Source organism: Cyclospora cayetanensis, unplaced genomic scaffold, assembly GCF_002999335.1.
Source record: "Cyclospora cayetanensis isolate NF1_C8 unplaced genomic scaffold, CcayRef3 CcayRef3_contig_90, whole genome shotgun sequence".
Taxonomy (NCBI): domain Eukaryota; phylum Apicomplexa; class Conoidasida; order Eucoccidiorida; family Eimeriidae; genus Cyclospora; species Cyclospora cayetanensis.
This window is the reverse complement of record NW_020312764.1, coordinates 58,572-122,660: the sequence shown is the minus strand read 5'-3', so window position 1 is coordinate 122,660 and position 64,089 is coordinate 58,572. Positions and strand designations below refer to the sequence as shown.

The following is a 64,089-nucleotide window of genomic DNA, read 5'->3' as shown; positions in this document are numbered from 1 at the left end:
GGCAGCGGGTGGGTGGTTTTCGAGGGGGGGTCGGGGGGGCTGCAGTCCCTCGTTGCAGGCTTCAGCGGCAGACTCGGAGGCCCCCTGGGAGCAGCAGGCGAGGCGCTTCTATGATTAAGGGCTTGGGAATCGAAAACAGCTCCAAATTAGCACGAATTAATATTTTGCTGGCTTTTTTTACCGAGAGAGCCAATCGTTGGCGCTAAACTCGACGCGAAGGGCCCCTGCGGCAGTAGCTGTTCAGCCGCCCACGACCTCGCTGTGAGGCCCCCGCCGCAGAGGCGAATCGGGGTGCTTAACAAAGGCCGTTTCCGAGCAGAAAGAGAGCGAACGTCATTTATGACTCAACGCGATCGAGAAGATGGCGAGTGGAAAGGGCGTTAAGCTCAGCGAGCAACACCTCCGGCTCATCTAGTAAGACGGCCCTAATTTGATGGGTCCACTGAGCAGTGTGCTGGTCTGTATATACACCCTCCTCACATCGTTCTGCAGTGGACGCTTCAAAGGAAAGGCGCAAGCCGTGAAGGAGGGCTCGAGGCCCTCGGAGGCCGCACTTCTCTGACTGTCTTGTTATTGCATCTCCGCTTTCTCGTTCATATTGCATGTTCGCGGGTGTGCGCGCGTTCGCAAGCCGTCATGAAGGTCTGGAAGCTGATCACGCATAGTGGCTGTGACTCTTGCGTTGAGTGCTCTCTCCCGCTGTGCTTCTTCTCCGCGCGTTCGAAGGGCGGCATCGGGAAGAGGAGACAACGTGCGCCCGCAGCGGCAATATTTCCGGCTTTCTTCTTGCTGCCGTTGTTTAGACTCTTGGGCGCGCATGTGTGGCTTCGCCCCTTTTCTGTGACTCGGCAGGAGACGCCGCAAGGTGGCACCTGTGGGGGTGTGTGGTGTTCTCTGCCTCTGCCAAAATATAGCCCCTCGTCCCCCGCTTCAGTGTGCTTGTGCTCCTTTTAGCGATACATTCAAACTGCTCGACGAAGACAAGGATGGAATGATCGATAAAGCTCAGGTATGCATCTGTGGCGCTCTTTTGTCTTTTATCGCATTTGGGCTTCTTTTGCTGGAAGGGACGATGCGTCTCTGTGGCGATCGTCGTTTGCCGGCATTTACCTTCACTTTTCCCGTGTCGCTTCCGTACCATGTGACAGACATATCGGTGGCTTTTTGCTTTTCCTTGCCCCTTCAGTTCTTCACATTGTTTAGAGCCCTAGGGCAGACTACTTCCAACGCAAATCTCACAAAAATTTTCGCGCGTACGTCCACATAATCGCTGACCTCTTTCTATTTTATAGATTAGGCGGACAGACAACAGGCATTGAATACCGCAATCACGGTGGTAGCGTGTGAATTCATGAGGCGTGGATGTGTCTCCTCCTCTTTTAATGACTTGCGGCATGTTGCGTCTGCAGTGGCTGTTGCTGAGGAGAGCAAGAAGGCGGCAACGGCCGCAAAAGAAGATCAAGCGGCGGCTAAGAAGACAGCGCCAACTGTGGCCGCTACAAAGAAGGCCGCACCGGTGCCAGCAGGTTAGGAGCGCACGGAGATTTTATGAACACTTAGTGTATAAGGGTTCTGTGCGGGCACTTGAGAGCTATGCGCCTCCACTTATGTAACTGGAGCTGCGGCTACTAGTCGATACGGAGCGGAGGCGTAGGTAAATGGAGCCGAGGAATCAAAGGCTGTGATTGAGAGAGTATTATGTCCCTCCCACATGCACTGTTCCCCAACTTTGTTTGCGCCGCTGCTTAGGGGAACGTGTCTCTTTCTCGGAATTCGTGAAAACTTTTAGCGACAACTACCAGAAGCCAGTCACTGAGACGGTGCTCATCAATGCCTTCAACGTCTTTGACCCCTCGCACAGCGGAAAACTTACCTTGACGCAGCTTCACGACATCCTTACGAAAAGAGGGGAGCCGCTCCCCAAAACAGAAGTTGATGAGCTCATGCTCATTGCTGCTCTCGGATCGGCAAAGCAGGCAGACTATGCGTTGTTAGCCAAACGGTAAGGATCGGGAAAGAACGGAAGAAGCAGAGATAGAAGGAGGGAATTGCAGTGCAGTGCTTTGGGTGTCGTTTGAAGGGCCCTTTAGGCTATTAGTACGTGCGCTTCTGCGTTGTTTTGCGGTGCTATCGTTCAGGCTGCTGAAGGGCCCAGCTGGCATCGCCAAGATCAATGCATCCTAATTCTTTTCTGCCTTTTTGCAAACCCACCCTCTTGTTTTTCGTCTCTTCCGCTCCTCAACCTTATCTTGCATTGTCTCTGGCGTTTTCATGAAGGAAAACAAACATTAGAGCCGCATGGGGCGGAATTTTTTTCGTGTCTTCATCTTCGTGTAGCCTCAGCAGCGGATTGGTTAATGGCCTGCTTCTCCGGGGCCTATAGAAGTTCCTCCTTCCTGTGTATACATGCATCCACATGTTTCCTTAGCGAGAGGCACTGCAGTGCTTCTTTAAGTGTGGGGGCTTACAGCGCCTATAGACGAGCTTCTGGTATCAACGTTCCCACGATAAGGCGGAAACCGTCGCCTAGGCCCTTTATGTCAACCCCCGGTTCCCCCTCCCTGTAACAAACTTTTATATGCTTTCCTGACTTAACCATGCCGACTTGCGGCTACAAAGCATCTCGTTGGAAATCCTGCGCCATGACTGAACACAGAGGGCGCAACGGAAGCGCGACAGACAGGGGAGGGGCCGAAGCCATTACCTCAGCGTTGCGCAGTTCCATCTCTACCATAGGACCCTCTTCAGTACAGCAACGTTTGTATAGAACAGAAACACGGAGCATCCGCTGCGAGGACTTCGGCACCCAGAAGAAGAAGCAGCTGCCAAAGCGAGAGCTCTAAGGGCTTAATAGAGGCGGCCGCTCCACCGCCAAACCATATACGATATTTGAGCGAAAGTTTTAAAATGCCCCCCTCCTGCCTGAAGAGATGTGGCGAACGAAGATGTACTTTCACACTTCCTACTACAATAGATGTATTTTAGTAGAAATTATTAACAACCTGACTAGTTGGCTTGTCTTCTTATATATCTTACGTATTGCAGAGTACTCTGAGAACGATCTATGAAGACAATATTTTTTGTGTGTGTACTCTAGATGCGATGTGCAACTATCTGTGGATGTTCCAAGTGTATAGAGGGTGCAGATACGCGCTTCCTATGTGTCCATCTCCCATGCGGGAGCTCTGAGTGACGCGGGAAGGACAAGTTGAGAGCTTTTGTGAAAAAGCACTCTATAACTCCCTCTAAGGTTCGCCCTGAATCTGGACTTGAGCGTCTCCCTGTGGCGATCATTTATAAAGCGTTACAATGGAGCTTTCTTCCCCGAGCCCATAGAGTGTCCTTATGAAGGAAGCGTCCTGTGCAACGAGCCTACGCACTGCTGGACGCTCTGAATTTTACGAACATTAGCACGAGTTTGCAGATAGCAGCTTCTCGCACAGGCAAGTTCCTACAGTCCTGCTCTAGCGTGCTGTGTTCTGCGAAAGGTAGAAAATACGAACAGTCGAGCCGATTTTGTCATCTGTAGGCAAAACTGTTGAATACTCTAATTATGCAGTAAAATGTGCTTACTTCTAGCTTTCGGCCCGCTTAAAAGCATAAATTTTTTTTAATGCTTCTATACGCATACTGTGAATTGTCCTGTCCCACACCTCATAGGCAGGAGATTATCCGTGAAAACCGATTGTGTGTTCCAAACAGCAACCAAGTCGCAAAATGGGTGAAAATATACTTTTTATCTGCCTTGGCGAAACACGTTAAGGAATAAGGATCAAGACCGCAGCGGCCTAAGATCTCAAGCGGCAAACGAAACGCATTTCGTAGTTATTCATTCATTATTTACGTGAGAAGATCGCTTGAATGGAGGGACAGCGCCACGACTGTGTATATATATGGGTGGGTGGGTTAATGGGTACGCGTGTGCACACACCTTGCATTCGTTACATTGGGAGGGTTGGTTATCGACTCCTTCACAATAAGAATGGGCTTTTCCGTAGAAGCCCCTTGCCGTGCTTGCGTCCAGATAACGAAAAGGAAAGGAGGAAGGTAACCCCCTTTGAGTGCAACAAATGTCAAACCCTAAGCCCCCTCCCGAAACGACCAATTTTTAGCACCCACAACCACCACGGGCACCCGGATGTCTGCACGGGAGAAAATTGAGCAGTTTCGCTTGCGTTTTTGATTATTCAATCGTTCTTTTTGTATATTTATTAGTTTTTACTGATTTGAAAGCTCTACTCGCTGGCTTACCTCTCGTTTCTCGTCTTCTCTCTTCCTCGATTCGACCACCGCTCCCGAACTACTTCTTCGTCGCACCGTAGCAATGCCAACTCTGCAGATACTCCCACTGAGAGAAGAGGCAAAAGCCTTGTACGCAGGCCATGGTACCTTCCATGATGGCGATTCAGGCCTCGATCTCTTCATCGTGGAGCAAACATCGATCGCCCCAGGCGAAACTAAGTTCTTAAAGCTGGGTTTTGCTGCTTCCATGAGAAATGAGCAAGGAAGGGCTGTTTCATGGCTCGTTCTGCCAAGAAGCTCCATTTCGAAAACGCCGCTTCGACTCGCTAACTCAGGTATGCTATACTGAGCCAACTGCCACTATTCCATAATGTTGCAAAATGTGCATCTAGCCGACGCCTGGGAAGTGCTGACTGCACGCTCCAAGATACAGAACCCAGGTGGAATTTCGCTAGAATTATAGTAATCCTGTGTATGGTTCGGTTACGACTCCTAGAGAGAGGCACCTTGGGGGTTGAGATGGATGCTTCAACCACGAGTTAAGAAGACTGCTTGTGATGTCCACGCGGCTTGAGAGGGCCTTTTCATTTGTGCTCTTCTCTTGTACATATGAATGCTAAGAGGAGCTCGTGTAGCTTCTGTGTCGTTGCTATTCGTGTCTTCCGGTATGGGTGTCATTCCCTTCACAATGCTGAAACCAAGGGTGTGTTTGCTCGGGTATACTGTGCAGTTGGTTTGATAGACGCGGGGTATCGGGGAGAGCTGATGGCCGCCGTCGATAATGTTAAGTCGGAGACCTTCACTGTGAAGCCAGGCGACAGATACTTTCAAGCGGTCGCTTTTAATGGCGAAGGTTTTAGTTTGCAGGTGAGAGTCGCATGCAGTGCCAAGAATCTGTAGGTTGCTGATTCCCCTATTTAGACGTGTACAGCCTCAGGGCTGAGCTCGTAACAATATGGTCTTGGCTAAAATTGGAGGACTGTACCTGTTCCCCACTAGCAGGGGTTTTCGGAATAGATGGCGCACGGGCAAGTGAAGAAACAGGGAGACCACACATGTGAATCCTGCCAAAGCACCTCTCGTCTAACAGCCCGTGCGGGTAGAGGCTAGCGCGTATATTTCGAGCGGCGGTTGTATTTCATTGGATAATTGTAAGATGGGGAAAGGGACTATGCGGGGTGTTTGCAGCTAGTCGATTCGCTCGACGAGACCTCCCGCGGCAGTTGCGGCTACGGGTCGACGGGTGTCGCAGACAAGGGGCCTCAGCAAAAAAAGCAGAAGGCAGAGCAAGATGCGATCGAGATAGAAAACGCACCCAATAATACAGACTAGGCAAACACGCAAGGGGTGCGGAGGGCCCGAGGGAAGAAAGAGCTGGAGATGCAACGGAAGAAAGGCGCAGCACGCTCCAGAGTAGACACTGGGGGGGTGCGCGAGTCTCTACCTGTCATTTGTCTTGAAGCACTACCCGCCAGACGCTGCAACAAATGCAGAAATCGGCTTTTTGCGGCAGTTTAGCCGCTTTTGTTCGTTTAAACCCCACGAGCACTCAGCTGGCAGGGGGAGAAGGGTCCTTTGGCATAGCCCAAGGGTTTCAGATGTTAATGACCTCGCGCTGCCTTTTGAGGCGTCTTTCCACGTTCGCGCCTTCTAGTCGACCCTCCTACGTGTGAGCTCTTCGGAGTGTAGTTGAAATAGTTTGGGGCTGTGTGGAACGCACAGCGCCTCCAAAAATGTCGCACAAAAAAATGAATGTATGAGCGTTAGAGAGAGGGCAGGGGCCATTCCGCTGCGAGCCACGCTTGCAGCAGCATTCTGGTCGCTCATCTGCCTCGCTCCGCCGCTGCCCGCAATTTACCCTCAGCAAAAAGGGCAGATATACACAGTTCGGGGGGCAGAGGGACCCCCTGGCTAGCGTCTTCCCCCGAATTCCGCCCCCAAGAGGCGAGCATTTGCTCAAGTGAGCACACCAGCAAAGGCATCGTGGGGCCTAATGAGCTAGCTGTTAGAGGAGGGTAGCCTACAGCGAGGGGGCCACCGGAATCTTCCCTGCTCCGCAGGGAGGCCCTCCCGCTCAAACTATCTGAAGGGGCCCACCCGCGCGAAAGAATATCCAGACAATCTTCCGCTATGTGATGCTGCAGAAGGCGCCGCTGCTGCTGCTGTTTCAAGTGCTGCGCAACAAGCGGCTGGGGGCCAGAGGGCCCCTGCCTCGCTGAACTCTGAGCCTTCCGCTGTGGATCGAGCGGCCTAGGCGCCTCTCCGTCCTCTTCGGACCCGTAAATGCTCCTTAGGGTACTCAGGGAAGCTCCAAGAAGCCTCGAAAAGGGTGGCTCCACGCCTTGCTGCAAAAGTTCCCTGTGGCACTCGAAGGCAAGCTGACTTTCCTCGTCCTCGCTGAAGGACGCTGACAAAGCTTCCGGACCCCCTCTCCACAGTGCATCACCACCACCGTTTGAAATGCAGTCGGCAGGAGGAAGGAGGCCGTAGACGCCTCGAAGAGGCGACTCTGACGGGGCGTGCGCACCAGCGGAATCCGTGCAGTGCCAAAGAAGGCGAATACAATTTTGCAGCGGCGTATAGAAAGGATACAAGGCCCTGAAGAAAGACATACCCCGGCGCGCAGCATCACAAATGCACATGCTAGCAGCCCGACCACGGAAGCAAGAAGTGTTCTCTACGCCACACACAGGGGCCCTCGAACCAATAGAGAGCTGACCCGTCGCTCTCCGCGGAAGCACGCGTTAGAAGGGGATCCTCCATTGGTGGGGGAAACGGCCCTCCTCCGGCGGCGAAGGCACGCACAGCTGCGGCTTGGAGAGCCTCCGCCACTGTTACCCAACCATCACTGCGTCTTGAAGCTGCTTCCTCCTTGAAAAGTGCAGACTCCGAAGTCGCCGGCAACCCGAACAACCAGAGGGGGGCCCCCCCTAGGGCCTCCATGGCTTCGCTGCTCAACAACCACGCAGCAGTCCCCCGCAGCCGATCCCCGGGGGGAGGCCCTGCTCGCTCCCGCGGGCCTCCCTGCTTGGTCGAGGGGGGCCCCCCGGGGCCCCCTGAAGAATCACATGATCTCGTGGGCGAATGGTCGCGAGAGAAGTGCGTGCATAAGTGTCGCACGGCGTACACGAGGTCTAGAGTCCACAGCCTCAGACGATAAGGGAAAGGGAGGCGCTCGCTGTGTGCGAAGTCTCCCTCGGCGAGTCGTTGATCGCACATGCCACCCCTTGCCTCCATCGTCAGGAAGTCTTTGATGCGGCTTTCTCCGTGTGCTCCCTTATGGCTGCCCAAAGCAGCCTTGCCTAGGTACCCCTTCAGTGCATCCGCGAAGGCTTTGGGAGATTCTGCGAAAGGGGGGCCCCTCGGGGAAGCGACATCCTTCAAAGGAGGCCTTAAAAGGTCTCTAAGAGGCCACGACTCATCCAGGCGAGTGGCGAGGGCCCTCAAGACACAGCCGACAACAGCAATGCCAGCAGCCCTTTCAGTGGCTCCTGTGGGGTTGGTGGTGCTCTTGCTCTTGCTGGTGAGAATGCTGTCGTCTGAGATCCCAGCGATCCAGCGCTGCCGCAGCTGCAACTGCTCAGCTTTGAGCGCCAAGGCGTGGTAACCCGCAGCAGCAGCCTGCCTCCCTAGAGCTACAGTGAGGCCCCTCACCACTCGCAGCAGCAGCAGCAAGAGCTGCTGCAGCAGCAGCGCCTCTGCTGCCGCTCGCTGCAGCAGGTCAGCCGCAGAGGCGAGGCCTCCTGGAGGCGACTCTGCGTAGCGAAGCAGGAGGGGGCCCCCGTCTCGATACACCCTCCTGAAACGCACGCGATCGCGCGCATGATGAAGACTCTGAACTCTCCAGCTCTGGAACGCCTGGATCTTGCAAAGTGAGTTGGAGAAGCTGGAGGAGCAGCCTACCCGGATTCTGCGAAGCCTCCTGTTTCCTGTCTAGTCGCGCTGAGAGCCGTCCCTCCAACCCTCGCCGTCGGAACAGTCTCCAGCGGCGCAACCCCCTGGGCTCGCCGCTTGAGGGGACGAGGCTGCTGGAAGGAGTCTTGAACTTCAGCGAGGGATTTCTGCGAGCCATCTCTGAGGCGAAACGAGCAGAGCTCGACTCAGGATACTGCCAGAAAGCTGAAGAGGCCAAGGGAAGCGGGGATGGCGACGCGGAGCCGAGGCACGCCAGCAGAACGCAAAACGCATAGCGGGCATCTGGGGTGGTCGGTGGGAGGAGGAGGAAAGAGGACTTACTGAAAAGGCTGGAGCAGTGGAGGCCCCTCTGTTCTTGCTTCCTTCCCTGTCCTTTGCAAGAGGCGACTGGGCTGCTGCTGTAACTGCGTCGGTGATTCAGACACGTCCTCATGCGAATCCTCGGCGCTAGCTGCGTTGCAGTTCCTTTCGAGAAGGTCTTCTGCTGCGGCTATCACGATTCCCAAGAGACTTTCGTGCAGCTTTTCCCCCCATTGGAGAGCGGCTTCCCTGAGGGGAGCTCGTGAGCCTCCCTGCTCGTGCGGAGGCTCTGGCAGATCACCGCTCTCGTGCCCTTGAATGGCGGAGGACGGAGTCAGCAGCAGCATCGCAGCCAGAGGGAAGTAGGACAGAAACACCCGGAGATATTGCAACACACTGCAGACGACAGACACCTCGCGCGAGGTTCCCCGCGCCCTTCGCAGTATCACAGCAACACAGCACGCCAGCTCGTGGACAGGTTGGTGGGAGGGGCCTCCGCCTTCCTGGATGCAGGAGCTGACGAGCAGGGGAGAGACTTTGGAGGTCGAGAGGCACATGGCGCCGAGACGCACGCAGTGAGAACGAAGGGCATCGGCCTCGCTTCGTTGAAGGGCGGCCACACTGCGGGAATGCGCCTGCAACCAAGACAACTCTTGCAGAAAGTCATCATTCTCGGAAGTGGAGGGGGGAACCTCGCAAGGCCCCCTCATCCTTGTGCCGCGGTGAAGGATGCAAGGCGATTAAGGAGGCCCCTGCGTAAAAGGCCCTCACTGACAGGGGGGACGTTGTAAGGGAATCGGGAGCGGGCGCTCGTTGCGCCTGAGTCTCCGACGTTCTACGCCCCTCGCACACAGGAATTTCAAAGAAGTCGTCGGCGTCCTGCACACTGCGTCTTTGAGGGCCGCCGATGTACCTGATATTGAGGGCTGACGCGGGCCGATTGTGCGTAGGATCAGCGCCGTCCTACGCCAGAAACCTCTGCTGTACATACAGCTAACAAATGCTTGAACGAGCCGTCAGCATTTTCAAAAAACGCATTACAAGGGTGTTAGGGTTTAGGCGCGAGAGGATCTAGGAGGTGGTAGTGTAGAGCAGCCACATGCAAAAGGTACAGAGCCTCCCGTGCATGCGGCAGCAAAGTGTGCCAACGTGCCGCTTCTACGGCCCCGGCAGGATCGAGCTCCGTTGTTTGGTGGGGTTTGTGTTGATTCCGTTGCTTGCTTTTGAATGAAGAAAAGGCAGTTCGAAAGGAATGACCAAATAGCGTACCAGGAGCCCCATACCCCTGCGTGCCCGCCCTCCCGCCTGTAACCCCCTCTCCTCTTCGAGGAACCTCCCGACCACCTGGTCCATCTCTGCCCATTTCGATCTCTCTCGAACTTTGTTTGGAGAGCTTTGCAGTTTCTGTCGCTCGCCTTGGTCCTGGCATCCCGCTACGGCGGCAACGCGTGCAACTGCTACAACACCACGCTCGCAGCGGCACGGCAGTGGCCAACGCACCGTCAAAACAGAAAGCGGGGTGCCAGACCCCGTAAACGCGCGATTACAGAGCATTGGCAGCAGCGGCAGGAGCAGGAGCAGCAGCGCGAGGGGGTGCAATAGTCGGGTGGTTCGCCCCCAGCGGCAGCAAGAGCCGCGCCGTCCGAATCCTCACGTGCGGGTTTATACGCATTTCCACACGAATACATATACATGGACATATAGAGTCTGCAGGGCTTGTCGAAGATGCGTCTAACCGTGGATCTGATTCTCCAATCTCCACAGTACATATCGCCATCGAAGAACTGGACTCTCGGCCTGCGAGGTGTGTTCGCGTTCCGCAATTCCTGCGAAAAATAGAGCTTTTCTAGGTGGGTGTCTCTGGTGTACAGGCGCGTTCTGGGATCAAGGAAGTCGCTGTTTTCATGGCTTGGTGCTTTGGCTTCTCAGGATGCCAGGTTGACGTGATCGAGAACCTGGGAGCCACCGCGGACCATTTCGAGTGTATTGACCTCAGCGACAATGAAATTATAAAACTGCAAAATTTTCCTCCTTTGAATCGACTCACATCTTTGGTAAGCAGGACCCGATGTCTTCGACAAACCGACTTGCGGAGAGGTGTACAGCCGCCATGGAGGCTGAAACTTGGCCCCTGCACGAAACTTCCTGTCACGACTTTGTGTGAATAGTGAAAGATTTAGGGTCCGAACTTCGCGACGTGCGGTTTGCGGGCTGCAGATTGTTTGCAACAATCGGGTATCACGCATTGCATCGGATCTCTTTGAATGCCTCCCCAACGTTGTTTCGCTTGTCTTGACCAACAACAGAGTAAGTGCAGGAGCAGAGGGAGGGGCCTTTTAGACAGCCAGATGCACCAATCGCCGACATGCATGCTATTCCGGCTAAGCTTTTTGAGCTGCAGATGATAGCGTGCCCTCCAGATTCAGTCTGTTTCTCGGACTCCCGTTCCATCTGGTTTGACGACCCTTTTGCATGCATAATACCTCCAGGCGCTCCCTTCATTGTGTATTCGATCATTGGGTGTGACCCTCCCTTTGAATAGCGGTGGCACTGCATTACTTGATCCTCCGCTAAAACTTTCTGCCTGCTCATGCCTGCCCCTGGACTCGCTGACTCCAGAAGGTTGAGTGTGTATATAGAGGGGGTCCTGTGGCAAGTGCTGTACGGTGGGTCGCTTTTCTATTTGTTTTCGCTATCTCCATCCATCAGTACTTTGCGATGTGTGGCATGCGTGTTGCAGCTTGAGCGACTCTCCGATTTAGAGCCTCTTTTCAAGGGCAGGTTTTCAATGCATCCAACAACAACTCGAGTTGCCTCCCATGTTTTACTCATTGTGTTTCCTCTTATCAGCGTCTTTTGTCTTTTCCCCGCCCTGTACCGACTCGCCCGATCGGAATTGCATTTGTCTGTCCTCAGCAAAGAAACTGGAACGTCTGGTTTTAACGGAGAACCCCGTCTGCTCGACCCCGTATTACCGTTCCTACGTGCTCTTCCATCTCCCGAATCTCCGCTTCTTTGACTTCTGTAGAGTCAGGAAGGAAGAACGGGATAGCGCAAATAAGCAGTTTGGAGGCGAAGCCGGGAGACAGCTCATCGAAAAAATTGGTAATGCAAAGTGTAGCTCTAAGAATAGAATTAAATGTCTCTAGATTCCGTAGAGGCACGTTCCTTTAAATCCGGCTTGTCAGGATTTAAGGGACTGCAAGGTTTTTGTTTGTGCTTTTTGGGTGCTAATTTCCCTTTCCACCTCAGCCACTCCGCGCCAGCCACCCCAGACCGGCGTAACGACTGCCCCTACCGTCGCCTCAGAAGCCCGTGGCTTAAAGCCCCAACAACTGGAAGCCATCAAGGTCTGTTGGTGTGCTGATGGTAGAGTGCTCTTTCGCTTTTATGGTTTTTTCATGAATATGAGTGCGCAAAGCAACACCTTCTTCGTCTCTCTAGAGACAGGAAGGCATCTTATTTGGGATAGTGATGGTATCGTTCCGGATGGATCCATATTCAATGGCTCCCCCCCTCTACCGACGCCTGCACATCCGGCATCACTCCTGTTGCGCACTCCTCAAACTCGCTGTTACGCTCTTCTTGTTTTTGCGGGCATGTTTGCTTCCAGAAAGCGATAGCTCAGGCCTCTTCACTCGAGGAGATCGCCAAGTTAGAGGCAGCTCTCAAGAACGGGGTCATGCCCCCAGGAATCTCCAGTGAGCGGCTAATCTGCCACCTGCATCGCTGAGGGGGTCACTCCTGTACGGGTCGAGGGCCACCAGCTGCCACGTAGCGCGGCTGAATTGTACTTTCTGTAGACCTCTTCAGCTACAGGCGCAATCTAGTGCGGTTTTCCAGGCGCCTCACTAGGCGGCCGCGTGCATGCAGAAGCACGGATCTCGGACCCGTCGTGCGCGCGCGCGCATGAGAAGCGCCTTTCGCACGCCGCACCAACAGCAGAAAGTTCCTCTGTCTACTTATGCGTTCAGTCCCATCAGAAGAGACAGCTGTTATGGAGACGGACGGAGCTACAGAGAAATAAACAAGGCCTCCTCCCATGTGGGCTCAAGCCCCCTCATTACGTTGGGGGCCCTCACGACAGCAACCTACATATGGGACCCCCTCCTTTTTGTTTTCCCGTTGGTCTATTACGCCAGCTGTGCATACACCCCAACAAGTGCAGAAAAGTAACGTACTTGGCTTTTTGCTGCACTTCAAATCGAAACCAAATGGGGGGGCCCTAAAGCGAGAAAGCCTCTCTCGGCGACTCTCTTCGACAGAGGGGCTCTCGATCTAGAAGGTTCCCCCTAAAGGGATTCGGGGCCCCCTATCACTGTGGGGATCAGGCCCTTTGGGCCCCCTTTGGGCACTTGTGCATCTCACCGCCCCGCCGCCTTAACGCGTCGTTTGCGGCTTCTGCCACTTGGGGTTTCCAGGCAATTCAAGAATTGCAGTAAAGGTGCTTTGCTACAAAAATCCATTTAAATGTCAATCTGAAGAGGGCTATTCGTCTACTCCGCAAAACCCAAGACACACTGAAGGGGCTCCCCCGGGAACTCAGGGTCCCAACGGCTCAACCATTTAGGTTAAATGAGGGGGTCGGGCCCCCGCATTTTCCTCAAAGATAGGGGCCCCCCACACAGGCTTCTCGTATATGTAGCGCGGGGGGGCCCGTTCGTATATTGGAGGTTCGTCGATAACTTGCTGCAAAATGCAGACTCCGCACACACCCTAAGTCATTGTAATGCAGGGAAGCCGCCAGAGTGCTCCACACGAGGATACAAGACTGTAGTTTGAAGACAGAAGAGAAGGAAAAAGAGGAATTTACAGAGGCTCTAGTTTAAGATTTTCCCGGGCAGGATACGGCAGTTTGCTATTAGACGGGTGGGTACTACCGGCTAGAGGGTGAGGGGGCAGGTTCCCTTCACCTAGAGAGTGTTGCACAGGTATTGCGCGCTTACGTTTTGGAAGACGGGTTGAATAATTGGGGGTTGCTTGATCACTGGCACTTGATAGGGGACGTCAATGTACTGATCAACATAGTGTGGGACAGGAATCTCCCTATACACCTCCACCGGCACCTCCTGGGGGACCTTCACTACGCGCACGCTCTCGTGCACAACGGGACTGGCAACGCGCGGAACAGACAAGACACAGCAGCAACAGCGGCAGCGGCTGTAGGAGCGAGATCAGTGGCATCAGAAGCTGCCCACTTTGCAGAAGGGTGAGGCGAAAGGGGAGTGGCGCTTGTCGTGTACCACCCTTTTTAGCTGTAGATGTGCTTACACCGGCACTTCGACTATCTTTTCGTAAATCTTTTCTCGTTCTACGGGCACCACACGACCCCTCACGGGATAATACTGGGGCACATCGTAGTAAACAGGAACCTCCACAGGAATCTCCACGGGGGGAGAATCGGACGGGACAATCACCGGTGTTTCGACTATAAACTCCTGCAAAAAAAGAAGCACACCTTCTGCATTCCACCTGGCTCTGCACCTAAAACAGCTGCAAGGTGGCTGCTGGCTAACCGTGATCTGGTTCTGAATGGTAGAACACAAGACAGCGAGGCCTATCTGTATTCTAACCTGAATATCTGGCTCTTCAATAACTTTTTCGACAACTTCAATAATAGGCTTTTCGAAGATGGTTTCCTGGGGTATATCCACATATTCAATGGGGCCAGGCACGTGCCTGATCTTCTCTACTACCTTGACTTCAGCTTTGGGCACTTCCCGTATCCTCTCAACAGGAACGTCCACAATCTCTATTTTCTCCTGAAGGAAGAGCACACAACAACGAGAGAGCGGCACGGTGATTCCGCCCTCAACCCACGCGTAGGCATCTAAATCGGATACGTGTCATGATGATTTGCACCGCAGGAACTGTAGTAAAGGTAGTGCTACCATAAACGGGAGAAGCGAAATAATATCAGCAAACAACGAAAGAGAGTAAAAACCCGAAACCCACAGAAGGAGCAGTACACATACAAAAGCCTTAATCATGTCCAGTGTGCCACTGCAGGCGCCCGTTGCCCAACAAACGCCATGAGGCTCCATCCGGCACATCGACGAACACATACCGAGGGGGCAAGAACGTGCCCCCATTACTAGAACGCCTTATGAAATACTTGCGATCACCCCAAACGGGTTCTACCAGACTTTATTACTCCGCATATAAGGGGACTTTAGGTACGCCTGCGGGCTACTGAGTGTCAGCTAGGCATCCCACTTGTTCCCGTTCCTCCCTTCTCAGAAATTTCTGTGAGTGTGCCGTTTTACTTGGTACTTGATGACCTCATGGATCTGAGGGACTTCAACGAATTTCTCAACAACCTGAATTTGAGGGACCTCCACGAACTTCTCCACCGTTTGAACTTGATATTTAGGGACATGGCGGATAACTTCTTGAATTTCTACACGGGGAACGAGTCGCTGTACTTCATGAATTTGTGGTACTTCAACAATTTTGTCAATCACCTGATGGCAAAGACAAAGCATCAATAATGCACCGTCAACTTGAGAAGATCAAATTTCCAGGATATCAGTGCAAACTGCGTAAATTCCCATGGAAATGCTGCACTTCCTCCCGAAAGTGTATACGCCGATGGCACTGGCACAGAAGAAAACGCACCGAACGCATGAAGGATGCCGTACCTTAACCTGCGGCACCTCAACAATTTTCTCTACCCATTGTATCTCAACCTTTGGGACTTTTTTGATGACGTCTTGGAACGTAACTTTTGGCACCAGCTTTTCGACCACATGAACTTCCGGTACCTCAACAATGCGGTTTCGCCTAATTGTCCGGTTTATCATTGGCACGTAAATCACCCCCCCATCCTCTGCAGCGAAAAGCAAAAAGTAAAACACGTTAGCCCGCAATATATATTCTGTCTTCCGCTTTTTGTCGTGCACTTTGTCGCTCGTATTTTCTGCATACGCTTGCCCATTCGTCCTCCCCATTTTGCCTCTCGATCTTTCCCTCAAATCAATTAAGAAGTCGAGTCTTCACCGGTCCGGGGGTCTTGGCAGCACCCACCATCTGCCCATGTGCGGGGAGCTTGGTGGTCCATCTCTGGGGCAGCCTTGAATGGGCCTGGAAGACTAGGGCCCTGAATACCGATTTCGCCTCCTTTTTGACTGCAATTGGTCCCTAGCAATTAGATAATCGGTCACGAACATGGGGTAGTGCGGGATTGGCAAGCCGCAGAGCAGTGCTCTTGATATTTTGCTGGCTGTCTCCAGTTCTGTCTCACATCAAGTAAAAAACAGTGTCATAATGAGTTTCAAATAGTAAATGGCGTGAAATATATGTCTAAATCCTAAAAACAGTCAACGCAATTCCACTGCTACGGCGAGGGGAATAATGAAACAGACACCAGAAAAAAGCGGATCCTGGAAATGGGAAAGGGGATCTACCCTCTTGATGCGTCAGTCTGCAGAAGGCGCCACTGCTGTTGTTAAAAGCAAATGAAACATGAAAAATAAGAAAGAATTGGAAGGGTGGCGGGGTGTACCTTCGTGCACATGCCGCTGTGTGTGCCTGGACCATCAGACCCAACAGGGCGAATCTGCAGTAGCTTTTTTCGCTTATATTATACTGTGTGGTACCATGACGAGAGACCAAAAACTGAAGGTAATTTCTTTCAGTACGTTCCGTACAAAATGAAGGCACTTTCGGTCATGCAGGAATAAAATTGAGGCTCATGTTGCTGCGCTGTACAGACGCCCCTGCTCAGTCAATGAATGGTGGAGAACGTTACTGTGTCATTTTATTTACTTTGCAAAAAATAAAGCGACGACTCAAAAATTAATCTAGGCTGACCAACTACTAATACGCCCATTCTCCTTATTCTAAGAAGGATAATGCGTGGCATGCTTTTGCTCTCATATATTTTTTGCTGTGTTTCTCTCTTCTTGCATTTTTCGCCCAGCAGGTATAAGCTTGGAGTAACGGCTATGCCTATCAAGTCTATCTGTCGCTGCTGTAATGGCCACAATGCATTAAACGCTAAGAAGGCATTAAATACGGAAGTCAGGAGGGAAAAACAAGCAGCAGCGACTGCGGAAGGTATGGAAAACTCACATAGCATTGTTATGGTGACAAAAAACCAAGTGAAACTTCTAACCGATATTGCCGTTTCATTTTGCATACGTTTTTGCAGCAAGGGCGGAGGGAGAGCTCGAAGGAGCAAAAGAAGCAGCGGAGTTTACAACACCATTGCCAGAGCCCCCTCAACAGAGCATTCGTCCTGAGCCGGTAAGAACTCGGGGAAAACATTTGATCCACATTGTGTGTTCACGCTATTTCATGTCTATTCAGAGCCAAGTTCCTAATTCTGGAGAGGCGACGATAGTTGACCAGTGAGTTATTTTTTATGATCCTAGTGAAGCTGCTACTACATTTAATTGTATTAGACATCTCCCGGGCTACGAATCTACCCACCGTAATTCGCACGTACCACTCCTTGATCTCTGTACATAGGAATTGAGCAAACCCAACAATGAAATTAACAGTGGAAAACAATGATGCGCAAGAAGGAGAGCAGCTCTCAGAGCAATTGGAATCTGAGCTTAATGTAAAATGAACCCAGCACACATGAGTCCAATTGAGGAAGTTCATACAATCAACCGATTCAGGCCGCCAGGGCTCTGAGAGGAGTCGTCGAAACTTCAAATGAAGAAGAGGAAATGGGGAAACCTGCGTCTTAACGCGCTGATGACATTTCCAGCAACATAAAGGTAACAAAATCAGAACTATTGGAGACTTGATTACTCTTCATGTTAAACACGTTTTCTGCTTCGTCTTCATTTGTAAGCACCCGCTCAAATATCTACTTAACCTTTTAACGCCGCATTCTGCCGACCAATTAGAGGCGCGCTGGTGTAAGAAAAGCTGGAATCAAAGGGCATGGAACAACGCCCCGAAAGAGGGGCCTTATCTGTTCATTCGATATATGGGAATGCAAAAAGGTCGATACATGGCAAAGAACACGCAATGCAAACACACTTTCGTGTTTTTCAGGCTTTAATAAAAAGAAGCATTGTCCCATTTTTGCTGTGGTTGAGGTATGACGCCCAATACCCTTAGTTCGTCAAGCAGGTGTTCAACCACAACGCCGTAAAGAGCTGTGGACCGATTTTAATTATTGTTTTCAGTGCTCTAGTGTTTTCACTGTTTGTTGTATTTGTATGCAAGAGGAGAATCTAAGCACCAATACACTAGAGGACTGCACTGAACGTTCTCGTTGCTAGCTCATGTGTCATACAATGAATTCGAGACTTCTGATTTTTCATCCTAACACTTCGACAGACAGTCATTATATCCAGCTAACAATTAATGAAATATATTGAATTTTGTTCCATTCAATAATCTTCCGTCTGCAGTCAGGCAGTTGGCATTCGCTAGCGGTGTACATACAACGAAACTGTCTTCAAACATACTTGATTGTGTGCTTTCGTTTGCAACGGGAATACGTGACGCAATGTGGCACAAACAATGACGGTTCTATTTCCATTTGTGCTAATCGTTCACTTTCTCTCTGCTTGCTCACTAGCAGTTCGGCACCATACAGGGTAGGTCTTATTCCTCAATGTTCCCATCTCTCGATACGAAATGATTACTAACTAAATCTATCATCGGAAAACTTCAGGATTGACACATTAGGAAATAATGGGCATTTCACTGCAACATGTGATTCCTTGGTGGTCAGAAACTTTTTTCTTTTCAATTTTTGTGCCGTTTCACATTCCGATAACAGCCTGAGTCAAGCTCCTCAACAACAGCATGTTGGTCTTCTTGCGGAACTGAACCGGGCGAAGCGAGATGCAGCGGACAAGGAGAAAGTAAGAACTGCCGCATAAGCGGAAAATCATGAGGTGTCAATAGATAATTCCATACTATGTCGGAGTACTGGTAAACTGGCCACAGGATCTCCACTCGGAAGACAACAACATTGAGCACTGTATTTCCCTTCTTTTCAGACTGGAAATTTTCCTTTGTGCTGCGAGACAGACCCCTTAAACAGACTTCAAAGGGGACAAACGGTCCGTTGAATATTCCTTCACGGTTGCCGCTTGCTCTATTTCAGCTATGCAACACCCAACAACAGGCTGCTCCGAGACAGAGAGACGTTTCCTCTGCACAATGCTGAGTTCAAAAAACAAAGAATGCACTGCTGAACTAGTTAAAAAGGTATGTTCCCTCCGTCGCCCACATTTTCGCATGGATGGTCTAATGATTTACACGATCAGCTGAAGCCGGGGCAACAATGCTACACGAAATGCGGGGACCCTCATTGCCCCGAAGGTGATTTCAATGAACCCAGTCCGACCGAAGACTACAAGGTGCGCTCATTTAATCTTCCTGCACGCCTGAGTCACTTGTTTCTGTAAATGGACTCATGAAATGTGTCCACTTGCGCATCGACAGTATCTGGATTGCGAGGGAGGAGCTTATAGGACCCGCTGCGCTGTGCGGAAGCATGAACAAACAATCGAATTCAACCCAGTTGCTGTTCCTATGACTGTCCCAGTGGAATAATGTCAACACTTGCAAAGCCAAATAGATCACTATTTCTCGCAGTACCTATTTTTGCTGCACCCGTTTGCACCTGTGTACTATTTTTGTGGTGTAACCACATGAAGCCGACTGCAGATCCTTACCCGGGCATTCGTCCGCAATTTGGAACAGGGGCTCAGGCAAGGACTGCAAAAGTGGGCGATGTGCATTGACGCAGAGCGCACGGATTGCAAAGCCTATGGGAATGCTACCAAGCAAAATACGGTTGCGTTGAGGGGATAACGGGCTGCTACATAGCGGTCAGATTAAGCCAACGCAGGGTAGCATTTTCTGGAAACGATGAGATTAACCATAGGCACAGGTCTATTCACAAACGTACATGAATATATGTAAGTATACGCGCTGTGCAGAGTAGTCTGACTACTATAATACATGTACTAGGTGTGCGGAAGTGTACATACAAGTAGAGGTACAAGGAAAACTTATTGTGTGACGTATTTTCACGTTTGTCATACAGCCTACTACAATGGAAAGACAGCATTTTTCCTTTCCATGTGGTCTTGCTCCTGTTAGGCCTGAAGCGTGCAGCACTATGAGATAAGAAATGGGAAAGAAGGGCCTGCTTTTTGGGTTCTCCATGTGTCTCTCGTTGCTGGTACTGACTGAAATTCTGAAATAGTGGAGACAGGCGTGCTTTTCGATAAATTAACGAGTGCTGACTTGGCCCGACCTATAAGGCAGCGTGACTGCTGTCGCGAGGCCATGCAAGTGGCTTGCCGTTGCTTCCGGCATTTTGCAGATTTTCACACAAAAATGTTGGAGAAATGAAGAGCTGAGAAACGTTGCACGTCTTCCATGGCCTTCGTAAATGTTGTTTTCGCATCATCAAGTGCAAGAAAGTATTCTCTGTCACATGTCCTTCTGCCGATTAACCACCCGCTCTGGCTATCCTTTACTGCCATTGTACGAACGCTGTCTAGAATCCCCATCTCCTGCTGCTGCAGCTTGACCTCCATAAGGCTTTTCCCTCCTGCTCTGACCCCCGTCGCCCACCCTCCTTTTTCTGCTGCAGTAGAATCCTCTTCCTTATGTGTTTCTGCCTTTTTGCTGCAGTTGCTACTTGACGGGGAAATGGCTCCATCACTAGCTCGTCTTGATCCTTTGCATCCATTAAGCATGGGGGGAGATGCAGAAAATCCCAGGAACTTACAGTGCATGTGACCCACGCGCTGAAGCTCTTGAGCGGAGAAGCAGAAATTCTTGAAGAAGGGAGGAGAATTAGAGTTCTGTGGACACGACTTGTTGGAGCTGAAAAAACGGATGCATAAACACTGTTCGGGAAGAATGCTTTATATAGAGGCACCATAATACAGAGGCGTAGCGCGAGGTGCAGAAGGAAGGCAGGCAGCCACAAACCTGCAGATGCAAACAAGGGCTCCCCGCAGCTTGCTTACATGCGTATCGCTCTATTGGCTTGATTGAAGTAAATGAACCTGTAGGTATCCTCCTGTTTCATCACCTTCTTAAATTCTGATGACAAAATGCCGTTCAGCTCCCGCAGACCACAGGGGCCTTCAACAGCCGCGGTACGAAGAGATTGCAAGAACTGCAATGCACAGGGCAGCAGCATAAGGGAACTAAGCAGCAAGACAGTCAATGAATGTGAGGCAGTTGAATGGGCCTCAACTAAGATGCAAAGGAAGAGAAGCCGTTCAAAGGACTTAACAGAGGGGTACGTAAGGGGAAGGCGTGTGGGTGGGGGAAGCAGCCCTGTTTTCCCGCCCGAAATTTTCTCCATATGAGTATATATGTATATATATATGCGGAAATACAAATCCCTAGGCAAAAGGTGTAATATGAAAAAGCGAGCCCACACGTCGTTCTGCTCATAGCTGTGGGTCCCATTTACAAGGCCTAAAACACGGTTTACAACTTTTGAAGACTTTCAACGATCCCATAAAAACGCAAAGCAGTTGAGCTCACACTAGCCCTACACCCTAGAGCCTCACCGTAACGTCAGAAATTCGCTGGTCTGTCTCGTCAAGGACGAGAATGAGAAGGAGTTGCTCATAGAGCAGCGCCAGCAGGCAGCCAGTTGAATTATCTCCTAGATGGACAGTTGGGAGGAAGGCGAACTGCCTGAACGGCGCACCCCGCAATGCACACATGAGTACTCACCCTCGATAAGTGCGTCCCTCTCTGTCATTGCTGCAAGCATCTGTCGTGTCGGCGACCATCTCAACACGTATGCACAATGCAAACGAACGCTTCCACATATCTGCAGCCCCGGCTTGTCATCAGGCCCTTTATAATCCTAGACGCGAACAGAGGGGTGCAGTCCAAGTGGCAGTGAGGTGTGCACTTCGTAAGAGACACAGCAAGACGCAATCAGGCAGTGCTGCGCCTCACCCCACGGGTCCAAAGAGGAAACAAGGGTTGCCTTCTTCCCGCACAGACCGGCCGAAGGAGGAGCAGCCCCCTCCAGGCTGTATCAACACACCCACAACCACACAGAGAAGGCCCATCCAAAAAGGGTAGCCTCAAGTGCACGCAGCACTAGAGCTATCGGCCACACGCATATACACATATATACATACATACACACCCACATACACACACAAACATTAATCAAGAAACAGAAAACGGCGACAGCCAGGCAGCGGACAGAAAGGCAATCGTAATGCCATTGAGAAAAAACATAAAAAACGCATCTGTTCGCGTAACAAGATATGGGCCTTGACGGACTGCGCCAATTCCACGAGACATATCCGTGTGGACGCATACATACGCGCGCTCACACAGTGGCATCTCCTCTTGCCTACATCTAAAATACGCATGTATATGTATACTGTGTTTTCTGCCTAATATATATGTGGTGCGCTGGAGGGCAAGGTGGCAAGCTGATGGGCAAAAACGCAGCCCGCACATTTGCGCACCACTCCGCTCTACAAGGAGATGGGAAGGGGCCGAGAGAGCAGCAAAGAAACTCCATACCCTTGCGGCTGCCGTAGGCACTCTTGCATAAGGAGGCTTCAAGAGCTTGTGAGGATCGACCGAGGCATTCCCTTCAGTGCACACCAGATAGTTGTAGAGCACCAAGAGAGCTTCGGGTTCGAAGCTCAGGCCAGCGGCCTGATGGCGAATCTCTGAGGAGCCCATGAGGCAGCCGTCATCCACGGGAGTATTCATACTGCAGCAGCGGAAGAAGGGACAGAGATGCAGGGGGGCACGCAGGGGTGCACGCAGGAGCAAGTCTACTACCTCATGGAAGAAGCAGAGCGCAGCGCAACACTGGGGAGAGAAGCAGCCCACAGACAGCCAGTGGAGAGACAGGACGCAGAGAAGCAGGCGCTGAGAGGACGCTCATGCACGAGAAGCGGGCAGGATAAGGGGGGAAGAATCAGAAAAAGGACACTGTGCGACGCCGATGCGATGCTGAGTGAGAGGGAGAGAGATAGAATGATATAGAGATAAAGAGAGACAGAGAGAGATGGACAGAGACGCTCAGCAGGTGCACAGGCTCCTTGCATCCCTGTGGGGTATACGGAGGGATGGCCGGAAAGCACTATGGGAAGTTATGCGCGTACGAGTGATACACCAGACACCCGTTGAGGAGCAGTGCCGCGTGGAGAATGCAGGGGTAGTTGTGTTTAAGAAGAGAGATGAGGGAAGGGACCGCTAGATACGGCAATCGGTCGACTGGCGCAAAGTGGAATCCTGCGACGGCTGCAAACAAGCATCCGCAGAACGGCGGGAAAAAAATGTGTTACGTGTATATGTATATTTACATATATGTGCGTGTTGTGCCAGAAACACAGGCATGCGCAAGCGGCAGGAAATGGCCGTTTAAATGCCTTTCGCAGAGTCTAGAGCCATCGATTCAAAATGTGGTGCCTGCATGCGCTGCCCTGGGGCATAATGTGGCATTGGCTGGATTCAAGCACGACTCATATACAGCGCGCCAAATGTAGGCACCCGATGTGTCAGCCCGGAGATGCATGCCCATGTACGTGTGCATGCGAATGACGCAGATGACTCCAGCTCCTTCGAGGATTAGGATTTGGCATGCCTCTCCCCCGCTGCTGCACTCTGCCTGCCTCAAAGAAGCAGGCAGCGTGCAGACACATGCGCTGGGCTGTGCGTGGATGTGCATGCGGCCACAGCCACTGGCAAGGCGGCAGCTAGCAAACTACTTAAGTCGCCTGATTATGCCAGCCCATCCATGAAGGCATACCGTTAAACAGCGAAAGCCTGCTGCCATCCAAAGTCTCTACGAAGGAGGGGGCGTAGTCATTCAACACGTCCAGCAGTTCGTGACGCCGATCACGCTCAAGGAAGGCACCAAAGCGGCCGTGAAGCAACCGAAACAAGGCGTAAAAGCCACGCAGCACCTGCGAGAGAGTGACGACGGACAGATGGAAGGGAGAGAAGGCAAGGCCTCATGGCGGGATGAGGTTGCGTTGGCTTCTGCTTGCCCTCTCTAGCACTTTTAAAAATTGTTTCATGCAAAAGCAAAACTTGTGCGAGTTCACGGGCTCAAAGCGCAAAAACTGGAAGACTTCAGAAAGGCGCAGGACAGAGGCATGCGGTAGAAACATGCAATTTAGGGTTTTTTTGGCGTGTCGCAGCAGCAGCGGCATCAACGGCTTCGGCCTTGCGATGTAAAACTACCTAGAAAGGCATAGATATACCTATGCACGATCTATCGCAATGCATCTAAATCTAAAATATACGCATGTTTATATGCACGCGAAGTCCTCTAGGGGATTCGGCAATTTTGCCGGCCACTGCATTCATTGGGCGTTTCCCTCTCTCTGTCTCTCTTTTTCTCTCTCTGTCTATCTCTCTGTCTCTCAATCTCTCTGTCTCTGTCTCTCTATGTATCTATCTCTATCTCTCTCCTTCTCTTTCTCGAGCCTGAGCGCGCGGCTATACGTTTCGTGAGGACCAACTCCCAAAAGAATGGCTTCTTCCGTGTCTTCGTCCGCGCGGTGTGACGCTTTCTCGGGGATAGCAAGGCTGGATACTGCGTTGGCTGCAAAGGTCTGGAGGTAGGCAGAGATGCGACAAAGCCAAAGACACCAAAAGCAAGAGGATCCGGTGGGCGGGAAACACGCATGTGGCACAATGGTCGGCGTTACAGAGAGCCTATGGGCCTCTTTTATCATACTTCTAGGGACGACCTTGTTTTAGGAGTTACAGGGGAAAGGGCCTTAGGCTACGTGCACAGTTCAGTCAGAGAAGGGGCTACTTCTCGTGGGAGGGTGGTTAGCGACAGCTCGCTAACCACCCTCCCACGAGAAGTAGCTCCGGAAGGAAGCCCACCATGGACAGCCAAAAATCCTTTTCTACCTCCTCCATCACAATAATATACTTTTCGGTGCAGATAGATTGCACAGGCAAGCCAAGTGGCGAAAATGGCCTGAAGTAGCCCGGCACACACACACATACCCGTACAAATCTTCTTGCGACCACGCGTGCATACACCCTACCCACAATACATACATACATTTACATGCATACACCCTACCCACAACACATACATACATTTACACGCATACACTACACACACCACAGACACACACATACAGACTGAAACACAGACACACCACACCACGGCTTACCCACATCAAACTCTAAGCCATGGATCCCGAGCAAACTGTAGTTCTATAATGCACCTACTTGGCAAACATGAGCAACCCCTCGAGCAGTCCTGCCTGGCTGCGCCTCTCCTCCGGTTCCCTATTCGGTGGGTAGCTGTAGATAATCTTGGACTCCTGCTCTCTTTCTTCCCGTGACAATCCGTCTGCATTATCTTCCTCCTTCTCGTGTTCGCTGCTGCCCGACTCAGAGGCAAGGTCACTCCCCTTCTCCTCCCGAGGAGCGGCGCCGTCAGGGAGGAGCAGGGGATTGAAGAGCAGAATTCCGAACACGCAGGAAGGAGCGGCGGACCCTCCCGCCTGCTGCTTCGATGAAGAAGCTGCGTGCTGACCAAAGTCATTGTCAGACGGTGACGACTCGGTTGCCTTCTTCGTTGATGAGAAAAACATTGTTCGCCGTCCAGGATGCCGGAAGGGAGTGCAGAAAAGGGTGTGGACGCTCCGCCATAGAGGACAGTTGCCTGCAAATATTTAGAAGTGGCTATCTGCCGGTCTATCGGGGTGGGAGGAGCGTGCGGGAAGGCACCAGGCTTTAGCGATCGGATGCCCGGAGTTGTTGAGCAACAAGTAAATGTCTGCATGTGCTGAGGCGCCAATGCATCAGAATGTAAACAGGAAGGATGAAAACCAGTTAGTCGAGTGAGTTGCGGATTATTAGCAGCATGCAGAGGGATGCGAGAAATGCTGTCAATGGTGAGCTGGGTGTCTGGACAGCTGCTCCGCCTAGGAAAGAAAGTGGAAGCTGGGGGTTCGGAAAGAGGGCCATTTATTGATTCTGTTGCTAATATCTCTATACAAGGCTTGTCGTTATATGCTCTAGTTTTCACTGCATCAATAACTTAGGGAAGGGAGGCCATGATTACTGGCATAAGGCAAAGAAATAATGCTTCGGCCGCCTTTTGTTGTTCTGCATGTGCCCCCGTGCCGCAGGCACATGCAGAACAACAAAAGGCGGTGGGAGCATTCTCTGTATAAATCATATTAACATGATCCCTTAGTGTTTCAATTTTTGTCTAGGTCTAGTAATGCTAGCTTCATTGCCTTAGCTCCTATGTTTTAGTGCTAGTTCGATTACGGATAGAGCTGTTTGACCAACGGCCAGCCACAGACCAGACACGCACGTATCTCTGGGGTCTTTTTTTCCTACTAAATGCGAGAAAATGCCGGCCGTTAGCATTAAGAATATTGTCTGAATCCGAGCTTTCCGTGTTTCCCAGTTTTGTTGCTGCTTCCCTCGCCATCCCGAGTTGCATCACTCTTGTCTGTTTCCTTCCCAAGAGAGTGTCGAGTTGCATTGACCGCCAAGCGCGGCGCAAACACCAAAATCCGCTAACAGCGGACGATGTGTTGCTCTTACGCCATTCGATTCTCCTAAGGCTTCAGGCTTCACCCTCTTGGCGCGTATAAACCCACACCAAAATTCGAGACTGTATATGCCTTCTTTAGAACCCTCCTCGCTCCCGTCTTCCCTCATCGCCTCTCCCCGTTCCTGTGTGCATCATCTGCGTGCTGGGAGTGGCTATGCCTTTGTCCGCCGTCCATGCAGATTTGCATGTCGCCCTCCTCCTCCACACCTCGCGGTGTGCCTCCTTCCGCTGCATCATGACTCCCCCTGTGCCTTCAAATGCGGAATAGGAACACAAAAGACCAGAAACATCGATAGCAGAAGCAACGTCCACGGGAGCACTGCCATCAACAAGTAGGCCACAGCGAGAGCGTGGCTAGCATACCACGTGCGCGCTAGCTTCTCGGAGCTCAAAGTGGCGATGTATACGGAGTTTATTTTTACGCCGTGGCCGGCTTCTCCTCTATGGCCCTTCTTCCGTTTCGCTAGATGGCATATTCCCTCCTCTCCCGAGCCTTCGGCTGTTGAGCTGCTTCTGCTTGCAAGCATCGTTGCTGTCTGCATCTCTCCGTTCCAGCTGCTGTTTCAAGTGCGTGCCACCAGTGTAGGCGTGCACAGCGCACCTGGACCAGGAGAGGCAGCAGCAGTCTCGGCAGGATCTGCAGCGGAGATAAGCGAAGAGACCGGGCTGCTGCTGCGGCTAATCAGCACGGTGCTGTTCAACTCCAAGCAGCTAGTCATTTTCTCCCTTCTTCTCCGGTGGCTGCACTGGAGCACAAGACGCGTCTTTTGGCTCCGCATCCTCGAACTGGCGCTGTCTTTTCGGAGACAAAGACACGCAAAACATGCAGGCTGCGACCGAATAGGTGCGTTGCTCATGAGAGAAGAGGCGTTTCTGTCGGATGACCAAAATCAGGAGTCCTAGCCTGGTAGACGCGAACTTTCCGTTCGGCGCAGTGCAACCGTTCCAGTGCAAAGGCTGCAGTGTCTATGTGTGCTGGAGCTTTCGCCGCAGTCTGAGCCTTTGGTACGCTGCCTTCCGCAGGAAGTGAACCACATGTTGGCCAGCGCGAACCTGCTGCCCGTGTACCTGAACGACGCTACCAGGATGCAGAAGTTTTTTTTGGTCGTGATGCCCCACCAAGAAACACGTCAAGCGCGGTGCACCGAGGCTTATTCACCAGACCGGCGGCCCTTCCCCATGAGCTGCCTCCCTCCGCGGCAGCAGCAGACGCAGCAGGGGAAACGAAGGAGGGGAAGAGCGCAGAAGAAGGCCAAGGATGTGCCGAAAAAGGGGACGAAGAGGCATCGAGGAAAGAAAAGGAACAGACACACGAGGTCGTGAACACAATCAAGCTAGGCCCAGAAACAAGCGAAGATTCGACGAAAAGAGCAGCCGCAAGGCCATCAAAGAGTGCTGCGGCTGAGATGAGCTCGCAAAGAGATAAGCGCTACGAGGCTTTGCACGAAACGTGGGATGTCAAGACGCTCATAGTTCTAGGTTCAGGTAACCTGAAACGCAGTCAAGGTGCCCGCTGACTGCTCAAAGAAATCGTGTTGTGGCTTGCCACTGCTGGTACCCTGTGCTATGCTTTCCGAATGCTTGCCTGGTGGTATCGTTCACGGCGATTGCGGGTGTCTCAGGATAAGGTCGCTGTATTCGAATCTCTTCATTCTGCAGCATTTCTTTTCCTTGTGCTGTCTCTGGCCTCGTCGGCGAACGCCGCTTACAGTTGCGTGTTTGCCAGCCGCTTAGCTCAAGTCCCCATACCACGCTTTTTGCCCCCCCTTTCGCACTGCTAGATGGTGCGCTATCACCCTATCGCTCTCATGCAACAGGCCGCTAGCTTGCTGCTCTTCTGCATTTCTGCAGGGGGCCACACTACGGAAATGCTGCGGCTTGTGGAGGAGCTTGACCCTAGGATCTTCCAATTTACCTTTGTAATTGCAGACACCGACACTTGCAGTCTGTCCCAGGTGCATCGATTGTTTAAACACGATCCACAGCAGACCAAACAGGTGGGTACAGCGGCAGAAAAAACATGCAGCCGTACACGAGGAAGCATATATATAACGTAGTACAGAGAACTTTTGAGAAGGCACCACGTAAAACGTAGAATACGCAGGTTCAGAAATGCTTACTAGCGATGCACTATAATGCACTGCATACATGAAATTAACGAGTTCAGATTCTTGCTTCACAGCAAAGCGAGAATACCACCATGCGTTTTTTTGTATTTTCAGGGAATTTCTCAGCCCGATCCCTTCTCCTTCAGTTTTATCCCGCGCTGCAGAGAAGTAGGAGACTCCCTGTTTCGCGTGCCACTCCGATTTGCACGGGCCTTCATGGCAGCCCTACGAATCGTCATAAAAGAGAAGCCGAAACTGGTAGGAACGGATTCCTCTATGCTGCTCTTCATGATTCGCGGTCCGCGAGAGCAGATTTAAGCACATCAGGGCACACAGAGGCGAGGTGCCTAGATGCTTGCTCTTGCATGCACCTTAACACACTCCTGGATAGGCAGCTAGCTACGTAAACCCTGCTAGCCGACTGGCTGGGTGACTATTTGTATCGCATATCTCTGAAAATATTTGTCCTCAGGTGCTCTTAAATGGTCCGGGAACCTGTCTACCAGTGGCAGCAGCTGCGCTGCTGTGCGAGGTGAAGAGCCGCCTTAATTAGCTTGTACTCTTGTGCATGATAGCTGTTTGTGAGCCTCTTTTGCACTTCTTGTGCCTTTTCCACCCCTCCTCGTGCTTCTTTGTTGCGTGCGCGTGCTGCAGTTTGTATTTGGCTATACTCTAAAAATTATATTCGTGGAGAGTTTCTGCCGGGTCACATCTTTATCTCTATCGGGCTACTGCCTCTACCCCTTCGCCAACCGTGTTCTGTTGCAATGGCGGCCCCTCGCGGATCGCTTTACCCGCGCAGAATACTCAGGACTGCTCTCTTAGCTTCCAGCTGCCACAGAGAAGCGTTGTAAGCCCCCAGCCACGAAGCACAGAACGCAGAGTGCACGCGCCTTCTGCCTTGGTAATTCGCAGGGGCCTGAAAGCACGAGGTTTACACACCGAACTAGGTATCCTCCCCTAGTGCAAACACGACTTGAGGGTCGTCACTCTGTGCTTCCCTCTTTCCTTAGCAACGGCCGTGTGGTTCAGGAGTTTGGAACCTTTGGGGGCCAGTGAACTTTGCAACGATACTTCTTAGCGGGGTTATTCACACCCGACATGCCAGCACCGATTTAACTGTTGTTATGAGCCCGGTCGATATTGCTGCTGCTGTTGCTGCTGCTGTTGCTGCTGCTGTTGCTGCTGCTTCCTGACGAGGACTGAAGAGCGTGGAGGGCCCGGCCCCATAGGCTCGCGGGAGGGGGATCGTTCCCGACCCATACCACGCGTACCTCGTATATCAAAACCTGGTGGACAGCGAAAGCAGACGAAAGAGACAGCACCATGGAGGTATTCAGAGAACCTGTGGATGCAAAAGTCGCGGGGCCGGATGAGGGTATGGCCAGACGTGCCGTGTGTACCCTAAGACCCTATAAACGGTCTACAGAGCAAGCGCGGATTAGAGGTTCCAGGCGTTGAGCACCTCTTTGCAAATATCTCTGTAGGCCATTTGTGGAGGAAGGATCAATTCCCTTTTCCCTGTAAACAGAGAAGAAAAGGGGTGCAGAGAAAATATGAGCCGATTGCATCAGGGGCCCAATAGACAGGGTGTGCAAGCATGCGCACACACATGTGCTTTCGTACCGCCTCTCTTCATGCCACATATGCCCCTTGCTATTCCTTCAATAACTGCCGCTCCCTCCTCCGTGTCCTCGCCTGTCGCCTCTCCTGCAAGGCCTTGCGCTTTGACCCCCTCTGCCATTTCCTGCGTGTGGCTATCCTCCTCTTCCCCCTCGATGCCCAAATCCTTAACCCGCACCTTATAAGGGCCCCCCGTGAGGGGGCTCCCCCTTTTAAAGGGTCGAAGCAGCAGAGACAACAACAGGCCCTGCGTCCGGGAGGTCTCAAATAGCTCGCCTGCAAGCATTTACCCATACCCCAGTAGCCCTATGTCTTAGCCTTAATGCCTAACCGCGTACCACACATGCCGCACCTGCTCCAACACGCAACCCTACCTGACAAGGCCTTCCTGCCCTCGAACTCCACCCAAGCGAAATCTCCCGGGCAAAGAGCTTCTCCCTCCCCTTCAGTCTTGTCTACATACCTGAGCGTCCACGACAACCCGAAATTCCCGAAACAGCAATCCGTTTAGGACGCCTAGCTGAAGGCCCCCGGTGCTGCGAAACCGAAGCCTTGAAATGCAGGCCTCTTAAAATTGGCACGAATCGCATGCGTGCAAATCTTATTCACAGACTTAGACAGCCCCAAACCCCGGGAAAGATCCAGTCCTAGTGAAGGTTTGAAGTCTCACTGGAAGCCAAAACGCGACTTGACATAGAGCACTCTTTTGGCCTTTTTCTCCAAGTAAACTTGCTTATCGATTCCAGCACAGTTACACGCGTGAGAGACCACAACGGGCCTCCAGGGCGTTCCCCAAGGTACAGAAACGGATCCTCGAAGGGGGAGGAGAGATTGGCTGCCGTAGGGGCCACAGGTTCTCCGGCCCAATTCGCCGCTGCTGCTGTACACTGAGGCTGCGGCAGCCGCAGTACCTGCGGCCGCAACAGCCAAGACGCCTCTTTGCATCTCGAAGAATGCGCCTGCAGCCCTTGCTGCTGCTGTAGGTGTGACTGTTGCTGCACCTGATGAGTGGTGGGCCCTCACCGAGCCCTGAAGCGGCTCCTTCTAGGACTCAATCAGTGCCCTAAGAGCCCGTTACTAGGAAAAATGATGCACATTCAATCGAACGCACGATCAAGGACGTAGCTTCCCTACCAAAGAGGGGCCCCCGAGACAGAGAGTGGCTTCCAGATCACGATAATCCCGGAAATGCAAGGGAAGCAGGAAAATGCCCAAGAAGTGGTTTCAGCAAAATCGAATTCAAGTCTACAAAAATTTGGGGTTTGGGAAGGAGGGAGGGGGATGACTTGCAATGGCCACCACACGGTGAACTCGCGATGCTGCACAGGTTAATCGGGGGGGCCTCGCGGCGCTCCTGGGGGCCTTGCGGAGATCCTTGGGCTTCCGAACACTCCTCATAATTGCCTTTTATTAGGCGAAAGTGGCTACCTCGAACTGTTTTTTAAATGCATCTTCCGGTGCGCGCAGGCCTAGGCCTGGAAAGGGTCACTTTTCTGGAGGTGATCGCAGCCATTCCAACACTTCTTCATGGTGTAGGAACGCGAGCATAAGCCACCAGCGGGCGCACGCACGGAAGTCTCACGGAGAGCGGTGCCAAAGGGGCCAGCCGCCGCAGCAGCAGCACCAAGTGCCGCTTTCCGAAACATGCACTGTGCAACTTCTTTAAGGCGGCTCATCCCTGTGGAAGGGGCCCTTGGGGCCCAGATCCTTCAGGGGTCGCCCCTGTTGCAGGAATCCCCCTCATATCTCGAGTTTTCCATTAGGAGAGCGCTAGTGGCTTATCATAGGGGGACCTGCAGAAGCGGCCTCGGCAGCACTCACTACTGCGTCAAGCAGGCCGCACTTTTGGGGGGCCCCCCTGCTGGGGCCCTCTGCTATCTCACAGGGGCACCGCGCCCTTTTGCAGTGTCTCAAAAGGCTCACTTTGTCTCTAATTCCTCTGCGCAATGGCTGCTGAATGAGCAAATAAACCTTCCGCTCGTGCGGCTGCTACAGGTACAGTTGGGGCCCGACCCGCAGCAGCCGCAAACGGAGCAGCAGCAACAACAGCAGCAGCAACAGCAGCAGCAGCAGCAGCAGATGGAGGTCCGGCGATCAGGTTTGCTGCAGGGATTTGCTGCTTCCTGTTTAGGGGATATGTCTTCAGCTGCTGCCCTTGAAATGGCGAAGGAGCAGGAGCAGCAGCTGCTGCTCCTGCTGCCTCGTGCCAAACCCCCCGTCTGTGTTTTGGTGAAGAACCTCCCTAGCTTCCTTCAGCGCCTTCAACAAAAGCGGCAACAGCAGGAGGAAGAGCAGCAGCAGCAGCAATACAGTTATGATCCGGCGACTAAGCCGAAACTCTTCAGACTCAGCACGGCAGCAGGCAAGACTGACACTTCTCGTGTGCTACAGCAGCTGAGGACGACGCTGCAGCAGCAGCGTAGGGTTGACTTAGAAATTATGGCGCCTCCGCCTCCAGCCCGCCGTAGCAGTTCTGCTGCTGCTGCCGCAGCGGGGAACGGCGGAGGAGCAGCAACAGTAACTGCAATCGAGAGGGCACAGCAGCTAGAGGCGCTCCTCAGGGAAGTGGTACTAATTAATAAGGATATTGCGAAGCCGGGCAATCTTCCGTTGAATGTTTCTCGGCTGCTTCGGGAGACGCAGCAGCAGAAGCCACAAAAGCACGTGTGGGTGCTGAAGCTCTGTCCTTGCACTCCTGAACAAGCAGCGGCCTTCAGGCTACCAAGGCACTTTATCCATCCGGATCCCAAGCTCTAAAAGATCTCTACGCCAAAGCTTGCATTGCCGTGCGACTTACCGGGCGCTGAATGGGTCCGTCGTAATAACAGCACTTTACCGATGCATGTCACGGGCCCTTCGAGGCGTCTTTGTTGGTCGGGGGGCTGTCCACGCTCTATTAGTGTGCGCGACATAAATGCGTAGTGGCACCACAGCCATAGAGTTGACACTGGAGACAGCATCCACCGCATGCATAGCTAGACACGTTATATGGAAGGGTCACTTCCTTTTCGGGCCCTATTGTAGCATGGATGGGAAGGGCCTGGAGCCACATTATAGTACTCCGCCTGTAGTCTCGGCAAAAGCTTAATTTATCGGCCCCAAACTCAGCACGCAACATGGTGGTGAGCAATTGTTGAGTCTTATCTCCAAAAGGCTTATGTGTAAACACCCCCTAACCCTTCCCGGATCCCTCAGCAGTGCACCATGAGGGAAAGGGACCCACAGCGAGGCTGAAGGGGTGTTGCTGCACCCAGCTAAGCACTCCGATCCTTCACCTCCAGTTGCGCAAAGTGGCAGCCTGTGGACACAGGCAAGCGCATGAAGCCGATTCTCATTGTTTCCAACTAACTATACTCTGCAAACCTTGAGACGCACTAGCGCCCAAAACAAAGAGCCAATTCTTTAACCACTCTTAATTAGATAGGACTGGCATAGTAATGTTGTCGAATTACTGCTTCCAGCCGCTCCTCCACTGCAGGGCCCTCTCCCTCTTGGTGAAGGACGCCACTCTCCCCAAGGCGCTGACCCTAAACTCATACATCAAAAGCCCTCCGGGCGTTTGACAGACCCACAGAGCCTTCGAAAGGTTTAGGCTTCTCATGCAGATGGCACACGATACCCTGTGCATGAGAGAGAGGGCGCAGTCTTGAGATAGGCAGAGGCATCACAGCCCACCAAGTACACCTAAGTAAACTGGGGGAAGTTTTCCTTCGGGAAGAAATCCCCTTTCAATGTTCATAGCGACACTTCTTATAAAGCTAAGACACCATATCCTAGAAGGGCACTAGCAGTAGACAGGAAACCTGTTTTAGCCACAGTATGCTCAATACGAAAATTACTCACAAGACCTTGTGGTGGACTTACCTGGGCAGGTCACAAAACTAGGAGATACCGTACTGATCTATGTACCGAAAAACCAAGAAAGCGTAGTAACTCTGTACTATGAACAGCTAAACAAGTTGGCGTGACCCTGAATGCTGTTAGTGCACAAACGTTTCCAATGGTAACCTGTAGGGGTTGGAAGATTGCCTGATCGGTCTAGATCTTCTCAGACGTCGCTGCTCCCCTACACACTCAAGTCAGCAGCGTGTCCACATTTTTGTACAAACATATCTAGGGCGCAGCATTAGGAGTATCGTTTTGAGTTCTGTGCATGCATGCAGCCCCGCAGGAGACGACCTCTGGAGTAGCTGGCCTCTCCATCTCCTTTCCTGTATAGTTGCGTTGCCTCGACATTGTGAATGCCCTTATTTTGATCCCAAGACAACAGGCTGCATGTATGTGTGTGACATGCGTGGATTTGCCTCGTTGTTAACCCCTCGGCGTCTGTAGCGTCTTCTGTGTCTCCCAGCACCGCAACATGTTGCGTGCTGCGCCTTTTGTTCTCTCTAAGGGCCCTAAAGGGCCCTTGGGGTGCATTAGAGCGCCTTTACTTTCTTCTTACCGCTTAAGCAGCAGTGCTAGCACTGCTGGCGTCCCTAGCAGCGCCGGCACCAGCAGCAGCACCAGCAGCATGAGCTTGTGTGATGCATTTACGAGCACCTTCCCCCGACCCGTGTTGATGCATTTCGGATGTGCTTCCGCCGAATCTTCGACGCAGCAGCAGCAGGAGCAGCTGTTGCAGGAGCTGCGGCATTTAGAAGATAGGGCCCTTGCCGCCAACTGGGGAGACACCGTAGCGCTAATGCTGGATGGTCCACTTATGGATGCGGAACTTGCGCGCCTTGAGGACCGCTCGAGGCCGTTTGCACACATGAAAGCGGTGCGTGCGGCTGTACGCGTCTAGAGTGCAGGGCCTTGTGGTTTTTCTTACTTGACTGGTGGCAGTCCTCCAATTCTGAGTGTCTTTCTTCTTCGGAAGCTGCCAGAAGGCCGAGTTGAGTTCCTTCGTCTTTGATGGGTCTGCAGGTTCAGCAGCAACTGGAATCTGTGCGTCGTCTGTTTGATTTGATGCGAATCGTGGAAGATGTACGAGACCACCTGAATGAAATCATGGAGCTAGGAAGCAGAAGTTCTGGTGCGTGCGTATCTGTGCATACCTGTATATATCTGTATCTCTATAAATACCTACATATCTGTATCTATGTTTCTACATATGCCTATGCTTCTACACTATATATATATGGACAAGGTTGCCGCCACTACCCTTACAGACCCGAATTTTCCGTCCTCCCAAGCCCCAATCCGCGAAGGACGCTGCACAAAGGGCTGTATCTTCAGGTGGCATGCAGAGGCTTGGGAACCCAAGTTTCTTAGGCTTATAGGATGCAATGGGGTGTATAGGGTGGGCAAAGACACAGACGAAAGGTCTGCCCTTGGTGTCTTTTGTGTTTGCACTTTAGGAATTGGTGGAACTGGGCTCTGCGCGTCGCCTTCCGTCGACAACGTGTCTGAGCATGCAGCTGCAGCCACCGAAACTTATGATCGCTTGATGAAGCAGTATCCAGAGTTCTGCGCAAAGACAGAAGAGGCTTTGGGACGGGGCCTCGCACTCCTTAGGCAAAAGCACAAATTCCACTTTTCTGCGGAGCACCGATTCTTCTTCTAGCGGTCTTAAAGGCCTCTGAAGCAAGGCCGCTTTTCGCGGGGGGCCCCACCCGCGCGTCCTCGTGAGGAGGAGGCTCCTCCACGGGGTGCGCAGAGGTAACGGAGGAAGGGCCCCCTTCTACTTGAGACGCTCTGCCGCTGCTTCCTTGCTAGCGGAAGGTCAGACGGGGAGGGGAGACGGCTTCTAGAATAACAAGGGGGGCCCATAGAAATTTCGTTGGTTTTTGCGTCCAAAGGCCCTTTAGGAACTCCTGCCACGGAACGCCCTTTCAGCCGACTCAGTGGGCCCCTGAAGGGGCATGCGAAGAGGCGCGCTAGGGGGCCTTGCAGCGGCCTCATGCTGTTTGGTTGACGTTGCTTCTGATGTTTTGGGAGCCCGCAGTCTTTTAAAGGGCTCAAGCACTTATAGTTAGGAGCGCACTGCTGCAAGCGCAAGCGACCGATTACAGTCCATCGCGTGCATCGTACATGCCCCTCGTGCAAGCGTCCAAACTTGAACGTTCTTCGTAGTCGTGATTGCAGAAGTGAATATCTTCTTAGGGAGTCCTGGGCAGTAGAAGGTCCTCTCCCGGGTCGCTTTGCCCCCTGCACAATTTTAAGGCCCCTATAAGGCCCCTGCACGAGTGCGAGCGCGCAAGACGCCCTCTTTAATCCGTTTGGTTGGTCCGCGCGCGTTGTCTCTCCTGCTTTCCCGTCGGGTTGAGAAACGCAGATATATCTGGCTGCATCGGCTCTGGGGGGCCCCGTTCGCTGCTGCTGCTGCTCGGGGGCACGCCACCCTCAGAACCGCAGCGAAGAGACAGGGGGCCGCTGCGGGCACCCCTGAAGAAAATGCCAGTGCTCTGTAGGGGCACAGAGACGCAGGAAGAGCATGCTACGAGCCTGATGCAGCCTCCTGTACCGCCTCTGGCCGGATGGCTGACCCGCAGCCGCCAGGGGGGAGAGGTCGTAACAGCAAACGCAGGGGCGAAATAACAACAGCAGCAAACGCAGCAGCAACTTCGTAGCCTCCAGATGCGCATCCGCCTTACCTCTACTTGCAGCCTTAGAGATTCCAGCCTCTCTTCGAGCTCGGAGACATCTCCCAGGGCCCGCAAACCACCCAGAGGGGCCCCGTCTTTCTGCGTCCCTGTATGAGTACAGGGGCCCTTATGAGTCTGCAGCAGCAGCGACATTTCTCTGGTGATAGTGGGGAGAGTCTCTTTCGCTGCAGCGCCCCTGAGGGCCCAGGGAGCACCCCACTCCTCCTCTAGTGCGTCTCGTTGCTGGATCTCGGCTACGATGTTTTTCCAGAGGGGCAGATCCTGAGTCGGAGCACTTTGAGCGCATCCATGCAGCTGTGGTTTTTTCGTTTGGGGGCCTAGTTGGAAAGGGGTAGCCCCTCCGCTTGGAGCGAACCGATTGAGAAAAGCCTTGAGGGAGGCGTCTGCTGCTGCGGCGCCGTAGGCCTTCTTCGCTGCAGCTGCTGCATGCATGCTAATAAAGCGCTGCAGCACCTGCTGCAGCCGATTGGCTGGAGTGGATCTCCTTGGACTAGATGGGGAGTCCTCATGAGCGTCGGCTAAGAGGGGAGGCGGCGCAAGGCCTCCCCGGAGGTGTAGACTACGGGGGGAGTGCGGGAGCGCAACGCGAGTAGCAGCGGGACCAATGGTTGCTGTTGCTGTTGTTGCTACTGCTGCTGCGCCGTGTGCGTCTCCTGCTTCTCCTGGGGCGTACTCATCTGCTGCCGCGGTTGCTGCCGTAGCGGGGGGACGTTTGAAGGGGGCCTCAAGTGATTTTGGAGAGCTCGAGGAGCTCTCCGAAATAGAGGAAAATCGCCGCTTACTGGATGAAGCCTGCTGTTGCTCTTCGTCTTGCTGCTCTGCATCTTTCTCTGTTTCCGATGTGTTTTGGCTCTTTGCTGCTGCGGCTCCTTCATTGTGCCTGTCGGAATCTGACACCTCCTCTCCCTTCGTGCTAGAAGTAGTGCTCGTGTCAGGTTTGCTGCACTTTCCACGGTTACTGACTGAGAGTTTCCTCTCAATGAATTGCCGTCGCACCCAGCCTTTAAACACTGAGCAGTAGAACTGCAGCAGAGGGTCACCTGCCGCAGCGATTCTCCCCAAATGATACTCTTTAGCGGTCCAGGAGCTGCCGCTGGTGGTTGTCGTGCTGGTGGCAGTTGTTATGCGGATAGGAGGAGGAACGGGAGCATTTGCCCATGCAGGCGATGCATCCCCTAGCAGCAGCAAGAAGCAGAAACAGCAAGCTTGCTGCAGCAGCCGTTGTAGCGGATCATGCGCGGGAACGGACGAAATGTCGAGGAAGTAGCTGCCCAGACACCACGCGCACCTGCTGTTTCTGTTTTTTTCGCTGCTGCTGACGCTCTCATCCGTACTGCTGCAGCTGTGTCTTCTTGTCTGTGCGTCTTGAGCCTTGAGTGAGGGGGCTGTGGATGCGTTCTCGTGTTCAAGGCTTTCCGGTGGAAATCGAGGGGACCCTTTACGTTCCCCATTAGCGCTTTCCCCCCCTCCGCCCTCCTCCACGCAATCCTCGTGCGACGCATTCGAGAGTCTCCTCGCGCTTGTGTCGTGAGCGGGGGTGATGCCTGTACATGAGGCTAGCGGGGGGTGGGGGCCCTCAGTTGGGCTATGCGCAACGTCGATGCCACTAGGTATCGTAGGATGCGAGGCCATTGCTTCTGCAGTGCTGCCTCCTGGCGTTGTTGTTGCCATGATCGGGGGTGTAGGATCACTAGGAAAGGCAGTGAGTCGTGTGTAGTGACACCTCGGAAGGGGTCTCTTCAGCTCCGCGCGGTCGAGGACCCCAAATCTGCCCTAAGGACTGTAATAGATGCAGGATACGACGCTTGCAGTCTTTGCTGCCAGCTTCGGTAAGCCTCGTCTTCCGAGCCAGAGGGGGCCTCCTTCGACCGAGGGGCCTCCTCCCGTCTTGAGCATCGACTGTGTCGATCTCGGCGCCGTTGGGCTTCGTCTCGTGTGAAAGGAGGTCGAAACCTTGGCCCTTTTAGATATACTTGAGGTGTTGAAACCAAAATTAAAGCGATGGGGAAGAATCAGGGAAGGCAATAGAGGGGGTGAGGGGATTTTGACGCCGCTCTGCAGGAGAGACTGCAGAGGGGCAGCGTCGAGACGGCATGCCAGAAACGCCAGCGGAAAGCGAGACCAAAGGGGATTTAAAGCTCATCAGCACGAGTTTATTTTTAAAAAGGTGAGATTGGGAGCTTAAGGCTCACGTTGTAGAGTAGGGAGTCAAGAATCGGGTACCGGCGAGCCACGGCTCCAACTCAGGGGACAGCTGCACACAGGCAGGGGGGGCCTAAGGGGTTATTTTGCCACCTCTTCCTAAAGCCCCCTAGGAAATAGCATGATCATGGGCATAGTACTGTGCACGGACACGGATTGTAAAGTGAACGAGGTCAGAAAGAAGTTTCGTCGAGCTACACACAAACCACGGATGGGATGCAGTCGTGCCTCGCACCTGCAGAGATAGGCACTCCAACCTGCACATTCGTATAACTCTACTTCCTAGAGTTTAGCAGTCATTTCTTTCTTGTGCAGGTTCACGAGTTCCCTGAGTGTAGGGTCTTGGTCGCTCCCTCTTTACGAAGCACGAGCGACCCTGCGGGGGGCCCTCCCCTGCTGGGGCCCCCAAATGCAGCAGCTGGCGCCCGATGCAAGAACACGCTTTCCCCGTCAGTCCTTCTGTCCTTCCGTCTTCTATTTTGCTTGTTTTATGTAGATCTACCACCAGGCTGTCGTCTTTGGGTGGCCGCGTTTGCTGTCATTCGCGGCTCAGCAGGCCCTCTAAGACCCCTTCGTCGGGAAGCTCTGCCCGAAGAACCACCTACACAAAGAATCCGGCCGTTGGCGATTCTTCGACCCCTAAAGACTACTCTGGCGTTTTCTTCCCGCATAGAGAGATCCTGCGGGTTCGGAAACAGAACTACATCCCTGCCGTACCCGCCCCGTGCCATGCAGGTGCGTCCGAAAGCAGGGGCCCCTAGGGGCCCCCCTCAGGGTCTCTCTGCGGAAACTCCTACTGCTGCAGTGGACGGTTTTGCACCTGGGATAGCGGGAGGTGGTCTGCGGCCAAGGGCCAGCCGCAGCAGGGCCCTCGAGCGCCTCAAAGCCACGGCGAAAAGCCGCCCCTCCAATGTCGACTCCGACAGCAACAGCAGCAGCAGCGGCAGCAGCAGCAGCGGCAGCAGCAGTGAGAGCAGCTGGGGTCTTTCCGCGGGGAGCGACAGCTCAGCCAGCGAGGAAGGGCGCAGCAGGGGCCTCCAGGGAGGGGCCAGGGGGGCCCCTGCTAGGGGGCCCCTCCGAGGGCCCCCAGCCATTCTCGCTGCTAAGCGACTCGAAAGACGCAGGCAGAGGGAGGGCGCCTGTGTATCGGCTGCTTCCTCCTCCACCGATGCTGCTTCAAGGGGGCTGCCGCACCCTCTAGGAGGCCCCCAGATAGGGGGCCCCCGGGTTGGTTTTATCAACAACAAGGGAGACAGTGCCACCACCTCAGAAAGCGACCGGTGATACTCTCCTCCCCCACGCTATCGTGTGCGTAGTTTCACAATCTAGGAAAACGCAACTCCTTCAAAGCTCACCCCGCTCCTGCTGGTCTTGGTGCCTTTTACGCGCATGCAGAATAGACAGTGAGGCCTCCAGCTCTTTCGATGACGACTTCGAGGAGATGCTTTTTTTGGGCAATGACGGATCTCTAGGAGATCTCTCTAGGGCCCCCAGGAGCCGAAGGAGGAAAAGAAAACGCGCAGCGCGTGAGCGGCACCAGGGTTGTTGCTGTTGTTGCTGCTGGTGCTGCTGCAACGTCTTGTCGACACGCGTTAGAGGCCTCGATCTGAGGTTGTCGAGTCTCTCTGAACTCCCTTCCGTGTTTCTCCAAACCTTGGCGCACGCCTCAGGACGTGTTTCAGGGTGTCAAGCTTGCTTTCTGCAGCCTTCAGCAGCCAGCCCCATCGGAAACGTCGGAAGCGCCGATCCGCTGCAAGCCCCTCAAATCTAACTCCGGAGGTGCAGTCGAGGGTGGGGAAGGTGGTGGTGTCTGGGGGCTTCGCGCTTGCCAGTGATGGTGTCGCTGTGCTATTGACGCTTCTTTCGGCCCGTAGTACGACTCAGGACAGACTGTGGCTGTCAAGGGTTGTGCTTTGTCGAGCCGTAGGTTCGGGAGATGATGCGGCAGGCAACAGATCATTACCTGAGCGGCAATTACGAGGCGGCAGTCTCTGCACTCAAAGAAACCATCAGGAAGGCGCCAGGGCTTCATGATCCTTTCCATCTCCTTGTCCGTTGTATATACCTGAGCCGCGGCGCACAGAAAGCTACGGGGAATGCGGTCGATACCCCTGGATGCTCTAGCTATGAAAATGCAGAGCGCAACGTATCAGATGTTCTCTCTCTCTCTTTCTCTGTCTCTCTCTCTCTCTCTCTCTCTCTCTCTCTCTCTCTTTCTCTGTCTCTCTACATGCATGCATGCATGTATGCGGTGTTTTTTCTGGCCGGTCCTGATATCCTCGTGTTGTGTGTTTGCTGCTTCATCTCGTCGCTCTCAGTCTGCGTCCCTTGCTTTGCGTTTAGGGGTTGGTTTTCGAGGAGGCGTATGGTGACAAGCGGCGGGCTCTTGACTGCTATCTCTTAGCAGCGCATCTTGTGAGTGCACACACAATTTTTTTGTAGTGTTGGCGAGTGCCTTGCGACGGCCGCTTTGGAGAGGCCTGACGTGTGCTGGATGTCGTGCTGCCTTGTGAGTGGTAGCTTGGAGGTCAAGGTTGGGGTTTAGGAGCTTCAGCTGTTCGCGCAGGTGGGGGGAGATGCCTTGCTGTGGCAGCGGAGTGGATTGCTGGCTGTCGAGCTCGAAGACTTGCAGCAGGCTGCATACTGTTTTAGGAGGTGCCTCCGCAACATCAGGGAGAGCGACTCGGGGAAGGAGGCCGTGCAAAGAGACGTCGAGGCGAAAGGCTGCAGCGGCAGGGCTAAAGAGACGGCGACAAGCGAAAAGAAGAGCTCTTCCAGAGCGGTGGCAGAGGAAGCGAATGGTGATGGCAGAGACGCAAGCGAGGAGGCGACAGAAAGAAGCAAAGACGGCGAAGAGGATCACGACATGCGGCAGCTGGAAGAGAACGTGACCTTTCAGTTGGCTCAAGTGTACAAACAAATGGCAAGCCGAATGCTTTTCTCTCACAGGGCTTTCCTCCCCCTCTTCCCCTAGCGTTTCTATTTGTGGGGGTGTTCGGCTCGGCTCTCCTTGGTTTCTATCGGCGCTTGCCATCCGGTACTTGTCCGTGCTGCATGCCTTTGCAGGGGGCTCACGAGCGTGCCTGCGCAGTGCTGCAGCCTCTGCATTCACGAAACTGGGGTTTGGCGCCTCTCTCCTCGCTCTTAGCGTTTTGCCTTCATAAATCGGGGAGGCTCCAGGAGGCTAGAGAGGTCTTGGAAGGTGCCCTCTATAAGCTACTCCCTCACGAGGCCACCCAACAGCTCATGCTGGAGCTTCAAAGGGATCTTTTACACCAGCAGCATCAGCCGCAGCGACAGGAAGAGCATGATCAGCATGAGCTCGACTCAGCAGCAGCCAAGTGCTCCAAGGCCGTCCTGTCTGAAGCAGATGCTCCGTCGCAGTCGGCTACAGCGACAGCAGCAACGCCAACGAGCAGCAACGTTAGCCCGGAGCATTCGCTTCTGCCTCTCATGGAAAAAGAGCAACAAGACTGCTTGAATATGCTGTGCGAAATAGATGCAGAGGAAGGGAGGCACAGCCACTGCCTTCTTCTTATTCAGTCCTTCCTAGGGGCCGCTCCTCTCACCTCTGCCCCTCTGGATTTAGCCGTGAAACTGGCTGCTGCCGGCGTCATCACGGGCAAGGTGTGTTTTGGGGAAACATGAATCACCTACGGAGACAGTCTCCCGACCGCTCAAGAAGGGATGCGATAAAACTTCTGCAAAGACGCTCAAAAGGGCTTTCTAGGGCAGTGACGCATACTGCGCGCTGCGTTCTACAATGCATGCAGCACCGTCCAGCTTTTGCCATTCCTTTCGGCCGTCTATCTGCCTCAGTGGCTGCACTCCGGCTCATGCCTTTTCCTATGCTATTCGTTTCGCGTGTTTTTGTTGCTGCAGCTGGACTGCTCAGCAGAGGTGGAGGCCCGGCTGAATGCAGCAGCGCTGAGGAGGAGGCCTGTTCTCCCCGAAGAAAGCAGCAGCAGCAGCAGCAGCAGCAGCAGCAGCAGCAGCAGCAGCAGTACTGCGTTTGTGGAGGAGATCGATCCGTCGTATTTGGACACCTACTTGCTGCTTGCGGATGCCTTCATTGTAGCAGGCAGGCAGGCGGAAGCCCGAAGGCTGCTGCAGCGAGTGCTATCCCTGCCGCAGGCACAAACGGATTCCGGGGTGTGTGTGGCTCCTTCCTCGTCGCATCTGTTGACTCCTGCTGCGTTGCTCCTACGCACACCTGCGCGGCACTGGAGGAACGAGAGAACGTCATCCTGGCAGCTCTCTTGGGGCACCTGTCCCTCCCGTCCCCTCCTCCCTCTGTCGTAGACGCGCGGCTGGCGGCTTTAGGCAGAAATACACAGGGATACGCAGCTGTACGTCGCCTGCTGTGCGCTGTGGGCGTTTTCAGCTGTCTGTGAAGCTGGCGAAGTGTTGCGTGGCGTTGGGGAGTCCGGAAGAGGCGATTGGCGTGCTCCAGAGGTATGCGTCTCACCTCAGCGCTCTTCGCATCTACGTGTGTCTGCCTTTCTGGGCCCTTTGATGAATGGGCTTCTGCTGGTTTCCAGGTGCGCCTTTCGCAGAGGCAGTTGCTGCTGCTTCTTGCTTTATCGGCCTGTAATGCGATCTCCAGTGGCTCCTTTGTTTGCAGCTGCTTATCCGCAACAGAGGCCTCCTACTCAGGGCTTGCAGGCATTCGCGATGCGGAAGCCCGTCTGCTTCTCTCCAGCCTTCTTCGGGAGCAAGGCAATCAACTTGGCGCAGATTGCGTCCTCCTTTCGATCTCCTTCAGAAGCCTCTGGGAACAGGATGCGCTGCCAAGGTCCTTTGTTTCCCCTTCTGTTGCTGCAGCGTTGCACTAGATACTCCCAGGGTGCTGGGAGTGGTCGCTCTCCCCGATACATAGCTACAAGATCCGTCTCTGCGCGTGTTTTTCGCCTTATGGAGTGCACCGTTGATGAAGCAGCTTCCGGCTGCTTTCTGCAGGCAGGCAGGCGTCTTTCTGTTTCTTTCGTGTGGATGCCTTCCGCTCTGCTGCCCGCTTTCCTGTGCTGGCTGTGCGTCTTTTGACTTTCTTCGCACCCTTCCACAGGTGTGCGTTTGCTCTCTCCTCAGCCCCCTACCGACTGAAGATCGGGAGCGACAGTACCGCCAAATTCTCAGCAGCCTTTCCCAGAGAGAGGCCCTAAGACGAAGAAGCCCGTCAGCCGCCCCTGCAGCAACACAGAGCCGCCTACCTGAAGAAGACGCAACTCTGGCGGCTCGATTTTTGTCTCTCGTCACAGAGTGCGAACTCGACACTCGCCGTGTCATGCGGGAGGCACAGCAGAGGCGCGTGGAGGTGGCTCAAGGAGTGGACCTTGCGGGTTCTGGGGGAGCTTTGGCGGATGGCGGAAAAGAAGCTTCGGATCCTGCAGAAAGGGTTCCCCGGGGGCTTTTGGTTATGGCGAAGGGAACGGCAACGAAGCGGAATAAGCGGTCTCGCCGAATTCAGCATCAAGGGGTTAAAAAGGATCTAGGCCTGAAAGGGATTGAAGATTTCGCAGGCAGGGTTTTTGCTGCTGCTCCTGGCCTTGCCGGCGCGTGTTTGTCTTGCTGTCGCTTGTGTCTGCTGTGCTCTTCTGTGAGCTGTATATGTCTCTCTGTATCTGCGCGTGTGCTTGCCTCAATGCGCGTTTTTCGCGGTGCTCTTGCATTGTTGGGTGTCTCGGCATTCCAAGGCCTCTGCCCCCTTCGGACTGCCCTTATGCCCTTGCACTGCTTGTGCTCAAGCGGCTTTGCAAAAGGGGAGAGGTTTCTTAGGGAGCGTGAGGAGCCTCGATCACGCAGCCGTCTCCACAGACGTCTCCTCTGTAGCATGTGCCTTCCTGTTGCTCCTCCTTAACAGCGCGTTGCCGTGGTTCTTGCTCCTTAGGCCCGTAGCTCTGTGGCTCCTCCTTCCCCGCCTTGCGCGTGACAGTGCCTGTCTTCGCTTTTCGTAGCTGCACCCTCGCCGCCTGTGTAGGCTCTACTACGTCCACCGATGTCGCTGCTGCACCCACCAGTAGCCTGCAGCCGTGGAGTCCATCAGTCCTCTCCCGCAGCTCCTGATGATGCGTTTGGATTGGCGTAGGACTGGAAGCGTATTGCGAATTCTTGCGCATGGGGGCTGAGTTGTTGGGGTCGGTGGGGCGATTTTCTGAGGCCGTGGCTGTCCTAGAAGACGTCCAAGGCGACTGGAAGCAAAAGCGGCACACGGGTTCCCCTGCTGCGAAGAAGGCTTTGAAGGAGAGCATGCAGCTTCTGGCTCTCAGTACGGCGCTTTGGCTGTGGATATTTCTATAGGATAGGCGCTGCAGTGCACCGTGTACTAGAGCCCGCCTGTTATATAGTCCGTGCCAACCCGCAGAGATGCGAGTTACTGCGAGTTACAGCTTGCCAATAGGGTATTCCTCAGGACCCCTCCTCTAGAGGCGCATGCCCCCTAGGTGTATACAGCAAAGCGCTTCCTTGCGGCGCATGCAGCTTGCCTTTTTATGATCCCTACGGGGGGCTCTGCCTACTGCTGTTACTGCCGGGTCGACAGTGCACCGTGGGTTGCGAAGTATGGAGCGTCGTCAAAAGGGGTATCGTTGGCAAAGTGCGCGGATGGCTGTCTCAGAGCTAAGTCTGGAGGGTGGCATGCACCGACTGGCATTGGGCTCTCTAAGACGCTTGCTACAGCGCCGACTGCGAAGGGGCCCCCCCCCCTGGGGCCTTCTAGGCGCATTTGGACGTTTGCTTTTCTTACGGGCGGAGTCGCCCTCCCACGGCACAACCAACTCGCGCGAGAAGGAGCTCCTGCTGGAGAACCGGTAAGGGAGTCGCACACGATGGCAATGAGCAGCCCTCGCCTTGTTCTTCTGCTGCACACAGGGCCTCTCGAAACGGACCAGTTTGATGTAAAAACTGTCCCCTTGTTTGTCTCCTTTGGTTAAGGGCTGCCTCTTGGCCTCCGTAGCCTCCATCTTAGCCCCTGTGGATGCCGCCTTCTTGCTTTTCTCTATCTTTCACTTTCCGTTTGTCTTGCCTCCAAATCTTCATCTCCCCATTCATACTGCTCCCCAGTGCCTTTGGTGAGGAAGCCAGTACGCGTATTTGCACAAATCCTGCGTCTCCGTGCGGCCATGCATTCAAGTTACTCCAAAGTGTCACCCTGTGACACCGTCTGCAGGTCCTGGGTAATCCGGCAGTTACTGGGCCGTCCTAGCGATTACGCACTGTGCCTTATGGCTGGTCACTTTTGCATTTCGTCGTGTCGGTGGCGATTTGCTGCTGCCGAATACACCAGGGCTCTCTACAGGTGTCCGAAAGACGCACTCGCTGCCCTCTGCCTCGCTGCCGCCTTCTTAGCGCATGCGACGACACATGCTCTCCAGGTCGGTATTTATGGGCTTTTCTTGCGCCGACGTTTAGAGCGTGAGTGTTTGCTGGTTGACGCATCTTTTAGACGGGTGCTTCTGAGGTCCGTGCTCGTGGTTTAGGATAGGCATCCGGAGGTGCTGAAGGGCTTCTCTGTCCTCTGCCACTACATGGAACTGCGGCAGCAAGCGCAGTTGGGGGTTTTGGAGAGGAGGCTATTTCTGGCGGAGACAGTGTACAACCTGGCAAGGCACGCAAACCTCAGACTGAACACCTTAGCTTCTGTGGAAAAAAGGAAATCTCAGGCTCCTTGTCAGTTGTCTGCCTTTTGTGTGCCCCCTGATTGTAAACGCTTCAGTGCTCGCTGACTTGATCCTTCCGTTGTTCTTGCTTCTCTCAGGGCATATCATCATCTACGGCTCTCCCGTCTCTGCGTGCCGTTGTATCTCCGTTGCCTCTCGATTCTAGGAGGGCCCCCTGAGTCCTGTGGAGGCCCCCAATCGACCCCGGATACCGATGCTCCACCACCGAGCTGGCAGGGGGAGAGTACAGCCCAGGATCCAACTCTGAGAGAAGAATGGACTAAATTGCGGATGGTAAGGAGACTGGAGCTTCCGATATGTGGCTCTGTCCTAGGTGCCGGCTTAGGTGTAGGAAGAGTTTGTGGGGGGTTAAAGCCGCCATCACAATATTGTCGTTAAACGCGTGGTAATAGAATACGTGGAGTTGCATTCGTGAAAGGGTGTTTCTGGGGTGCTGGGAGGACCATTTTGGCTCTAGCAATCGAGATATTCATGCATTTACATGGGGCTTTGAAGGAGGCTTGCCTGGGAAGGGGAGGAGAGAGGGCACAGAACTTTAGCAGGGACTGAGAGAATTGCACAACAGTAGACTGCCAGACTGAAAGAGGCACAGCGCATGAGGGATTGTTCTGCTTTTCCGCGTCTGTTCTCCGTATACCAATAATCATGCGTGGTATTCTTTCTCTTGCCGCCTCGTCTCTCATATACCTGTAATTAGCCTTTCTTGAGGCTTTTTGCCTGTTTGAATGCAGTGCGCAGCATTCAACCTCTACAGCCTTTGGGCTGCCCAGGGAGCCCTTCCTCAGGCCCAACGCCTCGCTGCCACTTACCTTCTGTGGGACTAAAGGGCCTACTTCATCGTAGCGTGAACTCATAGGTGTCTTTTGTGTTTCCAAGGGTAGACAGAATGAGGCACCCAGCCTGTCTCTGGCAATCAGAGGCCCACAGAAGGCTGACTAGAGAGGTCATCATATGGCTGGCTGCAACAAGAATAGCCGCTGGCAAAATGGTTTGTTGACAAGCAGCCCTTACAGGCTGGACAAAGTTCATGTACGCATATCTTTTTGCACGAAAAATCACCGCAGCTACTGCTCCATTTACATGCATACAACTGTGAGACGTCAGACCCTGAGACAGCAGAGGCGTTGTACTAGCAAATCGATGATCAGCAACCGACCCGTGGTAGGATACCGGCAGAACTTCAATTGATATCCCGCTTGTAGGGGGCTAAGCTACACTAAGACACTTTCTACTACGTTGGTTATATTCAACAGCTATTAACAAAGAGTGTTGTTGAATCGATTTGTCTGCTTATAGGGAATGGAAGCTACACACTGGAAGCCGCAATCGTGCACAAGCGCTTGCTGCTCTGGACAGCTAGCTGTAAATTTTCAAAGTGCTGAGAGGGTGCAGCTGCTCCCAGCCTAGTAGTCCTTTTCCTCTCATGCAAGAACTGTAAGGGGTGCAGGCATGGGAATGAGGGAGCTTTATTGAGAAACAGTCAGTAACTGTCTTAAATGTACCTACCGAGTTTGGAGTCGATGCAGCTCTTATACTCATATATCCGCCATGGGTATGGTGAGCTGTTAGCCTTTTCCACAACAATAGCTGTCCAGCTGCAATCCTATTAGTTGTTACGTCACTATTTCGGTTTTTTGGCAACAGTCTGAGGGATTAAAACTTCTCTGTCAGTGGAAGTGGACAGTGGCACAGCGAAGGCTTGTAGAGGCAGGATTGCAAGCTGAGGTGAGCGCAGCAGCCCACAGCTGGTAGACAGGAGTGATTTGTCTGCCAGCAAAATTTTCGAGTGCGTCCATAGGGTTATGTGGACCAGAAAAGTATGACGACCTTAAGGGTTGGCAAGTACCCAAAGACTTCATCAGATGGCTGAAGATGCCTCACTCTTTAATCCTCAGATAAAGATAAACGAGTGCTCCAAGCAGCATATTTATCCAGGAGGTGGAGGGGGTGAAGCACTTCAATGGTGGCTCTCTCCATGAAGTGTTAGTCCCATGCTTGAACGAATTACAACAATTCGGGCCTTCACGCATGTCCTGACTCATCGGTTTTCGCCCAGCTCAGCTGAACAGGAGGCTTTTGGAGAATTGAGAATGCGCGAGCTAATAAATCTGCCAATAAATCTGTGTGTCAAAAATAATAAGCATTGATTAGCAAATGCCACAGCGTACATGAACAGCTGCGTTTTCGGCGGTTCATGTCGTATCTGCCCGAATTGTCAAGTCAGGTGGTAGCAGGATGGGCAGCAACTTATTGAACAGCCGACCCGTAGGGCTTCCACAATTGCACTACCTGGGTTTTGAGGAGCATAGGAGCGCAACTCCTGGGTCTTTGTCTGGAAGTAAAAACCAAATTGAAGTTTAGAACATTTGTCAGTCGGGGCTGTGTCAGCCAGTCCAAGCATGCAATCAAGGGTGAAAGAGCAAAGAAATCATGAGGGTATATGCTCTCTGAAGAAGCCCCAGATCCCTAGGCAGCCCCCTAACAACATGTCTGCTTCAATTGTAGGGTGATGGATAATATCATCCGGAACTGGAAGCCCAAAAGCAAAAGAACTTCAAAACCGGGACTGGACCCAGAGGACGTAGGCTGCTTGGCACGCAAAGAAGGCGCGTTAGGAGGAAGGAAAGTCCTTCACGCAGGCTGCGCCGCATTGTCGAGAGCGACAGAGGATATAGCCGTAGTAAAAGTCACCTCCAAGGTGATGCAAGTTCAGATTGGTAGTCAAAATTTTGCTAGCGTTGGTTGACGCTGTACGTGAAGTGGATCTGCTATCTGAGGAGACGACATGGGAAGTATAATCCGCCTGGTCACCCGTTATTAGCGTAGCCCCTAAGACTCAGGTATGCTTACATGCAGCAAGATACGAAGATTGGCAAGGCTACAGCAGGTAGTGAATTTTTAACTCCGAATAGGGTCTGTGCATTCTATGGTGGGCCTGTGCACCATGACGTAAAATCCCTATGCCTTGGGTGACCCAATGGAAGGTGGGCAGTGCAGCCACGCCTGCGTACTGTGGAGATTAGCATGCTGGGATGGGCTAATGAGAAGCAGCACCTGGTCTCAAAAATAGCGCTGATTTCCATCCTAGTGAGCGGGGTATAGTCGGTGCCTTAGCAAGGAGAGGCGAAATCTTTTTGCGGGAGGCTTGACAGTCAGCAGAGCGGTAAAAAGAAGATTCTGAGCATTCATCGTGCCGTAGGGGCCAAGAATGTAATAATTTATCAGAAATTTCGATAGAATATTCAGTTAATTAGCTGCAGAACTCGGCATCTATCAGGGAGGACTTTTGCAGAGGTGCTAAATAATGATGACTTCCCAACGGGCTGGCCACTTGGTGGTCATCCAGCACAACCTCTTAAGTTACTCCCAAAGGCAACCCTAAGCTATGTTGTGCGGCCTCGCAAACTTTCACAATTAGTATGATATTGCTGAAGAATATTCTGCTCGTTTGCTCCTTAGCCTAATTCCCAAGACTCAGGTTTGCTGCCGGGTGGCAGAGCGCAATGGTTAGCAAGGCTACGGCTGTCATTTGTCGCTTTAAATCGCGACTGGGTACTGTCAAAAAGGTCCAAGGCTTCTAGCTAAGGGATTGCGCAGTGCTTAGGGGCATCCAGTGATGCCAAGAAAAGGTGACGCATGTACGTCTGCTTTAGCCTCTGAGCATAATTATAGTGAAGTAGAAATTCCCTTTGCATCATATTGGTGAAAAACTTCACAAAATACACAAAGCAACAGTCAAATCAACAATTGACTACACTTACCCCATACAAATCCCCATTCACCCAGACGAGAGGCACCATCGGGTGAATCACACTCGTGTCCCCTATGTCACGTATACCTGTGCGCCGTATGGGCGTGTTTCTGTCACAGCTCAAGTGCAACAGCATATTGCTCCGGATTCTAATAAGCCTGTCACGGAAGGGTGGACTGGTGTCGGCATGGGCTATATCAGGCTCTGTAGCCACAATCGTGAAAAGCGTCTACAGTTCCTACTTTGTACGCTTAAGCTGCTGTGGCATAAGCGGTGGTGCTCTAGGAACATGCGGCAGCGTAATTTCATGTGAGCTATTGTGTTTGCTGGACCTCGTCTTTCGACTGCAGGAATTTAGACAGTTCCGGCAAAAATTAAGGTGCCGCCATCGCCATTACGTACCCACAAGGACGTTGCAGGTTCTGTGCTTGCATCATATTTCCGAGATCTTGCTACTATATTAGCTCGGCTTGCTGCATCTTTTGCCGGTGTGATAAAAGCACGCAATGTATTACTTGAACAGGGGAGGATGGTGTCGGATAATGCACTTTCACCGGCCTTGCTGTAGCCCGTGCTGCACTCGCGCTGTCCGAGTAGGAGGCCCAGTTTTTACTAGTAGCCAATGCTGGTGACGTAGCAGAGAGTGCTATTTTCTTCCTACAGGCTACGAATAATTCAAAAGTCACATTATTTGCAGTTGTGCACAACCGCTGCCTGTATTTCGAGAAGCAGTGTCTACTGCGAACAAAGGAACACTGAGCGGTGATTCAGAAGTTCTAAAAGGTTTCTCGAGCATTAAGAAAGAAAGACCACTGCAAACAACTCTGGGACACATGAGCACAGAGAGAGAACCAACTAAACTGTTCTGTGATATTTGTTACTCTAGGTTCACCAAAACCCAGATGTCTGGCTTGACTTCTTTCTAGTGTCAAGCCGTTTTTTTAGTACAACAGTACACTCATCTACCCAATGCTCTTCGTCATTTCTGGTCTACAATGAGGAGCCCCTCTACGATCCGGGCCTGGACTCGGTGGTTCGGGCGTAGTAGCCATTCGTAGCGGCGCAGGGATTTAGAAAAACGCTGGCTGGTGCACGCGAATAGATGCTCAAATCTCAAGGGAGCAGTCAAGGAAATATGACAAGTGGAAGCTGGCTGTGTGTTTTAAGAGTGGACATCCGGTCTTCGTGAGTCGGCATGCTTTGCAAAATGCAATCGCTGACTACACGAAGAAGTTTGCACCCAGGTAACTTGCACCTCTTATGACTTCCTCAAAAAAATCAACTTTGTTACTCTGTCAATTCCCCTGTAAGTTTGAGGTTTCATAGAACTGTCTGTACTGTCTTTGTGAAGCAGCTTCAAACATTCTTCAGTTAGTTGGGGACTTTGCCGCGCAGGCAAGGGACCCGCGTGGAGTCAAAGGCTTCACAAGAAGCCACAGAAGTACTAGCTTCTAGAGTTACGATGCGTTGAGTGCACACAAGACAGGACATTCTATTGAAGTATGTTGGCGAACAGTAACCCTAGTGGGCGGCGTAGGAATAGCTGTGGCCTTTGTTGCAGGGGTATTTGAGGCTCGATATGATTCGCAACGCTGGTTGCCAATGGCGGTATCCTGCGCGGTCTTTGGTAGCTGCTTTCCCCTAGTGCATACTCTGCATTGAATAGCTACTTTAAGTCAATGCTACAGAGTGATAAGCTGGTACTTATGATTACTTATGCGTTCTCTACACATATTTTCGCGCAGGCTTTTTCAGGTGTGCTGCCCCTACGTTCTTGCATATGCCTCTTTCGGAGCTTGGAAGCAGGCTGTGCTGCATACACTCGACATGTTTGTATGCATAGTCTATTCTAATGTAAAGGCACTGCTAAAATGATGTGCATTCTGATTCCCTTTACATACAGTACGTATCTTCTGTTATCCCGTAGCAGGAGGCTCACACATTTTAGCGCGATGAAGCCAGAGAATTATTACGCTGTTGCGGTCCTGTTGTTTTGATCCCTCGTTCACTGTTGGCCACAGTGTATACGTGTGTTCCCTGGATTTCCCTTAGTATCTGCTGCACAGATCTTATTATTTGCTTTGTTCTTCGCATTTCTGCCTGCCCGGGGAGTAGGGATAAGGCGAGAACTCTTCCGCTGTCCTGCACACAGTTGGTCTCGACAGAAAGGTACGAAACAAATGCACTTACTTTTCGAATTGCAAGGGGAACATGTGTCGTGGGGGGCGGCGGAGGGGGGGAGCGGGGGTAAAGTACACTAGAACATTTTCTACTGCAACAGTTACACTTAACCAACACAGGAAGAGATTGGCTTATTGTTTTGTCTGTCCAAGCAGCTTATTTGATGCAGAGCACTGTTTGCTCGATATAAGAAGCCACAATTTTGTGTGGGTATCCGCTAAGTGCTACGTGCAAGTTGGTATGTACTTCTAAAGCTGATTGGCGCAAGCAAAGAATGAAGGAATCACTTCTGTTGGAAGGCCACACAATGACTCTCTGTTAAGTGGTGTACTGGGTTTTGGGGGTGATAAAACGCCTTGCTACGCAGACACTAGAAGGAGCTAAACAAGCTGAGCAACAAATATCCACAGTAACCGCCCCTTTGCAATAATTATTCTCACGCCGGACTAACACAGTATATCTGTGCACGCTGTTGTTTCGCTCGGTCGCATTCATTATGGTGTGCGATGTAGTGAGATGCATGGGCACGAACGACTTTCTGACTGCTTGACAACGCTTACATTGACTATTCTGGAAGAGCTGACGGCAGCATCTCTCATAGCATACTAGGAACAGTTGCGCAAACATTCAAGATATCACTCCTTCGAGGTATTGATTGGGATCCAGTGGCCCGAGCTGGGCTGGGCGCATTAGCACGCACGGGGGTATTCTCTCATCATTAACGCCCCCCTTCGTTATTGCCGAGCTCCTCGGTATCACCCAGTGTCCCTATGCTGCCATGGGTGCACCAACTAAGAAAGTCACCACCGCTTGAGAGAGTTGCACAGAGAGACGCAAAGAGTAGCTGCTAGAGTGCGCCTCGCAATGTTTCATAGTCCCATAGACTGCAACGTGTTACTTAAGGAAAGCAGCAGAATGAAATAGGTTTTTGCGAGAATTGGAATTCTGCACAACTGTGGAGAGTTTGAGAGCGAAAGCTCAGAAAAATCCAAAAACAAGCCTAAAAATCCGAGTATAATGCATATCGCATTATTGTCTGCTGGCTATAGGCGGACGCTGCGTGTGTGCGCGTACATGGGAATGGGTCGTCCAGAAACACCTGCAACTGAGAGGCATATACCGACCCATACGAAAACCGAACAAAGTGTGCTTCTCTACAATACTTGAAATGCGTCGATACTTTTTCATTTCCCCTACTAAAGAGAAGCATAGGGAAACGTTAGGCAGCAGCAGCAGGTCCTATAGCTCAGTTGGTTAGAGCATTCGGCTAATAACCGAAAGGTCGCCGGTTCGAGACCGGTTGGGACCATGCGAGATCCCCTCTTTTGGGGTACACTTTGCTAGTGTTAAGCATTTGTTTGTTTATTATCTGTAATTACCGACCTAGAGTGCGACGTTTGCAGTTTCTGAATGGTATTTAATTTTTGCGTGTCTGCAAGACCCGTTACACAACCCGAAGGAGGGGCTGACTGCCAGGTCGCCGATCGTCCAATGGCAGCCAGTCAGCGGCTCAACACCGTGCCACTGTGTCCCGTTTTAAATAAAGACACTGTGTATGGATTCGCCAACTGCGCATACCGAGCAAAGGGCGGAACGAAAGCGCAGCTCAGTTGAATCTTCAGCCGCAGCAACGGTAGTTTGCGTCCGTTGGGCGACACAGGCATCTAAAGAGTGCTGAGACCAGTAAAGGAACGCATTTCGAATCCTGTGAACTGCTCAAAGGGTCTCTTTTGTGCGTCTCTCAGTCAGAGACGAGCCCTGCAGCGCCATACTGGCAAGGGCAGCAGTCTAGGCGTCCTCTTTTTCACGCTCTGAAGTGGTGGCATAGGCGGAAACAAACGGACCCCACGAACAGCCGCCCAGTTGGAACCCCTGAGGCTGCTCAACAACCCCGATCCGCCCTTAACGCCTTAGCAGAGCCAGAAGAAGGAAGCACCAATGGACAAGGCCAAGGGAGACAGACGGAAGAGTCTGGGGCATCCCTCTCTCTTGGAACGAGGCCTCCAAAAGTCCAAACACGAGGTATATACCCCAAACCTCGTGCCGTCTTGTCGGCTGCCTGCTTGTCCCCTTATCTCCTTCTTCGCTCGCGCAGGCAGCTCTCGTATCCACGAACAAGGATAGCACCAAGGGTCTCCCGAAGCTTCCCTCTGCTCCGTCGTCATCGCGCGGCCGATGAGCACGCGGCATTCTCTTCCTCTCAATTCCGTGTTCGTTTGCAGGTGAGCCTCAGCGCCTTTGCCTTCCTTTTTTCTGAAATGGTGCAGTACTGCCTGAATGCCGCCAAGCGCGGATACCGCATGGAAGACCGGTAAGAGAGCACGCAATTGCACCAACACGACCAGCAATTAGCGCGTTTCTGTAGCAGCAGCAGTGTGGCTCTGGAGGCGGCGTGCTCCAGTATATCCCGCTTGTATGCGAGTGGGTAGCCCCCCTCTTTTCCTTCTACCGCTCTGAAACCTTGCAGCGGGCGCTAGGCTCATATATCGTTCTACAGCACCTCTAGACGAATGCCTAGATGGGCACTAATCTAGCCAAGCTGTGCTTCCATACTCTTTGTCTTCCTATCGACGTGCGCCCCTGTGTCTACCTATGCATCGCTCGCTGCGGCGCTGCAGGCTGCACGAGCTAGGCTTGAGGGTGGGCTACAAAGCCCTAGATATCGTGCTCTACAGAGAACGAAATAACAGGAGGGAGATCAAGCTGCTATCCATTTTGACATTCATCGCGTCCTCTGTGTGGAAATCTCTCTTCGGCCACAGCGTAGAGCTTCTAAAGGCACAAGACAGCGAACTCGAATGTATGAACATCCCACAGAGATCCTGCACCCAGTGTTGCAAAAACGCGTCTTGCGTGGATGCATCTCTATTGAGGTCATGCTTTTATTAGCCCTTGAATGCACAGATTTTGTGTGTACATGTACTCGACAAACAAGTTTTATGGCCTGTGCAGACATGCTGAACGACAAGGATTTGCTGCTCAATCGTTTCATTTCTGCCCCTAGAGACTTGTCACACGTGAATTGCGGGGCCTTTGCTGCCGGCATCATCGAGGGAATCCTCTGTAGCGCAGAATTTGTAAGCACATGTTCCTAGTTTCCAGCGCCACTGATGCGGTTTGTGTGGTTGCTATTGTCATTGCAGAAGATGCCGGTACGAGAGGCGCTTTGTTTAGCCTCTTCTTATCGCCCACCTGTGTCATGGATGAGTGCAAGTGCTGCTGCTGTACCTGATGTTCATGTGTTGCAGCCTGCTGCAGTGTCTGCCCATACGGTGGAGGAGGGTCAAGGGGTGACCTACACGACATTCCTTATCAAGTTTTTCCCAGAGGTACTGGAAAGACAAAGGAGACTTGGTGGTGCTGCAGCAGTCAGCTAATCCACTCGGCCCACACATCGAATGCGAGGCTGTGATATAGTGGCGACATAGGCAGGCCTCAAGAGCGAGTATGGTCCTGCTGTTGACAACTGCTAAATCTCCTATTGTTTGTTTAGCGAGCAGGGCCGCTAGCCCTTTCCCTGCCCACCATCGATTCCGCAATGAAAACCAGCCGGCACTCCACACGACACTGTGTGCTGCTTAGGCATCATGTGCACAAGACAGCTGCAACAGCTAAAACGACTGCATTTCAAAAAACCTTAAGAATTGCGGATCACGCAATCCAAGGCTTGTCTTTGCATCGCCACATCGAATATACACTGGCAACAGCATAAGCAGCGCGTATGTGTGTGTACATCAAAAAACAGGCTGCTGCAGCTGCGCACGTTTCGATCTACCAGCGGTAGCGACTGTAGCGGCGGGCAGGCCTACTGGCCCCCCCTTTTGAAAAGATCCCTCCCTCTAGGGAGCCGGAGCAGCCGTAGTGGAAAGGCCAAGGCCTCCTTTAGGGGTTCCCCACTGTTTTACAGCCACTTGTTGCACCAAATAGAGGCTGTTCAGCATGTCGTCAGTAGCTATGGGGTACGCTCGGGGAGCCTCCCAAGAGGAGGCGAGGCCCCTACCGGGGGCCTCTAGAACAGCTTTTCTTAGAAGGCTTAACCAGTTGGCCTTCTGCACTAAAACTTCTGCAGGTCCTGCTGTCGCGTCTGAAGCCTCGCTGAGGAAGAAGCTTGCTGCATTTCTACCAGGGAAGTCGGTGCAGCCGTTGCTGCTACGGCTGACTTTTGTGCTGTTTTTGTGGTTGCTGGTGCTCTTTTCAGTGCTGCTGTTGCTACCCAACGTAGAGGCAGCCGCGGCGCACAGGAACAACTGGGCACATCGGATGCAAGACATATTGTGGAGATACATGCCAGTGCTGGACTTGCAATTTGTCGGTTTGATGCCACTCCTGCTGCTGTAGTTGTTTTTGCTGCTGGGTGGCGTTTGGTATTGCATGCTGGGAGCTTCCTCTTCATCATTTCTCCTCGTCGAAGGGGTCTCTGGCCAATTTTCCGAGGAGCGGGCCCCTCTTGTTTCGCCAGCAGCTTGTGCTGCTGCCGCAGCAGTGGCTGCTGCAACTGCAACAGCAGCAGAAGCCGCTGCTGCGGCTCCAGGGCAGGCTTCCTGCTCTCTCTTTGTCAGGCGTCGAGTATGCTCCTCTAGGGAGTAACAAAATGCAACCAACGACAAGCAGCGCGCTCCATAACGCTTCTGCATCCGCGAAATGAAACCCGGGGTAAGATGTATTCCTTCGACCAGCACAAGCTGAAGGGCTTGGGGGGACTCCCCCACTTCTGAAGGCCCCGGAAAAGGCTTCCCCATGTATGGAGGCTCCTGTACGTCGCAAGAGGAGTCCATTAGGGAAGTAACAAGGGGTTCGAGAATGAGCCGCTGCAGCAATATCGCCTGCTGGAGCATTCCCAAAAGGGCGCAACAAGGGGCCCTTTCGCCACAAGACTGACAAGGCACCGGGTTAGGGAACCCCCGAAGAGCACTTAACTCTTCCCTCATATCCTCTTCTACCGCACGCATTAGGGCCTCCCACTCGCTGCAGCGGTGTTCGATCTCTCCTGATGGTCCTGTTAACTCTTTGACATCCGCTGCTTCTGAGTCTTTTCCTTCCGTCGCCGCTAGGGCCCCCCCCCCTTGCATCTGTTGCTCGGCGAGACCCTTTAGTCTGTACGTGCTGCTAAAGAGGAGCTTACGGACCAAGGACCGCTCGGAGACGTCCACGGCCACTGCAGGAGTGCGTGCACCCTTCGGCGTTGAGTTGAGAACCCTGAGAACTTGTCTTAGTGCATCAGTAGATATTAGGGTGTATGGCCTGGGGCCCTCCTGGGAGCGCTCCCCTCCTCCCCCTTGATGCCACAGGCGAAGGGCGCTCAGGGAAGGATAGGTAAGGGACAACAGATGCAGTAACAGCGGTAGCAGCGTGCTCTTCCCGCTGCCAGAAGATCCCCCAAGCAGAACCAGCAGCGGAGCTGCTCCAGAAAGGGGTAGCCCAGCAACACGCTGCTCACAAAAGGATAGAGGGGGCCCAGTGGAGGCGCTTACACGGTACGAAGATTTATACGGGGAACTTGTCGAGGGGGGCTCTAAAAGACCCTCCGCTGCTGAACGTGAGGGGGCCCCCGCAACACTATCTGCTTCCTGAGTTTCTTCACGCTCGACAGCCTCTTGAAAGAGTTCTGGCTTCCCTCCACTCTTACCGTTGGACCCGATAGTGGCTGTTGTGGCTCTGCCTGATTTCGCTACTGCTGGGAAGGCCTTTGACCTCAATAAAACACTGGGGAAGTGCCGTGCTGCGTGCGACACCCCGGACGTAGCAACTCTCAAGGCCCTAACCACCCGAGGATCCCCTGTGGCGGGAAACGAGGCCCTAGAAAAAAAGGCCCCCTCTGCCCCCTCGCGCCCGTTTGAAGATTCCAGAGGGGCCCCACAGTGGCAGAAGTGCCCGTCCCGCTTGAGTGCCCTCCCAGCGTCTGAAGAAGGCCCGTGAGCGATGCATGTGGAGAGGACGGGGGGCAAAGTAGGGTACTCCAAGAAGAGCTCTGCTGTATCCCGTGTCTGCAGCGACACGTCAACTTTCGGCGTCCTGTCTTTGCTCTGCGTCAGCTGCAGGATGATGTGCTTTAGGTGCTTCTTGAACACATCCTGCCCTGCTTCCTCTTCCGCTGGTGTCGCTTCAGCTTGTGCTGTTGTCCCTACGGACCCGAGTACCCAGTCTGCCGCAGGTAGCTGCTTCCTGCTCCTCTTCGCTGCACCCCCGAGTTCAGCAGCAGCAGGGGGACGTGGGGTCTCCCTAGTTGTTCTGGCTTTTGTTCCTCTCGAAATGCCCATTTGGGGCCCAGATCGTCTCATTTTGGGTGTATAGGAGGTTCATATGTGCGCGTTGAAGCTTGTTGCCAGTTCCAGGTCTCCATCTCTCCCCCAAGGGTCCCCGAGTGCAGCAGGTGCTGCTGCGGCTGCTGGATGACAAGGAGCAATCGGAGTAAACAAGACACCAAAGGAGCTGAATTAAGTAAACAGCTTAACGGGGAAAGGAGGGGAAGAATGAATCATGACCTGTACAGCTAGCAGGACATTCTTGACTCCTCGTCACTTGCGGCTGCCAGGCCGAGAGTAGTGCTGATTCTTTCCTGTTGAGTTCAATGTTGTGTAATGCTAGACCGTGTAGTTTCAACTTATGAGAAACAGATTTTTAGCTTCTTGGCAATTGCTTTTTAGCTGTAGATAAAATAAAAGGAAAGGCATCGGAAGAAGCTGCTTGATTTGTGTATGGCAAGAAGCACTGATCCACCGGTACTGCCTGCCGGAACTGCAGCTGAATTGCAAGAGAAGCAACCCACTTTTAGCGCCATGAGTTTCCTCCTTCAATTAAGCCTGCTAAACTAGGTTAACGCTAAAATCCTCTTGTGTGCTGAGTGAAGAGGGCGTAACAGAGGGTGCACGACTGCCCCTGTCGGGAGTACTGCCTCGAAGGGCCTGCAATGTAGTGAGCTTGATAGCATCAGCCAAATAGGAAATCATGCATATTGCATCACGGGCTTCATACGTGCTTGCTTGTAGTAGTGCATTACCGACAGTTGGGTGTTTCCTTGAACCGAGAATGCTTGAAGACTGGTGAAACCCGGGGAAAGCCTGAATGATTTGCAAGGAAAATGGAGGCATCAATTCAATTGGGTATGAGGGTAGCCGCTATGCTCTACCATACTGATGTAGACAGCTACGTGTTGTTTCTCCTAGTCGCCCACTGGCACTGTCACCAAGAATTATTCCTCCTTTCTTGTGGGAGGTCAAGCCGTTCCCCCTTCACTTTCGTCTAAGGCCTTGCAGTTTCATATGGCTACAATATCTGAGCCACTAATCACATCGGGCAGCTCTATGGCTCTGCGTTTGGGAAAGTTCCAGGAGCTATTTGGAGCGCAAAGCTATCTTCCGCACTTTCGTGTATTCTAGTTGTAGTTGTGAATTAGCCAAAGTATGCCGCTTGGTTGGGCTGCTAGTATATGTTATTCATGGCAAATTAGAGCTAGCGCAATGACAATCAACGCTGTGGATCAGTGCACTATAGGGTGCAACTAGGTGTGTTTGCCCGATGCACTCAGCACGAGGAACAGCAAACATGCATCCTATTTGTCTCGGCCTCTCCCCTCATGCCGAAATCCTAGGGGATGGAAACAGAAAAGGTGGAGAGCTCTTCAAAATGGAGACCTAAGAACTCTCTACTAGGCGTGTACTACGTGGTAAACGTGTCTTTCCAGTGGGAGCCTAAAAGATATCTTCCCTTTTGGAAGTGAGTGAAGATTTTCACTCATGCTTCCCCATCCAAGGACTTCGGACGAGATTTTCAATCTACTGCATCGATAGGCGGCTGTACGTAACTCTGAAGGCATTTTTGAATGGCGCAGGCTACACGGGCAAAGATCTTCGTACCTTAAATTTCAAAGATCCGTTTTACTCTTTGCGGGGTGAAAGCTGATCCCGTCTTGCATACGATTCATGACTGATGTATCTCCTTGCTCTACGCCTTTACAGGGCTCTATTTACTCGAATCATGCCAAAACGAAACTGAACAGTGTTACATGTTTTTTTTTCAAGAACTCCCCCCGTGCCTGACCCACAGTCCACCGGCTTGCACTAAGAGGGAAAGATGGAATGCTGGGTGATGCAACTGGCAAAGCCGTCTAAACAGTTTGAACATCTGCTAAGAGTTGCGAGCAGCATTTTGCCCCAAAGTTGCGCTTTTCACATCCTTGCGCAGCAAAGCCAACCCTCCTCTGCAGCAAATTTAATTTACAAAGCGAACATATGCTGCCAATGTTGAATACTACGATAGTTATACTGAACTCAACTTTTTGTTAGCTACCGCAATGTAGGTTGACCTGCCACAAGGAACGAGGCACTGGCAACGGCAGAGACGTCCTCACGCCCTTCCAGACTAATGGTAGAAGCGGGAAGACAAGTGCCGTATACATATATAGAGGGTGTTGATGCATCGTTCTTCTTTCCCTACGCGCTTCTTTAACCGACCAGCCCCTTAGAGGCACCAATCCCAAGCCACCACCTGTAACGCTCCACCTGGGATCTCGCATTGAAACATACTTGATGTCAAATGCAATAGGGGCTTACCAGGCTAAATAGTGCCCTGGGATTTTCCGCCTTCCTTGCCTACGCTCCTCTGAATTTCCGGCATACGGGAAGAGCCACAGTTAGGGTGTGTGTAGCTGCACCCTCAAAGCGCTCCGAGCATTCACAGCCACTTGCACACAGCATTCAATGCACGTGCACACGACACTGCGTCATTTTTTGTATTGCTTACATTGCTACCCAATAATCAGATATACGAACAGGCTAACTGGCAAGTCAATATACGAGAACTTCTTTGATAACTATAGCTATTGTAATGAAAAGTCTTTGAGGAACCTTCGCCTCCTACACCACGCGAAAAAGGAGGCCGTAGTGGATCGCTACCTAAGCCCTCCCAGCAACGCGCCTACCCTCTCCAGTTCATTCATAAGGGGGACCTCCTAGAGCCTTTCACGCTTATGCTTAAATGCGGCCTCGTTATCAATCCCAGCCAGGGCAGAGGATTTCACCGTTGCGTTGTATTCGGCCGATGTACATAAGAATCACGGTGAAGAATGCCACAGCTACCGTCTAATAGATGCACGGATATAATCACACTAAATGAGCTCTGCCGATGTGTACTTCGGCTGTCTGGCAGAATATTCCCTGACGCTCACTAGAATGCCTTTCTCAGCATCACTGCAACGCTGCAGAGCGACCCAGCAGCAATCACCCGCTGTTCAAGATCCACAGATAAGGGCATGCTAAAAATATTACTTCAAAGGGGTAGAAACAGTGAAACTAGCATGCCTTTTCACCATTCTTTGCATGTGCGCCGACGGTGGCACTGCACGCATGCCCCGAAGTTTATTGCCTCCCCTACGATTATCAGGGCAGGAATCCGTAGAAATATCACAGAATACTCGCCTCAGACGTTCCGCAAACTGTTTGCATTACCAATGGTTTCTTCCTTCGGTGGCTACCCTGCATGACACAGCGCCAATGTGGGCAGGGGAAATTTTGTGCTAGCCGACACACATGGTAGAAGGGCGTATTCGTTCCTTTCTGAGGCCTCTGTATAGCCGTGTTGGTATAACGAAACCTCGTTATATATTATTTGTCAATGCTGACAATGATTCAAGCGTGAAAGTTTTGGTTGATGCCCCTGTGTGGTGTTCGGTTGGTGGACAAATGATAGTCCGCCAGTGCCGGTGGCCTTGAACGTCTCCGTTTAAGGGGATTCATATTCCTTCAGATTGCCCTACTTGGCCGATTACGTTTTTCTTATTGGCTCGAGAAAGAGGTCCATGCTACCCCTTAGTGGGTAACCCAAAACGCCGCATCCCCTTCCTCTCTTCGACCCCGGAGGATCTGCAGCTAGCCACTTGGAGTCGCATTTGTGAGGCAAAGGAAGGGGAAGGTGAAGGAATCACCTGTGAAGACAAGGCAAATTCTAGATACATTTCGTAATGGAGGAGGCCAGGGGCACTGCTTCGACATCTGGAACAATCTAAACTGCTTTGTCACCCTTAGAAGATATAAAAACACTGCTATAAAGGATGCTCGGTATGCGTGGCAAACAACGGGAAGGGCTGCCGGCGCTATGATCGTAGGTGCAAATAGTACGATTGCTGCAGCTGGCAGTGCCAAAACGGCATATTCAGCCGCCGCTCCCAGGTGAAGTAGCAGCAAATGCACCCCATGATGCCTGCCCGTTGCCTACTAGTAGTGGTCGGGAAAAAAATCATGTATCTAAATATCATCAACACAACCGGTTGAATTGGCGGGTTTGCAGTGGTGCAGCAGCACAGGCATCAACATATAAATACATGCCTGCAACAGTAAAGACAAGCGGGCGCGGTTGCTACCGACAATTCATTTTTCTCGGATGAGCTCCCTCTTCTGTGCCCGTTTGCCTATTGAATTCTGTTTCTGCCCTCCGCTTATATCTTTTTCGCGGAGGAAGACCCACGTCCAGAGGGCCTGCGTCAGCTATGTGCCTCTTGTCCTACTCCCCACCCACATGTCGCGACAGTGGTACGAAAAAACACATGAACGGGGAGCGTCTTGAGGTGGCCATGAAGGAGTCGAGAAGCAAAACGAATCAGAAAAATGAATCAAAAACGCGTTAAAAGTCTTCGTCGCTCAAATCTGAATAAAAGACGAAACTCGACCACCGCAATGCACGCATAAAATTCGTAGAGAATCCCCCCGACAGGCCAGCACCAAAGACACCGTATATACATGCGATGGAACTCTTGTTAGCAGATTTAAAAGAATAAGCAGAAGAGTGCAGGAACACAACACTCCGGCAGCTGAAAAAACACAAAGTAGACTAACCATCAGAGGAGTCGGAGGAGGCGCTGCCATCAGAGGTCCTAAACCGTTTCGCCGGTGGCCCTAAACCGTTCTGTGCGACAAGGAAACCCAATTGGAAAAACAAAACGATGTGGAATATGCCACAAAAGAATACATTGCGAACAAAATAACAGATGCATGAATGCCTCTTAGGGGTAATCGTGCCCCTGTTTCCACCCGGGTTATCATACATCCAGACGCATGCAAGCACACTGAAAGGCGTATCTAGCATTACCATGTAAACACAACATGGAAATAGACCCATAGGTTGTTTGAGGTCGTTGTTCGCAGTATGGCGAATTATACGCCCAAAAAAAGGGAGCAGCCATGCACGCTACGATGCAGGCATACGCCTTCGAGAAAGAAAATAGGAAAAAATAAATATGGCTCCTTATAGCACTACGGTTTAGCCTCCTCTGATTCACACATGCGAATACATGCTGGTGCAACAGGGTGTACAGAGAAAATGCGGCATTCCGTCAATAAATCCCTTGGTATAGATCGGAACCCTACTTACTGCTGCACTCTGTATGGTAGTGTTTCTATGCAAAAGGCGCAAAAAAGGCGAAAATACGGACTACTGGTACAAGGGTGCTTCTGGTGAACCAAGCAAGGCCCAGTAGCCAGCTCACCGATCCCTCAGCACTCGCGTGCTGCGTTGCTCCAAAGGGCTGCTGATTGGCAGCTGTATGACCCTGGGCGTTCATTACTTGGCTCCTACACCACTGTACCATCTCCCTACGCCGACAGAAAAAGCAACACTTTTCGAGTTACACATGCACGCAACAATCCAAGGAACAAGGCACAAAAGCATTGAAAACACAAGCAGCTGCAATGCCAGCAAAACCACAGACAACAAGCAGCAGTGCTAGCCACAGCAACAGACCTGAAGACGAACGGCAGCGTGGCGCCGTCATCCAGCTCGACCTCCCCAGTGTCAAAGGATATCCACTTTGCCCGGTCCTTAAACGTGTTGTACAGCTGAATCACAAGGCAAAAGACAACAGACAGGCCAAAACACTACATCGTTTACTGTACAGACTGACTACTGGCTTCCCTCTGCCCCAGGCTTCGTACACCTCTTCCCTGTCCACCTCCACGACGCTCCCTGAAATCCGTTT

General features: G+C 52.5%; 14 protein-coding genes and 1 non-coding gene across 15 annotated transcripts in view; 9 read left to right on the top strand and 6 right to left on the bottom strand.

The window, feature by feature from the left end:
* The first annotated feature begins 361 nt into the window (after positions 1 to 361).
* LOC34617637 (calmodulin) lies at positions 362 to 2,006 on the top strand. Its single transcript, XM_026336055.1, has 5 exons — positions 362 to 414; positions 955 to 1,009; positions 1,187 to 1,253; positions 1,410 to 1,526; positions 1,750 to 2,006. The coding sequence occupies exons 1-5, from the start codon at positions 362 to 364 to the stop codon at positions 2,004 to 2,006; spliced, it is 549 nt and encodes a 182-aa protein (XP_026191840.1).
* A 2,318-nt stretch (positions 2,007 to 4,324) lies between these two features.
* LOC34617638 (deoxyuridine 5'-triphosphate nucleotidohydrolase) lies at positions 4,325 to 5,574 on the top strand. Its single transcript, XM_022730999.1, has 3 exons — positions 4,325 to 4,577; positions 4,973 to 5,109; positions 5,431 to 5,574. Exons 1-3 carry the CDS (start codon positions 4,325 to 4,327, stop codon positions 5,572 to 5,574), a joined length of 534 nt encoding a protein of 177 aa, XP_022587758.1.
* Positions 5,575 to 6,065: 491 nt separating this feature from the next.
* On the bottom strand, positions 6,066 to 9,820 carry LOC34617639. The gene is made up of 5 exons (XM_026336054.1): positions 9,611 to 9,820; positions 9,155 to 9,420; positions 8,205 to 8,287; positions 6,947 to 7,997; positions 6,066 to 6,840 (listed from the first exon to the last, which is right to left on the bottom strand). Exons 1-5 carry the CDS (start codon positions 9,818 to 9,820, stop codon positions 6,066 to 6,068), a joined length of 2,385 nt encoding a protein of 794 aa, XP_026191839.1.
* A 362-nt stretch (positions 9,821 to 10,182) lies between these two features.
* LOC34617640 lies at positions 10,183 to 12,080 on the top strand. Its single transcript, XM_026336052.1, has 5 exons — positions 10,183 to 10,261; positions 10,387 to 10,511; positions 10,675 to 10,764; positions 11,198 to 11,425; positions 11,616 to 12,080. Exons 1-5 carry the CDS (start codon positions 10,183 to 10,185, stop codon positions 12,078 to 12,080), a joined length of 987 nt encoding a protein of 328 aa, XP_026191837.1.
* Positions 12,081 to 13,724: 1,644 nt separating this feature from the next.
* LOC34617641 lies at positions 13,725 to 15,269 on the bottom strand. Its single transcript, XM_022731002.2, has 4 exons — positions 15,099 to 15,269; positions 14,724 to 14,921; positions 14,031 to 14,219; positions 13,725 to 13,895 (listed from the first exon to the last, which is right to left on the bottom strand). The coding sequence occupies exons 1-4, from the start codon at positions 15,258 to 15,260 to the stop codon at positions 13,725 to 13,727; spliced, it is 720 nt and encodes a 239-aa protein (XP_022587761.2). The 5' UTR covers positions 15,261 to 15,269.
* A 1,679-nt stretch (positions 15,270 to 16,948) lies between these two features.
* Positions 16,949 to 18,987, top strand: LOC113147004. Its single transcript, XM_026336051.1, has 5 exons — positions 16,949 to 17,023; positions 18,206 to 18,290; positions 18,473 to 18,639; positions 18,699 to 18,791; positions 18,877 to 18,987. Exons 1-5 carry the CDS (start codon positions 16,949 to 16,951, stop codon positions 18,985 to 18,987), a joined length of 531 nt encoding a protein of 176 aa, XP_026191836.1.
* Positions 18,988 to 19,769: 782 nt separating this feature from the next.
* On the bottom strand, positions 19,770 to 29,845 carry LOC34617642 (vacuolar fusion protein CCZ1 homolog). Its single transcript, XM_022731003.2, has 12 exons — positions 29,712 to 29,845; positions 29,249 to 29,303; positions 24,649 to 24,929; positions 24,292 to 24,388; positions 23,919 to 24,011; positions 23,201 to 23,357; positions 22,554 to 22,692; positions 21,961 to 22,156; positions 21,376 to 21,452; positions 20,976 to 21,105; positions 20,421 to 20,572; positions 19,770 to 20,274 (listed from the first exon to the last, which is right to left on the bottom strand). Exons 1-12 carry the CDS (start codon positions 29,843 to 29,845, stop codon positions 19,770 to 19,772), a joined length of 2,016 nt encoding a protein of 671 aa, XP_022587762.2.
* A 4,392-nt stretch (positions 29,846 to 34,237) lies between these two features.
* LOC34617646 lies at positions 34,238 to 35,272 on the top strand. The gene is made up of 3 exons (XM_022731007.2): positions 34,238 to 34,486; positions 34,633 to 34,741; positions 35,067 to 35,272. The coding sequence occupies exons 1-3, from the start codon at positions 34,238 to 34,240 to the stop codon at positions 35,270 to 35,272; spliced, it is 564 nt and encodes a 187-aa protein (XP_022587766.2).
* A 603-nt stretch (positions 35,273 to 35,875) lies between these two features.
* On the bottom strand, positions 35,876 to 37,985 carry LOC34617647. Its single transcript, XM_026336050.1, has 4 exons — positions 37,649 to 37,985; positions 37,097 to 37,588; positions 36,331 to 36,832; positions 35,876 to 36,113 (listed from the first exon to the last, which is right to left on the bottom strand). The coding sequence occupies exons 1-4, from the start codon at positions 37,983 to 37,985 to the stop codon at positions 35,876 to 35,878; spliced, it is 1,569 nt and encodes a 522-aa protein (XP_026191835.1).
* A 2,470-nt stretch (positions 37,986 to 40,455) lies between these two features.
* On the top strand, positions 40,456 to 42,910 carry LOC34617648. The gene is made up of 5 exons (XM_026336049.1): positions 40,456 to 40,671; positions 41,194 to 41,439; positions 41,583 to 42,143; positions 42,399 to 42,458; positions 42,602 to 42,910. The coding sequence occupies exons 1-5, from the start codon at positions 40,456 to 40,458 to the stop codon at positions 42,908 to 42,910; spliced, it is 1,392 nt and encodes a 463-aa protein (XP_026191834.1).
* Positions 42,911 to 46,237: 3,327 nt separating this feature from the next.
* LOC113147003 lies at positions 46,238 to 47,016 on the top strand (the record flags this gene model as incomplete). The annotated part of the gene is made up of 2 exons (XM_026336048.1): positions 46,238 to 46,465; positions 46,924 to 47,016. Coding segments are annotated over 2 exons (321 nt in total), but the record flags the coding sequence as incomplete, so codon positions are not given.
* Positions 47,017 to 53,359: 6,343 nt separating this feature from the next.
* Positions 53,360 to 53,433, top strand: Trnai-aau. The gene has a single exon. It is a non-coding gene; the product is annotated as a tRNA-Ile (tRNA).
* Positions 53,434 to 54,062: 629 nt separating this feature from the next.
* Positions 54,063 to 55,501, top strand: LOC34617649 (trafficking protein particle complex subunit 5). The gene is made up of 5 exons (XM_026336047.1): positions 54,063 to 54,146; positions 54,347 to 54,435; positions 54,743 to 54,924; positions 55,077 to 55,201; positions 55,373 to 55,501. Exons 1-5 carry the CDS (start codon positions 54,063 to 54,065, stop codon positions 55,499 to 55,501), a joined length of 609 nt encoding a protein of 202 aa, XP_026191832.1.
* Positions 55,502 to 55,963: 462 nt separating this feature from the next.
* Positions 55,964 to 58,402, bottom strand: LOC34617650. The gene is made up of 2 exons (XM_026336046.1): positions 56,670 to 58,402; positions 55,964 to 56,522 (listed from the first exon to the last, which is right to left on the bottom strand). Exons 1-2 carry the CDS (start codon positions 58,400 to 58,402, stop codon positions 55,964 to 55,966), a joined length of 2,292 nt encoding a protein of 763 aa, XP_026191831.1.
* A 4,336-nt stretch (positions 58,403 to 62,738) lies between these two features.
* LOC34617651 overlaps positions 62,739 to 64,089 on the bottom strand; it is a 4,098-nt gene continuing 2,747 nt past the window's right edge. Inside the window, exons 6-10 of the mRNA XM_026336045.1 lie at positions 63,855 to 63,949; positions 63,619 to 63,706; positions 63,204 to 63,321; positions 62,951 to 63,010; positions 62,739 to 62,761 (exon numbers count right to left, since the gene is read on the bottom strand). Of these exons, the coding sequence (XP_026191830.1) occupies positions 62,739 to 62,761; positions 62,951 to 63,010; positions 63,204 to 63,321; positions 63,619 to 63,706; positions 63,855 to 63,949 (384 nt within the window). The remainder of the gene's footprint in view (positions 62,762 to 62,950; positions 63,011 to 63,203; positions 63,322 to 63,618; positions 63,707 to 63,854; positions 63,950 to 64,089) is intronic.

Coding starts and splice junctions, on each gene's coding strand:
- LOC34617649 (XM_026336047.1), top strand. CDS start 54,063: ATGGACAAGGCCAAGGGAGACAGACGGAAGAGTCTGGGGCATCCCTCT. Junction 54,147..54,346: donor TCCAAAAGTCCAAACACGAG/GTATATACCCCA, acceptor GTTCGTTTGCAG/GTGAGCCTCAGCGCCTTTGC. Junction 54,925..55,076: donor ACAAGACAGCGAACTCGAAT/GTATGAACATCC, acceptor TGGCCTGTGCAG/ACATGCTGAACGACAAGGAT.
- LOC34617640 (XM_026336052.1), top strand. CDS start 10,183: ATGCGTCTAACCGTGGATCTGATTCTCCAATCTCCACAGTACATATCG. Junction 10,765..11,197: donor TTGTCTTGACCAACAACAGA/GTAAGTGCAGGA, acceptor TGCGTGTTGCAG/CTTGAGCGACTCTCCGATTT. Junction 11,426..11,615: donor AACCCCGTCTGCTCGACCCC/GTATTACCGTTC, acceptor TAGATTCCGTAG/AGGCACGTTCCTTTAAATCC.
- LOC34617642 (XM_022731003.2), bottom strand. CDS start 29,845: ATGGCAGAGGGGGTCAAAGCGCAAGGCCTTGCAGGAGAGGCGACAGGC. Junction 29,304..29,711: donor GGCGGTACGAAAGCACATGT/GTGTGCGCATGC, acceptor CACGCTCTTCAG/TCCTCGTCAGGAAGCAGCAG. Junction 20,275..20,420: donor GCCAATAGAGCGATACGCAT/GTAAGCAAGCTG, acceptor CCGTTTTTTCAG/CTCCAACAAGTCGTGTCCAC.
- LOC34617650 (XM_026336046.1), bottom strand. CDS start 58,402: ATGAGACGATCTGGGCCCCAAATGGGCATTTCGAGAGGAACAAAAGCC. Junction 56,523..56,669: donor CGACGCCTGACAAAGAGAGA/GCAGGAAGCCTG, acceptor TTCGACGAGGAG/AAATGATGAAGAGGAAGCTC.
- LOC34617646 (XM_022731007.2), top strand. CDS start 34,238: ATGAGCTTGTGTGATGCATTTACGAGCACCTTCCCCCGACCCGTGTTG. Junction 34,487..34,632: donor CGTTTGCACACATGAAAGCG/GTGCGTGCGGCT, acceptor ATGGGTCTGCAG/GTTCAGCAGCAACTGGAATC. Junction 34,742..35,066: donor GCTAGGAAGCAGAAGTTCTG/GTGCGTGCGTAT, acceptor TTTGCACTTTAG/GAATTGGTGGAACTGGGCTC.
- LOC34617647 (XM_026336050.1), bottom strand. CDS start 37,985: ATGGCAACAACAACGCCAGGAGGCAGCACTGCAGAAGCAATGGCCTCG. Junction 36,833..37,096: donor GCAACAGCAGGCTTCATCCA/GTAAGCGGCGAT, acceptor CTCCCCTCTTAG/CCGACGCTCATGAGGACTCC. Junction 36,114..36,330: donor GTCTCCGAGCTCGAAGAGAG/GCTGGAATCTCT, acceptor GTGCCCCTACAG/AGCACTGGCATTTTCTTCAG.
- LOC34617639 (XM_026336054.1), bottom strand. CDS start 9,820: ATGGGCAGAGATGGACCAGGTGGTCGGGAGGTTCCTCGAAGAGGAGAG. Junction 8,288..9,154: donor CACAAGGATGAGGGGGCCTT/GCGAGGTTCCCC, acceptor CCCTCGCTGAAG/TTCAAGACTCCTTCCAGCAG. Junction 6,841..6,946: donor GACGGGTCAGCTCTCTATTG/GTTCGAGGGCCC, acceptor GTCTTTCTTCAG/GGCCTTGTATCCTTTCTATA.
- LOC34617637 (XM_026336055.1), top strand. CDS start 362: ATGGCGAGTGGAAAGGGCGTTAAGCTCAGCGAGCAACACCTCCGGCTC. Junction 415..954: donor CAACACCTCCGGCTCATCTA/GTAAGACGGCCC, acceptor TGCTCCTTTTAG/CGATACATTCAAACTGCTCG. Junction 1,254..1,409: donor TCTCACAAAAATTTTCGCGC/GTACGTCCACAT, acceptor TTGCGTCTGCAG/TGGCTGTTGCTGAGGAGAGC.
- LOC34617638 (XM_022730999.1), top strand. CDS start 4,325: ATGCCAACTCTGCAGATACTCCCACTGAGAGAAGAGGCAAAAGCCTTG. Junction 4,578..4,972: donor GCTTCGACTCGCTAACTCAG/GTATGCTATACT, acceptor TATACTGTGCAG/TTGGTTTGATAGACGCGGGG. Junction 5,110..5,430: donor GCGAAGGTTTTAGTTTGCAG/GTGAGAGTCGCA, acceptor GGGTGTTTGCAG/CTAGTCGATTCGCTCGACGA.
- LOC34617641 (XM_022731002.2), bottom strand. CDS start 15,260: ATGATAAACCGGACAATTAGGCGAAACCGCATTGTTGAGGTACCGGAA. Junction 14,922..15,098: donor TTGAGGTGCCGCAGGTTAAG/GTACGGCATCCT, acceptor CTTTGCCATCAG/GTGATTGACAAAATTGTTGA. Junction 13,896..14,030: donor TTGAAGAGCCAGATATTCAG/GTTAGAATACAG, acceptor CTTTTTTTGCAG/GAGTTTATAGTCGAAACACC.
- LOC113147004 (XM_026336051.1), top strand. CDS start 16,949: ATGAAATTAACAGTGGAAAACAATGATGCGCAAGAAGGAGAGCAGCTC. Junction 17,024..18,205: donor AATTGGAATCTGAGCTTAAT/GTAAAATGAACC, acceptor TTCCGATAACAG/CCTGAGTCAAGCTCCTCAAC. Junction 18,291..18,472: donor ATGCAGCGGACAAGGAGAAA/GTAAGAACTGCC, acceptor CCCCTTAAACAG/ACTTCAAAGGGGACAAACGG.
- LOC34617648 (XM_026336049.1), top strand. CDS start 40,456: ATGCGGCAGGCAACAGATCATTACCTGAGCGGCAATTACGAGGCGGCA. Junction 41,440..41,582: donor CTCAAGTGTACAAACAAATG/GCAAGCCGAATG, acceptor ATGCCTTTGCAG/GGGGCTCACGAGCGTGCCTG. Junction 42,144..42,398: donor CCGGCGTCATCACGGGCAAG/GTGTGTTTTGGG, acceptor TTGTTGCTGCAG/CTGGACTGCTCAGCAGAGGT.